The 72,089-nt window shown below is 43.0% G+C and overlaps 1 protein-coding gene and 1 long non-coding RNA gene across 3 annotated transcripts in view; one reads left to right on the top strand and one right to left on the bottom strand.

Annotated features, from left to right (window-relative positions):
* The window catches only part of LOC112119335 (ubiquitin-fold modifier 1), a 22,677-nt gene extending 10,153 nt beyond the window's left edge, over positions 1 to 12,524 (bottom strand). For both annotated transcript variants that reach the window (XR_003369882.2, XM_024217959.3), the window contains exons 1-5: positions 12,435 to 12,524; positions 12,291 to 12,347; positions 10,771 to 10,828; positions 854 to 893; positions 387 to 419 (exon numbers count right to left, since the gene is read on the bottom strand). Coding sequence is in view for 1 of the 2 variants with exons in the window: in XM_024217959.3 (XP_024073727.1) it covers positions 387 to 419; positions 854 to 893; positions 10,771 to 10,828; positions 12,291 to 12,347; positions 12,435 to 12,436 (190 nt within the window). In the remaining variant the exon portion in view is untranslated. The remainder of the gene's footprint in view (positions 1 to 386; positions 420 to 853; positions 894 to 10,770; positions 10,829 to 12,290; positions 12,348 to 12,434) is intronic.
* Positions 12,525 to 35,020: 22,496 nt separating this feature from the next.
* On the top strand, positions 35,021 to 68,544 carry LOC113406784. Its single transcript, XR_003369881.1, has 3 exons — positions 35,021 to 35,169; positions 35,621 to 35,732; positions 68,428 to 68,544. It is a non-coding gene; the product is annotated as an uncharacterized LOC113406784 (long non-coding RNA).
* Positions 68,545 to 72,089: the final 3,545 nt, after the last annotated feature.

Raw genomic sequence — 72,089 nt, 5'->3', positions numbered from 1 at the left:
ATGTACAGGGGAAGTTAAGGTTTTTTTTGTTTTTGTTTTTTCTCTGCATGGTTATTTAGTATTATATATTATGGGGTTGCTATTTCTTTTTCTTTATCATATTAAGTATTTATGAGAGGGCCCTGGAATATTAGCTAGGCGCTTACTGTTGTTTCACAGATCTAAATAAACAAAATATTGAGCAATAATTATATGATCTTAATGATGTTTGACATGAGGCTTTGGATGCAGTTTTCAGCCTTGTTTAGTACTTCTGGGTCCCTTGAAAAGCTGTTAAAACTTGGATAAACTAGATGAGAACATAAGTCATTCACTGTGGTGCATCGTAACTGAATAAAAAATAAATTCAGTTTTTTCTTAATTGGACTTTACAAATAAGTACTTACCCGCTGTCTGTGCAGGGTTTATTCCTATTCCATCTAAGTTAAAAAAAAAAGTTATTAATTTTGGGGGCTAAAACAAAAACAGATCCAAGTATTTAGTAGTGTAAACTTACAACATTAAAATGAATGCAAAATAGTCAAGGTTCTAAACAATATACTGTAATAATTATTAAACATCAATCTTTATTAATTTCCTATTGCCAAAAAGTATTGCTAGTCAGCTTTATTACTTATAGCTGATGATAAAAATTTCAGCATAGTAAACCACAAGATATGCTGTAGACTAAAACCTCTCAAATAGCAATAAAATATTCATGGCAAAACCCCATGCACCAGCATTATGTATAACAGTGAGGTATTACTTTTGATGCTCATCAATTTGTATGCTGGTTAGATTATAGAGAAAACCTGTTTATGCTTTTCTGGAATTCAGCTTAACTGAATCAACAATATAAAAACTATTTTCTTACCATTTGTTATAATAGCACTTGTTGCTGCAGGAACTTTGAACTAAATGAAACAAAAGTATGACAAATTAATTTTAAAGACAGACAACAAAGTGGAAAATACTACAGTGAACATTTAAACTCTGTTGTAATTTCAGCTGCTTAGGCCTGTATGAAGAATAATTATGGAAAAAAAAATCTCTTCAGATTTTATAGAACTATCAAAATAATTGTTTATAATCAAAGCTTATTATTCACTAAGAGGTTATATGGAACATAAAGTACACAGTGTTAAAACAGTTGATTAGATCTAATCATCTGGAAAAAAATATCTGGAAATAATGTCAAAATTATGCTAATTGAAGAGTTCAGAAAAAAATAATTCTGATAATACAGTAAGGAGCAGCACCAAAAATGTTGATGAAAATGAGTAACTACTCAATTGCATACATTTCTGGAATAAATATGCAATTTTGTTTTATAATTTGCTTTCATTTAAATTGATCAAATACAGATGCCAGAACCTTCTGGAATAAAAATGGCCAAATAAAGTCTTCAAACACTTATGTACATAAACAATCTCATGGAATTTACTCAAATATCATTCATGGGCACAAAGTTAAGCATGTGCATAAGCATTTGCAGGACTGGAGCCTTGGTCTTTGCGTAAGGGTGATTTTTTTTTTTTTTTTTTTTAAAGACATGGCTATAGCAAAAACGGCTGAAGTCTGAAATCTGACACATACACAGTCCTGATGTTGAGAGCTATGGTGTTTTTCAGTGCATGAGCAACTGTAAAATCACTTGTGTGCATATTTAGTAACATTTATTAAGATCACAATGAGCAGAATCACAATGCAGAGTTCCTGCTTGGCTTGACTTGGGGCTGGGCAGAGAGGGTCTGTTACTGGGACAATTTATGTGGGGGAATTTACAACCGTTTCATAAACTGCTAACTCCTTTAAAAAAAAAAAAAAAAAAAAAAGTCACAGCTGGCCAGATAGAAAATAGTCTCTACTCTGCACTTCTGACCATATTTTCAGTGAGTCTTTCAAAAGTCTCTTGGATTGAAACACTCACTTCAGGTTACTTGATTTTGCTATATTAAGGTAATACAGTGAAAATAGTTATGAATTTTGATGGACTACGATATTACTTTTATGTGACAGTCTGTCCATAGGTCCCAGCCAGAGTTGGACCTCATTGTGCTAGGTGCTGTACAAAGATATAGTAAAATATAGTTCTTGCCTCAAAGAGCTTCCAATCTAACATTCCGATCCTATAAACACACAGGTCCATAAAGTTACTCACAAGCTTAAATCTTTGAAAGATCTGACCCAGTATGCTCTGTTTCTGGACTCAAATGGTCTTCCGCATATCATGCTTAACATCAGGTACAGGAGAAAATAGTAGGTGTGGACAAAGGGTTACTGTTACCGGAGAAAGTCACATTGATTCAAGCCCCCTTTTCTTTTTTTAATCTGAGTCCTGGTCAACATTTAAAATTTAGGTAAACATAGACAATAATATTTGCAAATGCATCAATGACTGGAGAGGTCCCAGAAAACTGGAGAAGGGATAACGTAGTGCCCATCTTTAAAAAGGGGGGAAAAGGAGGAGCCAGGGATCTGTACAGTCAGCCTGACCTCGATACCTGGGAAGCTACTAGAGCAATGTATAAAACATTCAATTTGTGAATACCAGGAGGATGAAGGGGTAATCACTAGCAGCAAGCATGGATATATTAAGAACAAATCATGCCAAACCAGCTTGATTTCCTTCTTTTACAGGGTAACTGGTTTGGTGGACAGAGGGAAAGCGGTGGACATTAATATACCTGGACTTTAGCAAGACTTTTGACAGAGTCCCACATGACAGCCTAATAAGTAAGCTGGAGAAATGTGGGCTCAGAGGAACTGCCATTAAGTGGATATATAACTAGTTAAACAACCACAAACAAAGAGTAGCTATGAATGGAATGATGTCAGATTGGAAGGAGGTCTCAAGAGGGATTCCACAGGGATCTGTTCTGGGTCCAGAGTTATTTAATATCTTTATTAATGACCTAGATGTAGGAATAGAGAGCATCCTGTTCAAATTGGCAGATGACACAAAGCGGGGGGGGGGGGGGGAAGGGCTGCGAACACTTTGCAGGATACAGCTCAAATTCAAAGGGATTTTGATAAATGGGAGAACTGGGCTATAGACAACAAAATGAAATTCAACAAAGACAAATGTAAGGTGCCTCAATTAGAGAAGAAAAATCAAATGCACAAATACAGAATAGGGGATAACCGGTTTGGTAGCAGCACTGCTGTGAAGGATCTGTAAGTTGTGGTGGATCACAACCACAACATGAGCCAATAATGCAATGCTGTTACAGAGGCATTGCATGTAAGTCACGGGAAGTGACAGTACTGCTCTACTTGGCGCTGGTTAGGCCTCAGCTGGAGTACTGTGTCCAATTTTGGTCACCTATGTATAGAAAGGATATGGAGAAACTGGAAAGGATCCAGAGGCAAGCGATAAAGATGATCAAAAGGATGGAATGCAAGCCATATGAGCAAAGGCTGGAGGAACTGGGTATGTTTAGTTTGGAAAAGAGGAGATTAAGAGGGGGACATGACAGCGGTCTTGAAATAGTTGAAAGGCTGCCATAATAAAAGTTGTTCTCTCTTGCCACAGAAGGCAGGACAAGTGACAATGAGTTCAAGCTACAGCAGAGCAGATTTAGATTAAATCTCAGGAAAAACTTCCAAACTGTAAGAACAGCAGGACAATGGAACAGACTGTTTAGGAAGGTCATGGAAGCTCCTTCACTGGATGTTTTCAGAAGTAGGCTGGATAACCATCATTCTTGGATGGTTTAGACACAACAAATCTAACCAAGATGCAGAACTACATGACCCTTGCGGTCCCTTCTAACCCTATGATTCTATAGCTCTCCCATCAACATAATAAAACCACCTCAATGAGCAATGGTAGCTAGGTTGGCGGGAGAAGCTCTCCCACCAACATAGCACTGTGCACACTATCACTTATGCCACAAAACTTATGTCGCTCAGGGAGGTGTTTTCTTCACACCCCTGAGCGACATAAGTTTTGCCGACATAAGTGGTAGTGTAGACATGGCCTAAGTCTATGATGTATGGGATGAAAGGGGAAAGCAGCAGTAATCAGTGCTTATACGGCTCCCAATGTTACTCATTATTTGCTAATGTTCCAAGGAACCCCTGAATTCATGCACCAACTGTATGTAACGGAAAGGATACTGTTGGCTATCCCCAAAGAGCAACTGAGCATCCATCTTCTCACATCTCCTATATGACTGGTTGGTATATGCACCATCTCCAGTGAATGACTGAACATGCTTCCTTCCAGCCCAAGGCTACAGAGGAGAAGCCGGACTTTCCCTGTAACGGCTGCTAGAGGCTGCAGTGTGGCTTGGCACTGGAATTGAGAGCAAGAAGCCAGTCTGTCCTGTGCTCTCAGCGACACCTCTGTTGGAACTCAGCCAGTAAGAAGGTGGAAACTGCCAAATTCAAAAGCAGAGCAGACACAAGGCAGACTTGGGGAGAGAAAAGAGGAGATTCGGACAAGTAGTCTGGCAAGACTATGGCTGGAGGGGGCAGAGAAAACGAGAATTGTCTGAGCAAGGGAACAGGGTGGGCGGGAGGTGACTGGGAATGAAAGGGAGAGGAAGCTTGAACTGGAAGCGGTGGGGGGCAGGGAAAGGGAAGGCTTTAATTGGTTGGGTAGGAAGGAAGGGCAGTTTGGAACTGGTTGGACAAAGAGACTACGACTGGGAACTGGGGTGCGAAGACACTGAGATAACACGAGATGAGGAAGTGGGGGGAGGAGGGAAGCTGAACAAGGAGGCTGGATCTAGGAACCAGAGTGTGTGTGTTGGGGGAAGGGGAGACAGATCTGACAAGGAAATGGGTTATGAGGAAAGAACTTGGATTTTCTGGGCAAAGAGACTGGGATAAGACAGCAGGGGATACTGGGAAAGGAACTAGGGAGAAGGTGAGAGACTGGGATTGGATGAAGAATGCAGGGAGGGAGACTAGAACTGGGAGCCAGTGGAAGGAGAGAGGAGAGAGACAGATCGGATGGGAAGGTTGGGGCTGGACTGGGACTGACTTGGCAAGGAGAATGGGACTGGATGTTGGGAGGGGAAATTTGGAACTGGGATAGCAAGACCAGAGGGGTAGATTAGAACCAACTGGACAAGGAAGCTGGAACTTGAATGAAAAGCCTGAGGAGTAGAGACGGACTGGACAAGCAAGAGAAGAGGGACTGGGACAATGAGCCAGGGATGGGGAAAAGACAGGATAGGGACAGGTTGGAGGGGGAGGGGCAGGGGTATAAGGGATCACGTTGGGGAAACAAGAAGAGTCTGTTCCCACTAGAGCACACTCCCCTCCAGAGCTTGAAATGGAACCCAAGGTTCCTATCCCAACAGTCCTCTGCTGTCTGAAAGTATGTGTGAAACCTATTGGCAAAGTGTCTCATCCCCATTTACTGCTGGCCCACACAGAGGATGACAATTTACTACTACTATCGGTTACTTTGTTAGCTCCGGTGGCAGAGATTTGCATGGTGGATCTATAGGATTCAATCCGGTTGATGAATCATTGAGTGTCCATATGATGCCACATGATGGAATTTATGTTAGTTTAGTTTGCTTGTTTAAAAAGATAGGAAGTTACACACACCCACAAAAACTATACTAAAAAAACATTCAGATTGCAAAGTCACACACTTAACAGTTAGGAAATGCCTCAATTAAAGTTTCCAGTGTAACCTTAATTGAGCCCCTTTGTGCATATGCATTACTACACAGCCTTTAATTACATGATCACCTACTCTTTTTACCATCAGATCTCTGTCTCATTCAATGCACTGGATGAACAGCTATACAATACTTTGTATTAATCTTTTTTATGTAAGGTGTGGCCATAGACCTCATTAAACACACAATATTCAAACCCTGCTCTGAAGATATCTGCATGAATTTTTCTATGTTTCTCATCACTCTCATATATGAGTACTTCATAAAATTATTTTATCTTCACAAACACCCCTGTGAGGCGACAGAGTGGAATTATCTCCATTTTATAGATGGGGAGCTGAGGCACAGAGACAGTAAGGTAAAAAGTACCCCCCAATTTTGGGTGCCCAAGCTGAGATGCCTAGGACTTGATTTTTGAAAGTATTTAACTTTTTATATCACTTTATATGTTCAAGTACAGCTCTCCTGGACTTCCAACTGCAGTTGTGAGCGATCAGCATTTTTGTAAAACAGGCGCAAGATCTCAAGTTGGGCATGCAGAAAATAAGAAACACATAATTAGTGACCACCTCTGAAAGGTTTGGTCTCAGTGTCTTGCATGGTAGCATCACACAGGAACTCTGTCGCAGAAGCAGGGATAGAATCCAGCTGCCTTAACCATGAAACCATCCTTTCTCTTCATCCAGCTCCCTGTGTTATTCATTACTTTTCAACTTCTGCAACAAATGAGGCAGGGATCCTACAGACAGCAGCCTCCTTTACTACACTGCCCAGGTTCATCTCCAGAACAGGAGATGTGCATTGAATGAGGGAGGGGTCCTTTGGAAAAAATAGTATGTGATCATGTAATGAAAAACTGTATCATAATGCACAGGGGGGCTAAATTAAGGTTGCACAAGCAGTTTCTAACGTTTGAGTGCTTGACTATGTAACTTGTTTTTAACAGAGTTTTTATGTCCGTAATACAGATTTGGGGATTGATCCTACTCCGTGAAAAGAAGCGGGAGCCAGATCAAGACCTATTTGCGGGAATGCCTATATTTCAAACTGATGTGGGTAAATAATGTGAAGATCATATCTGATATTATAGAAAAAGCCATCCAATTTTGCTGGACTTATCCTTTTTGCAAGCAAATACCATGTCTATTGTAGAAATGTCCACATTTGTATTCTTTGCAATATTAGTGGCAAAATAATGCTTAGGTATAAAAAGAATGGTTAAATCATGGTTTAAATACTTGCTTCACAGAGTTATACCCAAAAAAAATCATATTGCTATGGGCTGAGTTAAACATTGTTGTTATGGGTCAGGCATAATCATCTGCTGTATATTCAGGATAAATACGAAGAAGATATTGTAATCAGGTGGCTGAAACAATGAAGCTGACTCCACCCTAAACACAGGCCCATGTCTCCAGCCAAAACAAAGGCACATCCAAGCTACTAAGGAACATGAACTATGTGGACCGGGGCTCAGCTGGGCATTGTTTAAGGGCGTGTGTGTGTGTATGTGCACATGCGAGAGTGAGAAGTAGGTCAGAGACCAAAGCAGCAAGAAAGCCAAAAGTAACAGAAGTGCTGGTAATGTGGCCCTGATAGAAAGCTAAGAAAGAAAACTATCTGGGCACAGAGTGCTGGTGGCAAGGCAGGTATGGAAGTGCAAGTAAAGAAACTGTCTCCTGCTGTTTGATTCCTATTGTATTCAGGAAAACAGGACTTTATGTATACTTTTTGTAAACAAACAAGCTTGCATCAAAGAAAATACCTGTCTCTGCCATCAATTTCTCCTCCTACCTGCAACACCCCAAATTCGGCTAACAGCTCAGTCAAAAGGGGTAATAATATTAAAAGGTATAGTATTAAAAACATTACTCATATGAAACCTATTCATACCATATTTAATAATTGATAACATCTTAATAAACTGAACAAAATATCTACATATTTCAGATGGCATGCCCAAGTAAAAACATAATTTAGAAATCATTTACTTCTCTACCTCTAGAAACACGTAAACAATGCTTTTTTTACATTCTAAAAGAGCACTAGCATGTTTATTCTGAGGGGCTACGAGATATTCTGTATGTTATCTTTAAAAATTCCCTCCACAGTAAATGAATGATTCATCTATTCAAATGACTGAATTAACATTAAACTAAGTGGTTCAAGGAGTATAGTCCATTTATAAAGCCAGAAACCAGGTCTTGTTCTTTTCAATGCCAAATACATGCAGTACCTGTGGTCTGAATTAAAAATTAAATTACACCTCTCCCCTTCCCCAAAGAATGTAGCTAATAAGCAAGGAAGCAAAGTCTTTTTATTCTATGTTTGTATAGCACTTAGCACACTGGGGTCTTGTGTTCATGACTAGAGCTCGTTGGCCCTACTGTAGTACAAATAAATATTATAAATAACAACAACCAAAGACAATGCAGTATTTTGAAAAGTGATCATTTCACTATTTCCTCCTCCCCATAATAGATCCTTGTACCAGCGTGTGAAAGAGCTAAATATTGTCATATTGTATTATAGGTGGCCTCCAAAAAAAACCTATAAAAATATCATAACCTATCTTTTAAAAATAAAATGTTTTTTTGTGTGCGCGCTAAGTGGATTTATATAACTGAACACTAATGATATGTGGGGTACAAGAGCCCACTACAACAATTGTTCTTCATTTTCCCACTAAGCCTCCTGAAAACAGCTATAATTATCCCTTTAGGTTGTAAACCTACACAAAGGGGATGATTCAAAGCCCACTGATGTCAACAGAAAGACTCCCATTGATTTCAAAAGGCATGATCCAAAGTACATAAATACACACTAGTTGAAACTGTATCTTGTTTAATGGGACCGTTTTAATAACTAATCCTTTCCTAACATGGCTGTTTTTAAAGCATGGGCTGCTAGGTACATGAAAGCCTTAGAAATGGAAAAGACCTATAAAAGTCTGGTCTACACTTTTTGGATGCAGTTATACCATCAAAAAAGTCGTTTTGCCAGTATAGCTTATTTTGTTTGGGGAATTGGTATAAGCTATACTGGCAAAAGCACTCTTTGCTGGTGCAAACTGCTTCTCCAGTAAGAGGATCTGCCTGAACAGCTATACTGGCAAACCCTTTCTAATATGGAACGTCCTATGTCATCAAGTCCATTCCCTCTGCCAATACACTATTATTTCTTCTAGTACATTTTCCAAGGAGTAAAGTGGGATTGTACTTGAGCAGCTAGCCTGAGCCACTGCAGCCATACTGTTATTTTTAGCCATTTAACAGAGAGAGAATAAGGGTTTGACTACACAGGAATGTTTTACCAGTTATACTAATATAATTATACCAGTATAGTTAAACTGATACAATTACACCGGTATAGCTTCTTGTGTGGACACTCTTATTCAGAAATAAGAGTGTCCACACAGGGAGTTATACTGGTACAACTATATTAGTCTGAGGCTAGGTCTACACTACAGCGGGGGTCCGACCTAAGATACGCAACTTCAGCTACGTGAATACCGTAGCTGAAGTTGCGTATTTTAGGTCGGCTTACCTGGCGGTGAGGACGGGGGAAAGTCGACCGCTGCCGCGCTGCCGCCGACTCTGCTGCCGCCTCTTGCCGCGGTGGATTTCCGGAGTCGACGGCAGAGCGATCAGGGATCGATTTTATCGCGTCTTCACTAGACGCGATAAGTCGATCCCAGAAAACCGATTGCCTGCCGCCGGACCCTCCGGTAAGTGTAGACAAGCCCTAAGGGTATATTAGGGTAGGTCCACACTACCCGCCCGATTCGGCGGGTAGAGATCGATCTTCTGGGATCGATTTATCGCGTCTCATCTGGACGCGATAAATCGATCCCAGAAGCGCTCCCCCGTCGACTGCGGAACTCCTGCTCGCTGAGAGGAGGAAGCGCTGTCGACGGGGGAGCTTGCCTGCGCCGCGTGGACCCGCAGTAAGTAAACTTAGTTCGATCTAGGAAACGTCAACTTCAGCTACGCTATTCTCGTAGCTGAAGTTGCGTTTCCTAGATCGATCCCCCGCCCCAGTGTGGACCAGCCCAAAGTCTAAGGGGGAGAGCTCTCCCAGAAATAAAAAATAACCACCCCGAATGAGGGGTGGTAGCTTTATTGCTGGGAGCGCAACTCCCGGCGATAAAGCGCTATCCATACTGGCGCTTTTCAGCCCTAAAACTTTTGTCGCTCAGGGGAGTGTTTTTTCAAGCCCCTGAATGACTAAAGTTTTAGCACTGAAAGTGGCAGTGTAGACACAGCCTAAATTCACATCTTACTTTATACTGGTATAAACTTTCCTACAATGGCAAGTCATCAGTAACTTGCTCGAAATCACACAGGAAGTCTCCCAAATCTCAACCTGACTCCCTAACCTCTGGACCATTCTTCTTCACTACTCCTTGTAATTTATACCCTTCAAATATTTATAAGCTATGCCTCCACCTTATTCATAGATTCATAGATTCTAGGACTGGAAGGGACCTCGAGAGGTCATCGAGTCCAGTCCCCTGCCCGCATGGGGCATTAGTCATCACTTAGCAATTTATACACATTTCTCTTGCTCTTTCTTTTATCCCTCCAGCTCCTTCGTCATTTTTACTTTCTCTGAAATCCCTCCAAAGTATCACTTTCCCTTGAACCAGAAAATGTTCAAAATATCATAATATTCCAGGTGTAGATTCACCAAAGCCAAGTAGAGATACACCATTTCCCCACTGAACTGTGATGCGGCACTTCCTCAGATGCAGCCCAAAACAAGTTAAATGTGTTATAGCAAAAAAGCCAACATTTTGTTGTCCACAATCACTACCAGAATTTCAGCATTACTGCTTTCCAGGTTTCTCTCTTTCATTAACTTAATGTTTACTTCCTATTTTCTATCTCTATATATTTTTAAATCATACACACACATATTTTACACCCATGCTATAAGTATGGATCAGATATTTTTTATTACTTTAAAAAAGAATAACTATGTAACTGCCTTGATGAAATTCCAATTAGCTTTTTCAATAAAAGCAAACTTCCAACATGACTCATTCTTGCCCCAGCCATCTATAATTTCACACAAAAATGTACATGAGTCTTGTAATTTAACTCTTTGGTTAATGATGTAAACATTGTCACAATTCAAAACTTACTTCTTCTGCAGCAAACTTCAAGACGGCTGTGAAAGGTGTATTTTCAGGCACACTTAACCTGAAACAAAGAAAAGTTAATAGAAAACATGATTTCTAGACCAAATTAGAGACCAATTCCAATGGTCCTAAAGTTATTGATTATAATTTCACTGAAATCAATGGGAGTGCTCCTGCAGTTTAAGTTAAGCATGTACTTATATGCTCTGCTAGATCAGGGCCTAAAACACTGAAAGAAGACTGGTACATTGCAAAAAAATAACTGAAGTTTTTATTTTTAAATACATTATTACAGGCATTCCAGAAGAAGTGATGTCAACATGTCTACCACATAAGAATTGTGGAAGACTTCCCAGTATCTAGTCTCCATACCTTTTTGAGTGTGAGAGATTACATATTCAACTTTCCCCTACCAACAGTCTGATCTTGCAAACGCTTACTATGGAGGATGGTGTTTAACACCATGAGTAGTACCACTGATTTAATGATAAGACCTCAAAAACCATATTGTGGTACCAACACAGATCAGTGAACCTAGGGAGTTTTCACATTCCTGTGCAGCATGGGGTACGGGTCACTTACCGAGATTACCTGGGTATATCTCAATCAATTTTCTGCCTTTGCAGGGCCCTTTGGCATCAGTGCAGTTCAGTCCCTCCTGTTCTCTGCCTGTGGCATATACCAGTCTAGTCTCCTGTGTGGGCTGCAATACTTTGATCTAATTTCAGTTGTTGGGTTTAGTGTGTGGTATTGGTGACCTATGAGGAGGAGATCAGACTACATGATCTGATTGTCTCTTCTATCCTTAAACTCTGTGACTATGGGCATGAGGCAGTCTCTGTATGGACAGAGAAGTCTGTGGGAGGGAGCAGCGCTCATGGGTTCAGGGGCAGTGTCTTTAGGCAAGACGGGTGGGTTTGGGGCACAGCTCAGGGAGGGTTACACACAGTATCAGTGGGCGGGTGCAGATCAGTGACTGTGGGCAGGGCGGTGAAAGGAGGCATAGCGCCCATGGGCAGGGCAGCAGGAGTTGGGGGGGTGAGGGGCAATACCCATGAGCGGGGAGGGTCAATGGCAAGGGGGCTCGTGTGAGGGAGCAGTGGCCTTTGGTGTGGGAGGAGCTGGTGTGGGCAGGCAGTACCTCGTCAGGGTAATTGCAGGACTGGTGTGGGGTGGTGCCCATGGACAAGGTATAGGGGTTGGTAGCAGGGAGGTCGGTGGCAGAGGGCTGGTGAGGGGGGGCAATGCCCATGGGCAGGGTAGGGGGGCTGGCATGCAGGAGTCAGTGCCTGGGGGTGGGGCAGCTGGGGGATTAATAGGGGGTTGGTAGCAGGAGGAGACTGGTGTAGAGGACAGTGCCCAGGGCGGGGCGGCTGGGGGCAGAGGGTGTGTGGCGTGGGGGGGGCAGTGCCCGTGCAGTCAGTGGTGCCCCTGGGAGGACGCGCAGTGGGTGCGGGAGAGGATGGATGTGGCAGCGCATGCGCACAAGGCATGAGGCGGCGGCGGAGGGAGGTGTCACTCACACTTTGTAGGGCAGCCGCGGGTCCGACGTCAGCGTGATTTTAAAGGTGACTTTCGACCTGGGGAGGCAGAGGACAGAGCGTTAGAGCCGGCAGGGCGGGGCCGCGGGCGGGTGGGGGAGGGGGGAGCGTGTCCGTGTCACTCACATGATCCGGTCCGGGCCCAGGAACCGCCGCCGCCGCCCCTAGGCACACGTCAGCCGCCGCTGCGCCGGCCGGCCGAGGGGCCCTTCGCCTCCGCTTCCGCCCCGCCCGAGCTGCCCGGCCGCCGCCTGAACAAAACCGCCACGGAGCAAGCGAGACCCTGCGCCGGCGGGGGCGGGGCGAGGGGGCGGGTCCTCGTCAGGCAGCGGCGGGGCAGCTACCCTGGGTCCTGCCGCTGGGAGGCGGGGCGGGGCCTGGCTCCTCCCCGGCTCCCGTGGTGGCCCAGGGGGCCTGTGCTGCTGGGCCCGCGCAAATACCGAGAGTGGGGACAAGGCCGGGCGGGGAACCGGCAGGAGCCGCCCGGAGGGGCCGGGAAGGACGTTCCCAGGCTGGCGGGGACCTTGGGGCGGGGTTTCGCCTCCCTGTGGGTGTGAGTCACTTGCCCGGGACAGCTGTGGGCGCGTCTCAGTGGCGGGACCCGGGGCGGCGGGGCCCCTCGGTGCCTGTTCTCGGCCTGTGGCGCACAAGGGTCTGTCTCCTGTGGGCGGTGACGCCTGGGTGTAATTGGCCGTGGGGTTGAGTGGGCAGGTGCAGGTGCGGGAGGTCGGTCTGGTTCTCCCAGGAACGGGGTGGCTGCCCCTGCCAGCGTGACCCCTTTGGGCACCATAGCTCATGCCGCTACCATGGGGTCTGTGAGGTGGGGGTGGGGCAGCGCGCCCCTCTTTATGGAGGGCCCCATCTGATACCAGACAAACCTACATCTGATTTTATCTCGGTACCGCATGGGGGACAAACCACCCCAAAAGGAGAACTGAAGTGTCTGGTTTATAACTGGACGAATGGCCTCTGTACTGGTGGTTCCTTATGGCCTTAAACTCTATGATTATGACTGTCTGTGAGGCCACAGGGAGGGGGAATGGTGGAGCAGAGAAGCAGGTGAGAGCTGGAGCCACCAATGGGCCAAGTAGTGTAGAGTCCGGAAGGCTAGATCAAAGGATGACAGAAGCCCAATAGTTCATCTAGCAGCCTGGCAAAGGAAGAGAGGAGTCTGGAAGGATCCAACCTAGAGAGAGGTGGGGCCCAGGCAGTGTTTGCCCACAATAGAGGCTAATTTCCAGAGAGAAGGGATAGCAGGAATATTGCAAGATTGGAGATAGCTTTTTGTGAGGTTTTTTTTTTAATTTAACAATGTTATAACTTGTTATCCTACTTGTTACTCTTCTCACTTCCACAGCATTAATAATTCATAAATTCCAAGGCCAGAAAGGACCATTATGCTTATCTAGTCTGACCTACTGTATAACATAGGCCACAGAACTTCCCCAAAATAATTCATAGAACATATCTTTTAGAAAAACATCCAAACTTGATTTTAAAATTGTACTGAGGGAGAATCCACGTGTTTTTATTATTCTTATCATTAAAAATTTGTGGCTTATTTCCAGTCTGAATTTGTCTAGCTTCAAGCTATTGGATCATGCTATATCTTCTTTTGCTAAGCTCATAATTAAATATTTGTTCCCTATGTAGGTAGTTTTAGACTGTAATCAAGTCACCCCTTAACCTTCTCTTTGTTAAGCTAAATAGACTCAAGAAGCTCAATCTATCACTCTGTGGCATGTTTTCTAATCCTTTAATCATTCTCATAGCTCTTCTCTGAACCCGTTGAAGTTTATCAACATCTTTCTTGAATTGTGGACTTCAGAACTGGACACAGTATTCCAGCAGCGGTCGCACCTGTACCAAATAGAGCTGCAAAATAACTTAGGGAGGGGGAGGGATAGCTCAGTGGTTTGAGCATTGGCCTGCTAAACCCAGGGTTGTGAGTTCAGTCCTTGAGGGGGCCATTTAGGGATCTAGGGAAAAAATCTGTCTGGGGATTGGTCCTGCTTTGAGCAGGGGGTTGGACTAGATGACCTCCTGAGGTCCCTTCCAACCGTGATATTCTATCTATTAGAATCATAGAACTGGAAGGGACCTTGAGAGGTCATCTAGTCTAGTCCCCTGCACTCAAGGCCAGACTAAGTATTATCTAGACCATCCCTGACAGGTGTTTGTCCAACCTGCTCTTAAAAATCCCAAGTGATGGAGATTCCCTACTTCTACTTGAGATTCCCTTGTTTCATCATCCCAGGATCACGTTAGCTCTTGGTCACAGTGTCATGCTGGGAACTGATGTTCAGCTTATTATCCACCATGACCCCCAAATCTTTTTCAGAGTCACTACACATGGAAGATTAGCCAGGATGGACAGGGATGGTGTCCCTAGCCTCTGTTTGAGAGAAGCTAGGAATGGGCGATAATGGATGGATCGCTTGATGATTCCTTATTCTGTTCACTCCCTCTGTGGCACCTGGCATTGGCCACTGTTGGAAAACAGGATACTGGGCTAGATGGACCTTTGGTCTGACCCAGTATGGCTGTTCTCTTGTTCTTATGCTTCCCAGCATAGAGTTCCCCATCCCGTAAGTATGACCTCCATTCTTTGTTCTCAAATGTATACGTTTACATTTAGCTGTATTAAAAGATGTATTGTTTGCTTGTGCCCAGTTTACCAAGCAATCTAGATTGCTCTGAATCAGTGACCTTTCCTCTTCATTATTTACTACTACTGTATGGGGAGATGTCAGCAAACCAATAAAGTGCCTGAACCCACTATTGCTTATGGCGAAAAGCAGCCAAGTCAGCAGGCTTAGCTTATCCAAGGAAGGAGAGGAGGGGGTTTTGGGTGCCACAGAAAGGGCAGCTTGACCCCACATCCTTCCTGATAAGAATTGTGTTGAAGTTCCTGATACATGCATTTTAGAAGAGCAGGATGTGCCCTCAGGAATGTGTCTAACAGGGTCTGAAGGCTACAAACTCTGGAAAAAACCACACCTAGTTAATCAATAATCAGAAGAAAACCTGGTTGACCATTGAAATGGCTTGCTTAACAAGTTTTCTTTAAGGGACATGGCATTCTATTACTAAATAAGGGGGAAAAGTTTGAAGTAGTGGGACTCTTCGGGACTGGACTCCCTCTGGATGCATCTTGTGTTCCCTACCAGCAGACAGGCTGCTGCTGTGCCACTCGAGAGCCACGCTCAGCTTCTGTAATTATCAAGGGTTGGGGGTGTGTTACTAACCTGTTGCGGACGTGTGTAAGTGCTTGAGACTAAGTAAAGTTTAGCTTTAAGTGAAACCACTCTTGTGTTGTCCTGTTTGTGCCAGCCATCTATCGGTTGGCCAGCCGTGTCTCCCCTGATTTATTTCCTGACACCACCTTGCACAGAGTAAAAGTTACCAAGAGCTTTGGGTTGAAAGAACCCCAGGTAACATTAAAATTTTTGTGCCATTTGCAAACTTTATCAGTAATTTGGGTTTGGTTGCTTTGGTCTTGGTTTTGATTGTTCACCAAACAAAAAATAAATTTTCAACATTCATTAAATGAACCCAAAAGAAGAGAAGAAAATAAACAGAACCTACTAAAAACATTTAAAATTCAAAATTAAGTCTTCATTTTAACAATTCCCATGTTCTCTCTATAGAATCTCTTAAAAGTAAACTCCTCGCCTGACATTCTTGGATGGTCTCAAATGCTCTTGCTTAGAAGAAGAGAATAAATTTTAGGTAGTAGCTCTCAGGTTTTTTTTGTTTGTAAAAATTCAATCCATTTTGTTCTTGGGACAAAACAGACTGACACAATAATTGTGAAAGAATAGGAAAACATAAGAAAATGCAGCTTTTTTGTCTCTGGTGTTTGTTGTTCAGTTGTTAGAAGATCATAGGCTACAGCTTGTGACCCAATTGGCCATTTCTGCATTTTGGCTTTTCTCCTGTGGCAAATTTTTGGCTAAATTGCTTTTATTTTCCTCACTGGTTTATGGGAGGTACATTTTTCATTGCAGATTAGGCTGCTTGTTATCGCTTATTGCTTTCCAAACTGGTCACAGCAAAAGTGTTACAAAATTAAATCTGTCATAGCTTGCTGAATTGTAATCTTATTAGATAGAAGGCAAAAAGAAAGAAGAGATGTAGCAGAAATAAGGTGAAAGAGGAAACTGACATGTTGAGGAGGTGGAAAAAAAGGACCCTAGCTTCACATCTCAGGAGTCGCTCAGGACACAGCCATGAAATGGCTTCTGATTCCTTCTTTGGATGGTAAGAAAAAAATCTTTCAGGATCAGAAATGTGATGATGGCTAATGCTCTCTGCCAGGTGTAAACAAGTTACTAGGTGCTCCCCAGAAAAGCCTGTCCAAAAACGTTGGCAACTTTATCCTGTCAAAATTAACCCATCCAAAGAATAGTTTGTGGTTCATATCTATATATACACTTCCTCTTGTCCTCAAAAAATTCTGTCTTTTAGTAAAACCATTTTGTAGCGCCACTAGAAGCCTAGAAAACCCGTAAACATCAGTTTTTAGTTGAAACAACTGTTTAGATATGTGGTGGCTACATCCCAGGGGGGTTTTTCAACAGTAATTTTACATGCCTGTTTATAGACGAAAATGATCTTTTTCTGCCACTTTTCATTCACTCTGGTCATTTCAAGTTTTCAGCCAAGGGTAGGGTTCAACAAGATAAGAGAGAGTTGAGAGACTGTGGATGGAGAATTAACTTCCAGAGGAGGAATTTAGATGATTCTAAAATCTGACCACCTTTAGGAAACACTGTGCAAGCTTTCTGGTTTATAAATCTTTTCTACCATAACCAGAACATTCATAGCATCAAGTGGTCCCTTTCTGTGCCCTCTACATCAACAAAACAAAACAAGAAAAACCCTATCTCAAGTAGAGTTTCTATAAACTGGAAATTTAAGAACCAGAGATTCCATGAACTTGCTATTGCTAATATATTTTGCTCAGAAGGCAACTGGGTACGGTCATAGGCAATAATACACAGTTTTAAGGTAGATGGCTTTCACAATGCATCCCACTAAAGAGAAAGGGTATTTCAGGAGCGTTGGCACAAAGTGGGATGAATTGTTTGAGAGGTGGTTAACCATGAGTGAGATGTATAAGGAAAGATTAAAAGAGTTAAATATGTACAAGTTGGCTAAGCAGTGACACAACAGAGGGACATGATAACAGATGACAAAGATGTAAACACCAAGGGGGTAATAATTTACTGTGGTACACAAAGGTATAAGAACCGGGGCTCATGGGGTGAAACTGAGAAAGGGAACATTGAGATAATGTCAAAAGAACTTCATAGTGAAATCTATTATATTGTGGCATAATCTTCTCATTTGTTGCAAGCCCCAGAGTTGGGATATTTAAAATTAGATTCAGGACCTAAAGTGTTCTCAGAGAAGTGCTTGCTCTGTCGTTGGCAGACACTGGAATTTTATTAGTCATTGCATTCTAGGTCTTGTACACTTGTTTAAATTCATTTATACTGCTATTGTTTACTTTGAGTGGCTCAGCGAGGGTTTTTTTAATATTAAATAGCAAGAGAGTGGATATGATCTGAATTTGCCAACCAGGGAGTATTGAGTTATTCCATATACAGATCCAGCAAGGGATGGACTAGAGCTGAATGCTACATGTCTAATTTAATTATACACAGCAAATTCCTTCTCGTTTCCAGAGATAACTTCCTAAAATCTACCCCTAACTAAGTCTCCTCTCTTTCTCCAAATGAGTGAGACTTGGGGCAGCAATTCTAGACTTGGGGGTTCATTATTGTATTTGTTTTGTGCATTTCTTATTTACACACCCTTGAGGTATTGACTGTGTTGTGTAATAGCTAATTATCTGCCTCATTTCTATCTTTTTTAGCAGTGTGTAATTATAACACAGAAACTGGAAGGCAATATTAGAGATTCAAACAAATAAATAGAAATAAACCAGCAGACTGGAAAGTGTTAGGCAGAAGAGTTTAAAAACCCCGCCACAAAACAACAGAAATACCCCTCTGAATGGCATGATGTGAATATATTTGAATTAAAGAAAAAAAAACCAATGCAGTACTTTAAAATAATAATTGGAGTTGTAATTAACGTGTGAAAAAATAAGCAGGAAGAGGGAGGCTACTCCTAAAGCTTGCAAAACAAAGGCGCTTTTCTTCTCATTTGTCTGTAATATAAAGATATCCACCCAAATAGGCCTGTTTTTGCTGTGTTGAAAAGGAAATTAAACAGGACAATAAGGAAGTAGAATAAAAATAGGATAGGTACAAAGTTTTTACATTATTGAAATCTACTTACTAATGTTAAACTTACACTGAGCTGTATTATTTTCATCCCCGCCCTCCCTTTCCTCAAAAAGAAACTCTTCTTCCTGAAATTTTACATGCTGCATCTTATCCCAGGGTGAAATTTTTTTCTGGAAAGTTTGGTTAAATAAATCAATAAATCAGACCCCAGGGACTTCTCCTACATTAAGGCAATTCCATGCTGGCCATTAAGGCCAGAAGCCAATCCCATAATTTATAACAATCCTTTGTTTGCAATCCTCCACTAATTATTTACCCATGTGCCAGGTGGGTGTAAGAGGTTACTATTCTGATTTGGTAGCATTTTAAACTTGCTGCCCAGAAATAAGTCTACACAAGGTAGAAAGCAGTGGAGAATTGCACCTAAAGGGTTTTTTTAATTATGGATCTAGATTTGAGCTGTAAGTGGCCAGCAGAGAATTTCCCTAGTGTAGAACTCCGTGCTCCCACAAAACTGACAGGCTATTCCTGCACCAGCTACACTATCTCCTTTCACAACCTGGGTGTATTAGTCATATCACACATGGAGTAGCAGAGTTTTGCAACACCTATCATCCATTGGTATGTTGTCCATTTAAAATGCTACACAAGTGGCATAAGTTAGAGAAGATCTAATTCAGGTCAGGACTGGTGCAGACCAGTCTTCGGAACCAGGAAGTCATAATCAGCTCCCTAATTCCTCCTCATTACTCTAGCACTAACCAGAGCTTGACCACAGGAAAGAATCTGGCCCATAGTGTGGAGTTTTGAAAATGCAGCTGTAGCTTTCTTTTTGAAAAGTTTTCCAACAGTTTTTTAGCTCATGATATGTCTAAAATGTATTGGCCTAGAAACTTCATATTTTGTTGCCGTTGCTGATGAGAAATGCCTTTTTTAAGAGTGTAATTTTAATTTTATTCATTGTTATACAGTAGACTCTCAGTTTTACAAACACTAATCTTATGAATGACCAGTTATATGAACTGTTTTTCCTGATGGAAAAATAAATAAATCACATAATGAAAGTGATGTTGGTTAAAGAACAACTCGACATCCCCTCATATTTCGATGCCTTAAATCACTTTGGAGTGGTTTGAAGGACGAGAAGAAAGTGATGCACCACATTTACTGTAATTCTGAGATGTTCAATTAACTGTTTGATTTTATTCCCCAGTTATTTTATAAAATTGGGCATTCTTCTGTACTAGAAGATGACGCAGTTGACAAAAAGTTACCCTCATCTTCCAGAGAAAGATCAAAGCAAATACAATATAACCGTGTGTATGTTTAAATATGCACATTAAACAAAAATTGCCGTGCACAAAGTGTTTGTGTCTCTTCAAAATAAGACATAATCAAAAGAAGATAAAACACAATGGTTTCATTTGTGTATTTTGGAAAATTATATGAATGAATACATCTCAGTAATCTTTATTTAGCAAAACATGATTAAAATTATCCTTACAGTTCTCTCATTTAGAAATAATGTACAAAAATAGTTTGTCAAATCAAACAAAATAGACAGTCATAATGATCATATCAGTCATAATTAGGGTTGGTAGAATTCAATTTTTTAAATTATTTTGATGAATAATAATTATTTTTGAACATTTATTTTAATTTTTATCAATGTAAATGTACAGAATTGTGCAAAATATGGGTTATAAGAATTTTTATTGTCATTGATTTACATTTTCATAGGTGTGGGAAATTATGGTAGGGGCAGATGGTAAGAGGGGCCAGACAATTATTTAATGAAAGTAGAGATTGAGATTCAAAAATTAAAGCTTTATAACCATTAAAACATAAAATGTCAACATCACATGTCAAAATATATAAAGTAAATATCCTTAAATCAAACTTTAACAAGCTATCAAGCAGCATTTTTCTTACTTTGCTTATCTGTAAATTTCAATTATTGATGAAAATGTTTTTTCATTGGTTTGTGCACGTACAGTGAAATCGAGGTTAACCGACATTTACCAATAAAAATCTAATCCTTCCAAGATCACATAATGGAGAATCTTAGGGTGTGTCTACACTGCAATTAGACACCTGTGGTGGCTCATGCCATCTGATTTAGACTCTCTGGATTCAGGCAAAGGGGCTGTTCAGTTGTGGTGTAGACATTTAGGCTCAGGATGCAGCCTGAGCTCTGGGACCCTTGCGGGCCCTAGAGCCCAGGCTGCAGCCCAAGGTGGAATGTCTACATTGCAGTTAAACAGCCCCCAAGTCAGTTGCCACAGGCCAGCTGTGCGTTAGACACACCCATAGACTAGGTCTCATACATTGCAAAATTTCTTTTCTATGTATTGATACAAGGGCGGTCCACATACATATATAGTTCTGATACTTGGCTGCCAAGCAAGCAGTTACATTCTTCCAAAGCAAGAATACTGAATGCATTCATCAGTTGTAGATGATGGTCCTCTTTTCCACATGTGGCCAGTAACATTTTTTAGCTAAGAGAAGTTGATTACTGAGATTTTAAAAAATGAATCAGAAGGATATTTAGCATCCTACAAGGAAAATGGCTGGACCAAATGGAACTTGTAGTCCTGTGATCTCATTTGTGATGTCTTTGACCTGGGACCAGAAATTTAACTCTAATGAAAGGACAAAGCCACCATAAGAGTATAAAGGGACCAGGGCATTTTTTCCTGCATTTTTATGAAGTGTCACTTATTTTGTGTAATTTTCCAGGTGTCCCAGATTGATTCATGTTTCTAATCTCATGTATGATGAGCACTATGACATTTTTGACAGTGATACTTAGTGTACATAATATTTTCTTTTGATATATATATGAATGCTTGTTTTTAAAACAGATGAACATATGAATGGTATACAAAACTCTTACCAAATGTGGTCGGCACCTAAAGTCACTTGGTGCCTGAGTTTCTGAGACAATTCTCGGGGTGCCCAGGACTGCCAGTGACCTTGTTACTCCCCGCTTCCAGAGAGAAGGAGCCTTTCTTGTCACATCTGTGTGTCGGCTCCCTGGCATTGCCAGCCCTTCAGCCGCTCAAGCACTCTCCTCTGGCAGGCATGTTAACAGTAGGTACACTCAAGTCCCTTTGAATCTTTCCCCTATGATATCAAGCTCCTGACACTGGCTACTCACAGAAATTCCAGATCCGTTGCACTCAGAGATGCAGTGTATACCTGCTTACTAGTTTATTATTAAACCATGGCTCCTGTAAACTAAACAGCACTTGTGAGTACTTATAATTAGGGCTCCATGTCATGGAGGTTGCGGAAGTCATGGATTCCATGGCTTTCCGCAAACTCCATGGCTTCTGCAGTGGCCAGCGTGGCTGATCCCAGGGCCACCCAAGCAGCAGGCCCCAGGGACAGCCACACCAGCCGCTCAGGCAGCCCCACAGCCAGCCACATTGGCTGCTGCTGGAGCTGCCCCAGGGCCAGATGGATCAGCCGCTGCTCAGGTGGCCCCAGGTAATTAGCCCTGGGGACCGCTTGAGCAACGGCCGGTGTGGCTGGCCCTGGGGACCTCGGGGGCAGCAGGAGCAGTCATAGCTTGACGGTCCCTGGCAGCAGTCCCGGGGCAGCCCCTCCCCCCCCCCCCCCCAGCAGTGGCTGCCGGGGACCGTCCAGAGCATCAGCTCCCGCCCCCCGAGCAGCGTCCCTCTGAGGCCCCGCAGAGCAGCCGCTCCCCCCAGGGGCCCCTCCCAGCAGCGCCTCCCCAGAACCTTCAGACAGTGGCCCCCCAGCTAAGATTTAGTCAGGCGTATTTATATTACAAGTCATGGACAGGTCATGGGCCGTGAATTTTTGTTTATTGCCCATGACTTTTATTAAAAATACCCATGACTAAATTGTAGCCTTACTTATAATAAAACAAGTGGCTTTTTTTTAAGAATAAAGATTTACCTAGAAGTGAGAGAAAGTGATGGGAACAACTGATGACAAAACAAAACAAAATCATAAAATGTAAATCTGGTTCTACACTTATCAATACCTACCTTTCCTATATAATAAAGTAGGCTTTTTTTCCCTCAAAATTCAGGCTATTGCAGATCTGGTTGGTTTCACAAAAAACAGGATCCAAACGTTCATGAAAGCACCCCCCTCCATGAGGGGTTTTCCTGAGTGAATGAATACAGAGTGCTTCTCCCTCCTCTATGTTATACTGAAAACAATCTTTTGTTTCTATTCACAGACAGGGCAAGCTTCTGTCTTGTTGTAATGTTCCTCTTTTACCTCCTAGAGGTTTCGATCATTTATAGTTGTTTCTGGTGGTTTTCAATTGATAATCTTGGGAGCAAGCAAGGCTAGACACTTCACTGGCTAACCCCAAGGTGCGGTGACAACTCTCCTTTGCTCAAATGGGCATCAGTGAAACACATTATCCCTGGTGAATATTTTTCACTCTAAGTCCGTAAAGCATACCTTCAATATAAATACACAATTCTTAAATATTGCCTGTACTTCCACCTCACAATGATTATGAATCTTGACAAGTTACAAGATTTCCTTAGATACCTTACATGATACTCTTTATGGATAAATATCCTGTAAGACATGTTTGATGTGGTGAGTTTGCCAGGTCTGAGCTGAGAGGAGTTTGCAAAGAACAGGAGACTCTTCGCCAAGGGGTTTCAGTGTCGCAGTTTCTGTCTCTGGGCATACTCATTGCTGCCTCACTCGGCATCTGGATGCCTGTCTCCCACCTAAGCCCCAGAGCAATTCATGAACTAGGGAAAGACAGGCATTTGGCCACCTAAGTCACATGCAGGGCCCGAACTGGTAGGTGACCTCTGGCATGCCAGCCAGATTGGGTGCCATTCAAAATCAGGCCAGAGGAGGAGGTGGTGCTGCTGCCCACTATACAACTTTTAGTCCCGTGGTTAGAGGACTCACCTGGGATGTGGGAGACACAGGTTCAATTTCTGCTTCTACCTAAGGTAGAGAAAGGGGGATCTCCCACCTCTCAGGAGAGTGCTCTAATCACTGAGCTATGGGATATGCTGATGTGAGGGCTCCCTCAATCCTATTGAAACTGTTCCACTGTGTATACATAATGAAAGAGCAATGGTATGCCATCCGTCTAAACAATGCATGCCTCGCATATCCCAGGGCTGGCTGTGCCCGTGGGGTGATTCTGTCCAGCTCCTGAATGTACATGAAGGATGCCACTTTGTATGCAAGTGTAGAATTGCATGCCTAATTAAAAATGTCACAGCACATTGAAAGAATGACTGGAGCAGGGGGACTGCATCCTAGATCTCCCACCTCTCAGTCATTTTCTCTCTGGCACCAGTGATTGTTTCATAATGGGTAAATACTTAAGTAGTCAAGAATGGGGGAAGGGAGAATATGAATGAATGATTCTGTAGTCAGGGTACCCACCTGACAGGTGGGAGACCCCTGTTCAAATCCTTTTTCCTCCTCTGACAGAGAGAGGGAAATTGAACCTAGGTCTCTCAAATTCTAGGGGAATGTGTTAACCACTGACTGCTAGCTCCTTACTTAGTCTCACAAGAAACCCCTTAGTGACCTAAACTGCCTGACTCCAGGTATCAGGTTCCTATTCCTGGATCGCTAAGCAGAGATAGGCATCTTCCTGCTGCCCAGACTTAGGTGCCTATCTCCAAGAGAGGGTCAGGGCTTAACACACCCACCTCTTGTCAGCATCCCCCATTGGCTGGCTTAGGTGGCTTCCTGCCTAGGATGCTGGGTTTTGTGGATCACATTTTTAGGCACCCATCTCACCTCATTCATTATATGAAGAGCCTAGTCGCCTAACTCGGCTTTGTGGATTGCAGTGCTGTTCTTGTAATTTTCTAGGTGCCATGACACTCAGCAATGCAACACCTTAGTCCTTTCATGAATCCTACCCTTTGTGCCATGCTTTGTTGAATTGTGATATGATTGTAGCTCTGTTGGTACAATTTAATCGCAGGGGTGCTTATTTCTTTACTGCAGGGGTCATTTAGTGTTACCAGCAAACGCAAAAGATCATCCTTATATGATCACACTCCATAGTTCAAGGAAGTAGTTTCATCCAGTTATACAGAATGCCTTACCCATTAAGCTTGCCTCTGGGTTGATTCCCCTACTTCCATAATCAGGCCATGTAATGCTATAATTGACTTTATTTATACACTGGTAATACTGTAGATTGGCTTGTTAATGGAGATGAAATGACCTTGTTTACAAGATGACTAAGAGAATCAGGCAATGTGCACAGACATTACAGGCTCATACAGTAAAGCAAAACAGGGTAGAAAGATTTAAATTCAGTCTGAGTACATTTTTATTGCAGTCTGAGTATCTTTCTGGTTTTGGAAAACATTAACATTATTCCAGACCAAGTTGCTTCCTGATTTCTAACACTAACTAATGGGACCCTCTCACAGTTTTTCTACTTCAGGTTCTTGGTAGAGCATTGCTGTATATTCAGGGTGAAATCCTGGCCCTACCACACAGTCCATGAGAATTTTGCCATTGACTTCAGTGGCACCAAGATTTCACTCTCAATCTAGGGCAATGATAGAGAAACTAGTACGGGCCCTATTTCTACTGTTGCTGTAATTCAGCTATTCATGAAGTGCTTCTGCTGTTAGGACTACATTTCTACTGCAGTTAATTTAGTTTATTGTAATGACTTCATAGTTAATATTGATTTAGTTTTATTTTCTTACTTCAAGAAGTAGCAGGAATTGGACTATATAATAAGAATTTAATGTCAGCTTCTGGAAGGTTGATTAGGACAGACTGAGTACAAGATGTCAGTTAAAATAACCATCACAGTACTCTAAAAAAGGTCAGTGGGCGTACATTTCCTTTATTCTGTCATTCATTACTCTCCTATTCCTCTTTTTATGTTCTTTGATGGCAAGCCCAGAAAAGGGTTTGTAAAGTCTGCAAGTGGTGCTGCAGGAGGACTGTTTTCACTGACAGGGAAGTGAAGTTACGCAGATCAGTAATCTAGTGTTTCTGAAGAGTGTAAAAGAGAGATTTACTGAGACAGCATAGGATAGAGCATCTGTCTGCAATTTACAGAGAAAACCTGCATTGTGTTTGTGAAATCTGAGGTTTTCAATTGCTGAAGCCCTTGTTTGGCAGCAAAATAAATATGACCTTTTATTTTCTTCATCCAAGACAGGTCTTTCTAACCTGTTGCAGCAGAAGACATCAGAAAAACTCTTAAGACTGTGTATTTATCAGACTTCAGCTTCTAATTTCTTTGAGTACAATGCCAAGACCCACTCCTCATATCTCTCTTTTCTGTGGATTAGGAGTTAGAAGCTTAGTGGAAAAGTTCTGAATTGGGAAACATGTCTGCAAATGAGTCACCTCCTCTAATGCAATGCTACAGTGCTAAAATGTTTTTGGTAAGTAGAAATTTAATACACTGGCACAGAGAATGTTTTTTAAGTTTTAAAGAGTAACAAACAATTTAAGGTAATAAATAATATCTAAAAAACAGTAGAAAGTGGCCTTTTAATGTCCGAGAAGAACCTGAGATATGCATTTTTATATTATATTTTAGTTTAAAACTCAGTCCACATGATTCCTTTGATTTTGTACTTGCTTTCAACTGAAATCTTTCTATAACACGTTTACAGGTTAAGACAACTTTCTGCCACTTTTTGCACACTTTGGTTTGGCAAGGCTTTAAAAATGTGTAGACTTCTAAATGTAGTATGTATTAATCTCAGGTGTACCACTATTAACATTAGGGTTCATGCTCTGGGTGTCCTGCTGTTGACACTACCGAAGTGAGCCCTGTGACCATCTCCAGAGCTCACTGAGCGAACACTGATATTTTGGGAGCTCAGCGATGGACCTGGAGACTCCTCTTCTTTGTGGATCAGGAAAAAAGTGATTGCTGGGAAGAAAGAGACCTTCTCTGCATGTGGTCAGACTAGATGGTCACATTGGTCACCTCTGGCTTTATAATCTATTAATCTAGTGCTCAGGGCTGGGGCATGGGCAGGCTGGCCTAGGGGTTAGTGTCAGGCATGGGCTCAGGGGCCAGAAGCCAATTACCAGGAATGAGACTAAGGGTACGTCTACACTACGAGATTAATTCGAATTTAGATAATTCGAATTTGGGAAACAGATTGTATAAATTCGATTGTGCGCGGCCACACTAAGCACATTAATTCGGTTTTTAACCACATTAATTCAGTGGTGTGCGGCCACACTACCCCATTAATTTTAACCACATTAATTCGGTGGTGTGCGGCCACACTACCCCTAATTCGAATTTACAAAATCGATTTTGGTGCTACTCCGCTCGTCGGGGTGGAGTACAGAAATCGATTTTAAGCACCCTTTAATTCGAAGTAACTGGCTCCGTTGTGTGGACGGGTTAAGGATTAATTCGGATTAACTCAGCTAAATCCGAATTAAAGTCGTAGTGTAGACCAGGCCTAAGTTGGAATGTCAGGAGATCAGAATCGACAGTCAGGATACCAGGAGGTCAGGATCAGAAGGCAGGAACAGGTAAACACCAGACTAGCAGTCCATGGCAGGATGAGACCCAGTTGTACAGAAAACTTCCTGTTTCTTCCTCTGGCTTAAATAGAGGCTGCAGCCCATTAAGGAGTTTTGGATCTCACCCAATCAGAGAGTAGGGGCAAGTCTTGTGGCCTAGTTGGGCTTCATGGACCCCAGTCCTAGGTGCTGTCTGTGAGCTGCTGGGTGGAGAATTGGAATGTGATGACTCCCAGGACACCTATGCACCCAGATTTGAGACCCGCAGGGCCTGATATCACCCCCTCCCTCCAAAGAGTGCCCTCTGGGTGTTGTGGGTCTGGGCTTCTCAGGGTGGTTCTTCTTGAAGGCTTATTGTATTAGAGCAGGTATATGAATGTATTTTTCTGGCTCCCACATATGCTCCTCAGGACCATAACCTTCCCAGTCAATAAGGTGTAAAAGTTTTCCCTGCTGGCATTTAGAATCCAAGATCTCATGTATTACATATTCTTTGTGGCCTTATACACACACTGTCAGGGGAGGTGGTTGAGTCCTGTGTGGAAATGAGTTCTTGATATAGGGTTTCAGGTGGGATATGTGGAATACCGGGTGAATATTGAGAGATTGGGGTAGGTGTAGTTCAGTGGTGACCTGATAAACTTGATGATGGATTTCCTAAGGGCCAAGGTACTGGAAGTCCAACTTGCGCGAGGGGGTCTGTTGATGCAGAGGTGTTCTTTTGAGAGCCACACTTTTTGTACCACTGAATAGGTGGGACCTGGTTGATGTTGTTGGTCTGCATGTCACTTGTAGTTAGCTTTCACTTTTTTTTCAAGGTGGCCCCTTACTTCCTGAATTTGATGAATCATCTGCACTAAATCTGAAGTGATGGAGTTAGGAGAGGTCGTAGGTAGTTGTGGGTAGAATCAGGGGTGGAACCCATCGTTGGCTGAGAAGGTTTTTTTTCCCCTGTGGATGCGTGATCTGCGTTATTGTACACACATTCCACGTAGGGTAGTAATGCGGAGCAATCCTCTTGATGGTGGTTAATATAACATTGTAGGTATTGCTCTAAAATCTGATTGACCCTTTCCATCTGGCCATTAGACTGAGGATGGTAGGTGGAGGAGTAGTGAGGCTGGACCCCCAGAAAATGTAGGGCCTCATGCCAAACTCAAGCTGTAAATTGTGACCTTGGGTGTCTCTTTGGTAGAAGGTAACCTGGTGCAGGGCACACAATAGACCATTGTGGTGAAGTGGTCTACCACTGTCAAGATCGTCATGAACCTGTTGGACTCAGGGAGCTCCACGATAAACTCCAATGCCATAGTGGCCCAGGGTCGGGATGGAGTGTCTAGAGGTCGAACTTATACTGCAGGGTTTGTGGCATGACATCTTGGCTCAAGCCACATCACAGGATGGTATGACGGCCCGTATTTTGGGGTTTATTCGAGGCCACCAGAAAAGACCAGGTATCAATTGCTGAGTTTCAAAGCGACCCACGTGTCCTGCCAGTTGGAGTCATGTCATAACTGTAAGGCTGCCACTCTAGCCTGACCTGGAGGAATGTAAATGCTGTTATTCACAGATGTGATCCCCTCCTGAGTGTCATGTCATTCCCTGTTGATGGCAGCTAGTTCGCTGGACAGAATTTCAGAGTCAGAGGCAGAACAAATCAGTGCAACTAGGTCCTAGCAAGGAGCAGCATTCAGGAAGTTGTGGGGCTCGAGGATGTGGGCCGGTTCCCAGCTAGGTCCATGTGGTTCAGTATCAAAGCTCTTGGACAAAGCGTCGGCTTTGCTGTTTCTAGTTCTGGGGCAACATATGATAGTGAAGCTGAACTATGAAAAGAATAGAGCCCACCAGAGCTGCCGTTGATGTAATGTCTTTGCCTTTAGCACATATTCCAGGTTTCTGTGGTCAGCGAACAGTTGGACTGGATGGTGAGCCCCTTCCTAATAATGTCACCCCTCCTCAAAGGATGTCTTAATGGCTAGGAACTCCTTACCCAGGATCTCATAGTTCTATTTGGTGTGGGTAAGCTTCCGCAAATAATAGGCACATGGGTGTAGTATTTGTTCGGGTCAGTGTTGCTGAGAGTATGGCCCCCGTTTGCCACACTAGAGGCAACGGCTTTTATTAGAAAGGCTCATGTGGCAGCAGTCAGAAAACAATAATTAGGCTAATCAATTTCCAAAAAGCTAGAAAAGAAGTTTGGGGGCTAGGCCCTGGACTGGGATTCAGGAGTTCTGGATTAAATTCCTGCCTCTGCCACAGACTTTCCATATGATCCTGGGCAAATCATTTAATCTCACCGGGCCTCTGTTCTCCATCAGCATAGTGGGAATGACACTTCCTTTCTCCCACTCTTGTCTAGGTAGGCTGGTAAGTTCTTTGGACCTTGTATTAGTGCAGGGCCTAGTACAATGAGGCCCTGGTCTTGGTTGTGACCTCTGGGCATCAACTTAAAAATTTAAAGCTTCTTGACATGAGAATGTATAAAATTTTCTCTGTTGGGCAATGTATCTTCATTTTTACAGGATCACCTCTCCTTTGTTGTCTGTGTCCCCACTGTCTCTTAATTTGAATATGATCCAAGGCATGAGAGCTATAGATTGGCAGACTACCACCACTGTGTAATTTGCAGGGACACTGTTAAGTAGTTACAGTCCAAAACTTGTTTTGTTAAATTTTATAGACAAAACCTTAAGTGTCAATGAAAATTCTTGATTTCATAGTAAATTAACTTAACCATTTTAGCCATGAACTAGAATGTTGAATTATACTCATGCATTTAAGGAACATTCTCATCCTGAGTAAATTGGGGAATATAATAGTCATGTAATTTACAGTCAAAATGATGTGCTGTGTATTGTAGTAGATATAATGTTTACTCCTGGGGGAATTCTGCGCCACTGCGTGTGCCCAGAATTCACTTTCCCCACAGACTTCTTTGCTTCCCCACAGAAAAATGGGGAAGCAAAGAAATCAGCGGAGGACATGCGCCCCTTCCCCAGCAGCCCAGGCGTGTCTGTTCGAGTGCTCGCAGTAGCTGGTGGAGATGTGCGTGGGGAGATGTCAATTACCATCAGGGGGTGGAGCTGCATGTGTAAGCGAGAGAGACTGTCCCTCTTGCTCGCTATTGTGGCGCACCCAACGTGGAGCAGTAGGGCTTCAGTGTTTGGAGGTAAGCACGAGGCAGGCTCTGTCCCCGCAAGCAAAGCAGAAAATGTAGCAGCCTGCCTGCATAATTGTTCCTATTGTTGTTAGTTGATTGTTCCCATTCTTAGTGAATTCCCCCAGGAGCATAAAACAGGTCTAAAAGTTTTAGGGTTCCTTTACATTGCCAGAGTGGTGTAAAGGAGCCTTACTGTAAATGACAGTAAGGGAATCCTCAGCTAGGATGATCTATGTGCTTTCTTGCATTTTTCCTGTGCCAGAGAGGCACAATGGGGTTAGATTATAGCTCAGGATCTATTTTACTTACCCATTAGAAAAAAGACTTTGAGGGCAAATAAAATGTTTATCAATCAATCGATAAAATGTCAGGACAGTCAGAACCAAGCACTTCCAAAAGTAGCCAGCCAGGATTATAACTGGAATGCAGGGTATTGGTTAGCAAGTATCTGTAACTTAACTTCCATGTGTTTAGGAAATGCTGAATAGTTATTGTGCCATTTTTTCCTGTATTAAATTTTTTTCCTGTATTTAAATAAATTACCAAAATAATTGAAACTGGCGTGATTATATTGCTTTATTTGACAACATATGCAGATGTGACATTCCCCTCTGGTGTTATCTGGATCGGTGATCTGTTAGGTCACTCCAATCCTTGATTCTGGGAGCCAGCCTTACCCTGCTCTGCTGTGAGAACCCTCACTCCTGGGCCTCTGGCATGTAAGCTGCTCCCAGCTACGTGAGTGAGCACTTTTGGCCAGCTGCTGCTTGGATTGTGCAACCGAATGACACTAGCCAATATCTCCAGTTCCAGGCATAACCCTAGGAACCTCCATCTTGCAGTGTCCAGTTATGCCCGCTGGATGCTGCAAGCTTATATGAGTTCGTCAATTTAACAAAGAAATTGATATGTACCAGGCTTGTTATCCCAAGAGAAGTCTCTGACACGCTTCAAACCAAATGCACTGCTTCAGGTAGAATAAACAAACAAATTTATTAACGCATTCTAAGCTGATCCTAACACTTTCAGTGCCCTTACAAACTTAGATGCTTCTCACCACAGGCTGGCTGGTTGCCCTTCAGCCAGGCTCTCCCCTTTGATCAGCACTTCAGTCGCTTGGTGGTGGTGTCTGTAGATATACGTAGAAGAGAGAGGAAGAGCATGGCAAAGGTCTCTCCCTTTTATCATGTTCTTTCTTCCCCCTTGGTTTTACTCCCCCCCCCTTAAGGGTCAGGTGAGCATTACCTCATCGTAGTCCTAAACTAACCAAAGGAAGGGTGGGTGACTCACTCGAGAGTCCAACAGATCCTTTGTTACTGCCTAGGCCAATGTCCTTTGTTCTTGTGAGGCTGGGCTGGGTTTGTCCCATACATGTCCTGATGAGGTGTGAACTGCCCCTCTGTTCCTGGTGAGTTTTGCCTGGGCTTGTTTTAAGCTATGAGGAGACATTTTCAGCCTCATAACTATATACACGAAATTACAACCTATAACATAACATTACTATAACAACAATGCTCAGTGCATCATGAGCCTTCCAAAGACTTCCAACATGACAAACTTTGCATTGGATACCACACAATTGTATTATAAGGATGAACATGGGGGTGCAGGGTATTCCCCGAGATACAGAGTGACACAGCAGAATTTTGCAATATTTTTAATTTTTTGGCACAGTTTTTTTTTGGGGTGCAGAATTCCCCGAGGAGTAAATGTTATATTGATCTTACTTGTGCACTATTCATTTTTCTTTATAGATTTATAGAATTAATTGCTGCTGTTCTTTATGCTCTGAGTTATTGTGATACAAAGGAACAACACTGAATATGTGCAACACTTCTATTCATATCCATAAATCATGTCATTTGTAGGAGAAGGAGTAATAAGACATATCTTTGAATTTTACACACTAATGTATACTATAGCTCATTTGAAGCATTTATAAAACAAAAATTATGACCTAGAGGATATATTTTTAGCTGAGTGAAGAGATTTCTTAAATTTTCTTAATCATACAGGTAGTTTATGTACACTCCAATATGCGCATATATGTTGTTAAAATATCTGCTTGTCTCAATAGAATGTTTGCTGTAACTAAGGAAAGCAAAAAGATTCACAGAAGATTCTTGAACTCATTAATAAAATTGGGATGGTTAACCAGAGGGCAGTAGGAAGGTGAAGAGAAGATGCAAACTGAAGAGCTAGATAGAAATTGTGTATGGTAGGGCAGTTTTCTACTTTTGTTAAATGGTTCTCTAATCTATCAGGGCTTAGACACTCATGATTTTTATAACAGAATAGATATTGCCCAGAGGTTACTTAGGAAAATTCTTCTTAATCTCATAAATCATATGCTAGCATTACATATATAAACAGAATCTTCAAGACAGTGCTACTGCATGAGACTAGAGGAAGGAATCCTGGCCCCAATGAAGTCAATGGAAGTTTTGCCATTGACCTCAGTAGAGCCAGGATTTCACCCTTGATATTTAGGAGGCTGTAAAAATGGTTAAAAAGCCAGAATTGTCTAACCAAAGAGATATCGTTCATCCTCAATTTTCGCATTGAACTGTAGATCTGATTAAAAAATGGGATGTAATTTTCATTTTTTCACAAAGAGGGCAAAGAATAAGTCCTGAAAAAGCAAGGTATCAGATAATTGAGAGAATTTGCGACCTTGGGCTACGTTAGCTTGTTTTGGATAACTACAATAATTCAGGTGAAACTGCAAGTCTGATTCAACAAAGTCTGTGTACAAACTTTGCCATACACACTTTAAAATTTAGATTAGAAATTCTAGCGGGCTTCTTGGAGTAACACCCACCTGAAGCATAAACATAGTTCTGAGTCCCAGGATACAGGCAGCTGCCTTTCTTGTTCACCATGCCTATTTTTTTCAAGCTACATCACATTTTCTCCTTTATCTGTGTCTACTCTTTCAGGGGTTCTCATAACAAATATTTTGGTGGCCTCAGACAATTTTTCCAGCACGTTCATGTCTTTTTTCTTATTGTTTCTTTTGCTTTTTTGGTTGCTTTTTTTAAAGACTTGCTAGCTACTAAGTTTGTTGTGAAAAGTGATATTTGTGTGTTTGTTAATATCACTTTTCACAGCAGACTAAGGCCTGGTCTACACTACGACTTTAATTCGGATTTAGCTGCGTTAATCCGAATTAATCCTTAACCCGTCCACACAACGGAGCCAGTTACTTCGAATTAAAGGGCGCTTAAAATCGATTTCTGTACTCCACCCCGACGAGCGGAGTAGCACCAAAATCGATTTTGTTAATTCGAATTAGGGGTAGTGTGGCCGCACACCACCGAATTAATGTGGTTAAAATTAATGGGGTAGTGTGGCCGCACACCACCGAATTAATGTGGTTAAAAACCGAATTAATGTGCTTAGTGTGGCCGCGCACAATCGAATTTATACAATCTGTTTCCCAAATTCGAATTATCTAAATTCGAATTAATCTCGTAGTGTAGACGTACCCTAACTCAGCCCTGGCAACCCCAGTAGGGTGACCAGACAGCAAGTGTGAAAAGTTGGGATGGGGATGGGGTGTAATAGGAGCCTATATAAGAAAGAGACCCAAAAATCGGGACTGTCCCTATAAAAATCGGGACATCTGGTCACCCTAAACCCCGGGGACAAATTGAGCTGTGAATGGGGAGGTGGGTATGGAGGCAGCAGGAGCCAGGGGCAATGGGGCACTAGGGAAGACAGCGGGGGCCAGAAGTGATGGGAGGGATGGTGAGCTTAGGGAACGGAGGCCAAAGCCCTGGGGCTGAAGCCTGCCACTTGCCACTCCAGGGCTGAAGCCTGACCACATTGCCTCTGGGAAGGTGCAGAACTCACTGGCTGCCTGCTCCTCCAGCTTTTGCGTCCCCAGAGAGGGGCCACTGCTTTGCCACACCCCCACCAATAACCACCCAAAAGGCTGTGGCTGCAAGAAAAGCCCCTGGTGGCCGCATGTGGCCACCGTGGCTGTATTTAAGGAACTCTGCTCTAGATGCCCCAATTTGTGGATTTACAATACAGTTTTCCTTTTTTTTCTGTCACCTGTTCCATAATCAATCCATGGAAACAAAAACTGTCTACATGAGGGAAAGAGTGAAACTGCTATACACAATATTGCCAGATGCACAAAGTAAACAAAATGGTGAAAAATAGAGACTTTCTCTTCTGTGATTATGTTCATTTTATGGTAATCTTTGGTGTTGCTTGTAAAAATAACAGGTAAAAAGAATCAGACAGAGATGTGATCTTTAAGTTAATGTTGTTCCTATCAATGCATTCTCACTGTAGCTACGTTGCTAACAGCTACTGCACCCCTAACAAGACTAGAGATGGTGAGGCTCAAGCAAGAGAAGCTGCATTCACAGTTACTGAAATGCATACATGTGTTCTTCAGGGCAACACATTCACCTGTACTTTGCCACAGCCTTAATCTCATTGAAATGACTGCAAAGCAGTTGCGGCAGTGGGGGAGCAGAGTGAGGGCAGTTGGCTTCAGGGCCGGCTCCAGACACCAGCAAAGGAAGCAGGTGCTTGGGGCGGCCAATGGAAAGGGGCGGCACGTCCGGGTCTTCGGCGGCAATTCGATGGCGGGTCCCTCATTCCCTCTCGGAGCAAAGGACCCGCCGCTGAATTGCCGCCGAAGAATGAAGCAACGCGGCTGAGGTGCCGCCGAAGTGCCGCCGATCGCGGCTTTATCTTTTTTTTTTTTTTTTCCCCACTTCGCTGCTTGGGGTGGCAAAAAAGCTGGAGCCGGCCCTGGCTGGCTTCAATGGTGTTACTGAGCATGGGCAGTACAAGCCAAGCAGAAAATCTGTGGAGGCACGTGATCCCGCATGTCTGTCCCATTCATCTCCTCTGCGTTGGGGGATGGAGGAAGGAGGAGAAGAAGCATAAGGAGCTGAAGCATTTCTACCACTGGGTATAGTAGTTTTCCTCAGCATGTTTGCACAGATTTTTTAGGCAGATGTCACTTGAATCACTCCCATCCTACCAGGATAATGAATAGGTGAACTGACTAAGGGTTTATGCGATTGGGCCCTTTTATTTTATCTCCAATTAAGAGTATTTCTAATCTGATTTAGTTGTAAATAAAGGAAAAAGAGGGAGCACAATCTCTCCTGAAGCTGCTTAGTATTGGGGAGCGGGGGTGGGATTTGTACACTTTGCAGATTAATCCTCATGGTGTGTTGTCCCCATTCTATGGACCAGACCAGAAGCTCAAAATAAGTTTGCATTTGAAGAGCCCTTATGCAATCAGAAGTGTATGAATGGAACTTTTAGAGGATTAAACAGTATGTGTTAATGTAATGAGAACAGCATTAAGCAGATTTAAAAAAAGATAATAGGCATCTATGTCACCTCTCAAACAGATTACTTCATCATACTCCAGTAGAGACACTGACAGTGAGATCACACACAACACTCCTATACTATGCAGCAGGTGCAGTGAAATCACTCCTAATCTTCAGCACTTCAGTACAGGTGAGAAGTGATGTCTCTACTGCCTCAGTATAATAAAGAGCCTCAAGCCAGACAGTAATACCAGAAGACAAATGTAAGAAAATTGATGGTAACCTAATGAAGAGTATGAGAGAGTTATAATTACTTCTCACTATTGCCTATTATGAGGGTTGATAGAAAGGAGTGAGACAGAGGTGCAGTAGGGGTGAATTAATTTAGTTAATTTTCAAGCTAGCAAACATTTGCTAGAAGGAGGGAAAGATAGGCTAAATATAGACTTCACTAAGCTGGGAGAGATGCTTCCCTAGATAGTTTTTAGTTTTGAGTCACATATAGTAGTAAATTCAGTTTAAAAGAAATTCAAATTACTGTACTTCATAAGCTGTGCTGTTCAACCAGCCTGTTTTAGTAGAAACTGAAAATACACTGATCCTGTACTCCTCACATTTGCAAATTGGTTTTTTTTTGGGGGGGGGACTATTTTTTGTAGCCTGCTTTTGGCAACAGCTCAGTTTTGCAATGCATATTCAATATCCCTATCCATAACGATTCCTATGCTTGTTCAAACAATGTTCCCCCCCCCCCGCACCTTTTAATGCTTGGCTGATCAAAGCAGGAAATAAATGATAAACCTGGTTCCCCGGTGAGATCAAAGCATACAGTAATGGTATAGCTTTGTCCTGTCTTCTTTTGGAACTAATAGGCCTGGGTTCATTGTCTAACAGGGAGGGTGAGATACCTCTATTGGAGTACAGCTTGAAAAGTCAGATTTCTTTTTTTGTATGGTATACCCAATTAAAATGGTTGTGAACACATTTGCAAGAACTCCAAGAATTCCTCTAAGTTACGATATAGGCAACCACATATACACACTTCTCAACTAGAGAGAGAGTAAGGAATACATCAAACAAAGGCCCCATGACTTTGTTGCGATGTCTTCATGATAAGAATTACATTCATCCAGTCAGGAAACAGAAAGGGCATCATGTGTCTTATGTGGCCAATTGCAACTAACGCAACTTGAATTTACAGTATAAAATATTAAATACTGGCAACACCCTGTACGCACCTGATCCATAAGATTAAATAAGTTTTCAAAATAAATCTGAGTTAATTCAAATAATGAACAAATGAGAGGACATCACAATCTGCATGTAGACATTCTGTGAACTGAAAACAGTCTAAAATTGTTGAGTAAATTATTTGTTCTCTATTATCTACCATTACATGTACGTTTTCAAGTTGATTCCAAGTATCTCCATCCAGTAATACATTGTTTTGTACTATTTTCTTCAAGAATATTAGCATTGTATTGTACAGTAGTGTAGAACTTGCATATTTCAATAAAAGAACCTTTCACTATAACAGAAAAGTACTGAAATACAATAGACTGAGAAGGGCTGAAATGTAAGATCTCTAATGTACTTCGCTAAATGTAAGAATCAGATTCTCCACTCCGGTAGAACACTTATGTCAATGTGCAGCAGTGGAGCAGAGAATCAGACCCTAAGGCTTTGTCTACACTAGCACTTTTGTCAGTAAAACTTTTGTCAGTCGGGTGTGAAAAAATACACCCCCTGACCCAAGTGCTGCTGTGGATATTGGTGTGTCAGCGGGAGACGCTTTCCCACCAACATAGCTATTGCCGCTCATTGGGGTGCTTTAATTATGTTGGTGGGAGAATTCTCTCCTGCCAGCATAGAGTGTATGCATAAATATCGTAATGCCTCTGTATAAATCCATGATAGATGCCCAAATCTTGAATATTGCTTGCAGAGCTGGTTGTCCTACTTCAAAAAAGATATATTGGAATTGAAAAGGTACAGAGAAGGGCACAAAAATGATTAGGGGGATGGAACAACTTCCATATGAGGAGAGATTAAAAAGACTAGGACTTTTCAGCTTGGAAAAGAGACGACTAATGGGAGATATGATAGAGGCTTATACAATCATGACTGGTGTGGTGGAAGTGAATAAGGAAGTGTTATTTACTCCTTCATATAACACAAGAACCAGGGATTACCTAATGAAATTAATAGGCAGCAGGTTTAAAACAAACAAAAGGAAGTATTTCTTCACACAATGCACAGTCAACTTGTGGAACTCATTGCCAGGGGATGTTGCGAAGGCCAAAACTATAACAGGGTTCAAAAAAGAACTAGATAAGTTCATGGAGGCTAGGTCCATCAATGGCTATTAGACAGGATGGGTAGGGATGCAACCCCATGCTCTGAGTGTCCCTAGCCTCTGTTTGCCAGAAGCTGGGACTGGACAACAGGGGATGGATCACTTGATGATTGCATGTTTGTTCATTCCCTCTGAAGCACCTGGAACTGGCCATTGTCAGAAGACAGGTACATTGCTCTGACCCAGTATAGGCATTCTTATGTTCTTAATTATTTAATAATTTAGTACATTATCTTGCCATTCAGAAGTCCCAATAAGGATCAGGGCCTCATTCTGCTAGACACTGTATAAAAACACACAAAGACCTGGGGCCAAGTTTGTAAATATATTTGGGCACCTGAGATGGTGTTTCCTCTCCATTCATAGCACCTCCTGCTGGTCACTTTGGGGATTAGCTCAGTCTCTCAACCCATCTTTTCTATGTATGTGGCCTCTCCTGCTCTTGCCACTTCTGGTCCATGGCTTGGCTCTCCAGTCAGGTCACTAAGTCCCTCACCTTCTGGGGAAATCAGTCTTTTCATACCAGCTGTCACCTCCAGCATCCTGACCTACTGACCGGTAAGGGAACCCAGGCCCACTCTCTACACTAGATTCCAGCCCAGGGACCCTATAACACACAGCCAAGGCCTCTACTGCCTTTGACCTTGCTGCTGTTTCCCTGGGCTTTTTTCCTTACCTATCCGACTCCCCCTGTCTCTGGGTTCACCAGCTTCTCCTCTCAGGGAGTCTGTGCAACCTGCCTTCCTGCAGCCTCAAACACTCCTCTTACTTTCCAGGAATTGCCTGTTCTTCCCTAGCATCCACCCCTTACCCTGTAGCCAAATATCTGGCTTTCTACAGACCACACCTGTTCTGGCCCAGGTGAGCCCATTCCTCTAGCTTCCTGGCTTGCAGCCTAATTAGTAGCTTGGGCCCATCTGGCCCCACCCAGCTCTTGCTGGGCCAGTATGGGGTGCACACCCCATCACAGTCCCTAAGGATGTGAATGGGTGCCTAGGCACTTTTAAAAAACCCAGTAGGCACCTATCTTCATCTTTTAGGCACCTAAATACCTTTTAAAATCTGGTCCTTCATCCCTGCTTCAAAACATTTGTTATTTAATTTTGAGTACCGGTATATATTTTAAAGGGAAGGGTAGGGACTGTGCTTATTTTGGAAAATGTGCAACATTTTAGAAGGGAGATTGAACATCCTGTGCAGCAATTTACTATGTTCCTGTGTTTATGGACTATGTTCATTTGTTTTGATCTCACCACATGCCTCTGCTTACCAATATAACAGCTTGCTCATGAAACGCATTACTGTGTAAATGCTAATGTTCTGAAGGAGAAATGATTTAGATGGAAAACTTCACACTATTGTATGTTACTCTAAATTATTTCATTTCCTCTACAGAGGGGCCAAATTCTGTTTCTAATTTGAATTTACCCTTTCATGTTTGTGTCCAATTAGGTGAATGATCAGAAAAAAATATTTTTTTCCTTCCATTCTCATTCTGTTTTCTGTACAGTTGAAATATCATTAAGCAGCTAGAGAGATTTGGTAACTGCACTCATAATCGTGACCTGAAGTAAATCTAGAGCCAAACATGGCATAGCTAATTTCCTGTTCACTGAGGAGTAGATTGTGTATCCCTTACTTAAGATGGCAGTGGGGTTTCCAATGTGAGTAAGTGCTCACTGAGGAGAGTAAAGGCTGTACAATCTAGCCCCAAACTAAGTGGCAGTTTATAGTATTGTTACTCAAAAAGTTCCTTGGCTGTTGACATTGGAAAGGAGTATATAAAGTGGTTATAGCCTAGTTAAACATTTGTAAGTGTTATGTATTCTTAGGCATTTAAATTACTCCCTCTTGTGCTTGTGCCTAATCTTATTCCATTCATTGTGACTTTCCCCTTAAGACAACACCCTGGCGTATAATTAATGGACACTAAATCCTTGGGCCAGTTTTCACATCTCATTCAGAGTAATTCAATTCATAACCTACCTGCCAACTTTCTTTTCCTTCCATATTATGGGCCAAGATTAAATGTCCAGAGAGAATGAAATTCCCCAGTTCTACTTGGGATTCCCAAACATGCCTACATATAAGTGGACAGTAGTGTGTGTTTAACTACTATAAAATTTATCCAATGATACTACTCCAACTACTGGGCAAAAACATGTCTTTCTTCTTGTAAGCAAGGACCTTTAGCTGGGAATTTTGGGAAAGGGATTAATTTTATGTAGACACGATTTTAATTCTAACCTTTTTGGATTAAACCAAAACATATTAATCACCCTGAGGATATTTTTAGCACATGGAAAGGTAATCAAACATAGTATGTGCCTTTTGATATGAATTTTAATGAAACATGTTGTATTATGGATTCTTCACATTACTACAAACTGTGTTTTCTGCATGGTAACGTCTCTGATAGCCGGAAGAGCTGACCATCTATATAAACCATACCACTAGGAAAGGAAAACATTGGGTCAGGGGATATAACAAAAAAATATTTACCTACTAGATTAAGTGTAGACGACACATAACAAAGGGGGTGGGGGAGGGAAGCAGATTTGTTCTAATTGGACCTAATTCCTTCTGACCACTCATTTCCCAAAGCAAGCCTCATCTACAATGCAGTGCCACCGTCCATTGTAGTGAATATTCATTTAAATATACTGACTAGTTAAATCAACTATCTGCATAACAATTTTGTGGCTTTATTCTGACTGAATTTTATGTTCTGTTTACAGATAGTTAAATTGGAAAAGCAGTAGATTACATGCATCTTGTCTGATAAAATGAGACTATGGCAACCTGAACTTTGGGTCTTGCATAGCTGTGTGTATATATATATATATATATATATATATATATCTGTTATGAACAGACACAATGAAAACAAAGTGCAGGGCAATGGATCAAGGGTGGGGGAAAGGATATAGCACAATTATGCAAAATTTTAAAAAGTTGAATGCCTTGAGAGTGCAATTTTGCTTTTTTTTTTTTTTTTAATTGGGCTTGAGTAAAAGATTTTTTACAAGAGGAACTGGATTTCCATTCTGTCATCTCAGACATCCAGTTGTATCCTCCCCCTCATCTACAGGCCAGCTTCACTGGCAGATATTTTAAGGACTCACTGACCTTGGCAGGATTGTGAAGCAATTTTTGAACTGTTAGAGAACAATACCATCAATGGGTTAGGCACACATATGGTTTACTTCAACATCATGCATTTCTCACAGATAGAAGATTGGTGTCTAAAAGTACCCAGGACTCACACTGTAAAGGGATTTATAGACTGAAACTAACATCTTAATTTACAAATAGAAATTGGAAGTCAGTGCAGACTATGGAGCACAAATGTTATATGCTCCCAGTTTGAAAATGGGGAGCCATGTCCTGTGCTGCCTAAAACTTCAAAATGGTCTTTGGATGTAGCCTAAAGTAGAACCCATCATGGTAAGCCAAGCTGGAGGTGAGAAAGGCATAGCTGAGGTGACCATGTATCCCAAAGGAAAAATGGGACACCGCGTGGGGCTGGCCCGAGCATTTGCCCGAGCCCCTCACCCTCCCACCCCCCGCACAGTACTAGCGTTGCTGCTCGCCTGAGCCCTGCCTGCCCCCCACTCAAGCCGTCCTCCCCATGCGGGGCTGGCATTGCTGCTCGCCCCCACACACACTTAGACAAAAGTGGGCATATGTCTCATTTGTTCTTGCCAACTGATCATGCCTGTATTATACATTACACAGCAATGAGATAAGAGGACATTTTGGCTATCCAAAAGAGACCCCACAGGGCAGACATGCACTTTCCGAACACTACCCTCTGGGTCCTTAGACATACACAAATGTGTTGTTGGAATACGTGATCAGCCAAACCGGAGCCAGTGCCAATTTGCAGTTATATATATTTTTATGTCCCTTCTGTTGGAAAGCACTGTTGAGGTGCCAGGGGAAAAAAAAAGAAGACAAATGTGTACTCCACTGCCCAACAAATTCCTAGTAAAAGTTTGATGCACCCAGCCTTAAGCTTATTAGATCCACCTTCTCACCAAGACTATTCACAATTCTGACATATTTCCTTTTTGTCCCACTGCTCGGCTTCTGAGACAGCCTGTCATTTTAGAGTCCTCCTTAATGCACCTGAAATAAACATGAAGATAGTAATTTCTTTTGGTGATGTCATTGTATTGCTCAATAAAATGTCAAAATAAAGAGCAAGTGACGTCATTTCAATGTAAAGAGGAACAAGTAATCCTTTTTGTGATTATTTTACTGAGCTGCAGGATGGGGGACATCAAATAATGTTGGAAGGGGCATTCTAAAATTTGAGAAGTTGAAGGGGGTATAACAAGACTGAGGGGAAGCTGTTCGCCTCGCTGAGATTTATTTATTATTGTGATGGTTCTAAGCTACTTACTGAACTTTGGCGGGGATAGCATATCACTGGCTAAAACTGCACACAGCATTCTCCATCTGTCTTCACATCACATCACACCAAAAGGGCTTTATAGCACTGCTTCGTATTTGGCTATGTTATGAGATGATGCGTTTTCATACTAAACTGTGTCAAAATGCTCAGATACAATATCAGCAGTTTTTCAAACTAATATATCAGGTGCCTGAAATGTAAAATAATTGAGGCCAAACAACCCTTTTCTCTCAACATAGCCAATTCCAGTCTCCCATCCTAGTCTCTGGCACTTGAATCTGGTTGCAGTGATCTTCTGAATCATAATCAGCGGCTGTGGCTTTTACTGTCACTTTAGTTTTTTTAAAATGTCACTCTGTAGTCTCAAGGTACAAGTTTACTGACTATACAGATTACTTTCATATAGTTAATTATGTCCCTAGTTGAGCTTTTTAAACTTGGGAGTTGTCCAGTTTATTAATTCTTATGTAAAGTGGTAGGGGAAATAGCTTTAAAATTATTTGCTTTATTTTAGTGTTTTATTGTTTTAATTTAGTTTGTATAGGCCAGTGTTGCCAGCCTTTACCGCCTGTTGACTCATTTCTCTTATACACATCTCTGCGCTTTCTCCCATGCTGCCCCTTATGTGAGGCACAGCCTCCCCCATAAAGCCATGCCCTTATCTTCCATCAGATCCCTCCTTTAGACTCATGTCTGCTTTGATACCTATAGAACACTGCCAGTTGATAATTAGATAGGTGGTAGACTATTGTGTGTGCACAGCTAGTCTACCTAAAAATGTGGTCATATGATTGTTACTTTGTCATACTTATCCCCACCCCTACCTCTTGGTTTCATCAATAACCTAGACTGTAAGCTCTAGGGTAGGCACTGTTATTTCACTACCTGTTTCTAGACACCTAGAATGAGGACGATCTAGACCCTGCATGTAGTCTCTAAGCCTTACTGTAATATATTAAAAAATAAGGTAGGAATTGCAGGTTTTTTCCCTCCATTGCTTTATTTTAAACTAAAGACTATAAAAAGTTAGTTCGCTCTAAGACTCCAAGATGAGTAGTGAATCAGTCTCCCCTAAGCTCGTAACAAAATCTTTATATTTGGAAATTTCCCCTTTCCCACTTGATGATATTGAATATGTGGGATATTACTGAGACGACTATTTTGGATGAGGGATTAAGGTTATGTTTTTTCCAAGTTATTTTGCAGTCCTGTGAGAGGATTAAAAGAGTTCTGTCAAACCTACAGCAAAATATTTATTTGTGCAAATATGTAGGTGTGACAGAGTATAAATGGATATTAACTTACGTCACTGAGCATGAGATTTGCATTCCGATTGTTACAATAGCTGGTAAAATAAAAGAAGAAAATTCAAAAGTAACTGAAAGTAGAAATGGCATGTATTGATTCTCATGACACAAATGCCACGGGTCAGCTCATCAGTTGCATCAGAGTCACAATCAGCAGAACTGGTAGGTTGGGGCAAAGGTGTCTTTTTGGCCCATTACAACTTAGAGCAGCATTAAGTTGTGCTTGCTTTTAATGGCTCTTTAAGGGCCATGACACGAGGGACAATTGCTGAAGTGAAGTGTACTCCACCCATAGCCCCTATGCCAGTGCCATAGGGTGTCACAGAGCCAGCTATGCTGTCCTTATCCCATTTGGGGGATTTCCCCGTTCCAGGGTCTCCGCAGCTGCCCATTTAGAGTAGCTTGAAGTCTCCCTTGCACTGCTGGAGTGGTGCAAAGAGGAATTAGAGGGGCTGAGAATCTGGCCTCAGACACCTAATTGCCTCTTTTATGAATTTGGTTCAATGTATCAGAAACTCAATACAGTAGAACCTCAGAGTTAAACACCAGAGTTACAAACTGACCAGTCATCCACACACCTCATTTGGAACCAGAAGTATGCAATCAGGCAGCAGCAGAGACAAAAAAAGAAAAAGTGAATACAGTACAGTACTGTATTAAATGTAAACTACTAAAATATAAAGGGAAAGCCACATTTTTCTTCTACATAGTAAAGTTTCAAAGCTGTATTAAGTCAATGTTTAGTTATAAACTTTTGAAAGAACAACCATAACGTTTTGTTCAGAGTTATGAACATTTCTGAGTGATGGACAACCTCTATTCCTGAGGTGTTCAGAACTCTGAGGTTCTACTGTATAGAATGATAAAATAAAATAATAATTATTAGTAGGCTATTTAGTCTACTCCAGGCTGACACTTTGATAAACATCTGCTTGAAAGAAAGCATCTAAATCTTCAAGAAACTTAGTATTCTATTTGTGAGAAAAGTTGGGTGAGGTAATATCTTTTACTAGACAAACTTCTGTTTGGCAAAAGAGACATGCTTTTGGGCTTACTCTGAAGAAGAAGAGCTCTCTATAAGCTCAAAACCTTGTCTCTTTCACCGACAGAAGTTGGTCCGATAAAAGATATTCCCTCACCCACCTTGTTTCTCTAATATTCTGGGACTAACATGGCTGCAGCTACACTGCAAATAACAATTAGTATTCTGTGAGAGTCAGACTAAGTCCCACAAGAATCAGTTATTAAATTATAGTCCAACATATTTTGAGAAAATCCATGAATGGCATCCAATTAAATATCCATCAGGGGATTAGACCTTTTGGGAAATTCTGTCATTAAAAACAATAGGACTCAAACATTAGCAAATGTATTAGTTACCCAGGAGGCTTATTACATGTAATACTCTATTTTTTTTAATCTACTTGTACTAGACTGCATATATTCAATCATGCTGGACACTTATGAATACAGAGGGGCAGATCTGTTACTGCTAGGCATTGTACTGACTAATGACTTACTAATTTATGATAACTTTATTTCACTGAACTCACCAACATTAGTGAATCAAACTCAGTTTAAGGGTAGTGTGCCATCAGTGTACAACTGTAACACAAATTAGAGTCTGGCTCTCAAAAATGTGTATAAAACTGGTATTGTGATAGTCTATGTTTGTTGTGTCTCAATGATTTTCATAGCAAATTTTCTCAATTTACAATATAATTTTAAATGCCAGCCTTGCAAACTAGTCTTGGGCTCTGCAAGTCAAAACTTTTATGACTATCATTTTAATTCCTGCATATCATCAGGAATAAAGCTGCTGCAGACCATGTTATGCTCCCAGTTAAACCTATGCAACCAAAATAAGGCTAACCAAAGGGTTGAACATTTTTTTAAATATCTCTTTACTTGTCAGCTGAGAAATTTCAATATGGAAGTCACTGAGGATAACAGATATGGAACACCACATTTTTAGGGGTACTTGTGAGACTAGGTCTGTATTTTAAGTTGGGGCAATCCTTGTCATTTCACCCCCATTCCTCTGGTGATCTCACCCACTCCTATGCTCTCAGCCCCTCTACCACTACAACAGCCTGCTGCCAATTTAAGGATCTAGTGCTCTCCCTAGGATTGTTCTGCATCTGACTATTATCACAGCAATGCCCACCTCTCAGGTATCTCAGCCTTGATAACCCAGTGCTATTTCAGATTAAATAAAACAAATCTGGGCTTCCTTATCTCCTACGCCTTCTCAGTCACCATTAAATATTGAACTCTCTTATCCCTCATGAAGATTCACATCTTTGGTCATCTCTGACTGTTCTCTGTCATTCACTGCTCCTCCCTGGTAGTCCTAGCTCTCACCAAATCCTGCACTTTTACATTATAAAAATCTACCCCATTCCTCTTTGTTTTATCAGTTACAATCCTGGTCCATGCCATGGTGATTTCTCAGGCCTGGTCTACACTAGGCTTTTATGTCGAATTTAGCGCCGTTATATCGAATTAACCCTGCACCTGTCCACACCAGGAAGCCATTTAGTTCGACATAGAGCTCTCTTTAAATCGATTTCTGTAATCCTCCCCAACGAGAGGAGTAGCGCTAAATTCGAAATGGCCATATCGAATTAGGCTAGGTGTGGATGGAAATCGACGCTAATAGCTCCGGGAGCTATCCCACAGTGCACCACTCTGTTGACGCTCTGGACAGCAGTCCGAGCTCGGATGCTCTGACCAGCCACACCCCCGGGAAAATTTGAATTCATTTTCATTTTCCTGTCTGGGCAGTTTGAATCTCAGTTCCTCTTTGGACATCGAGGTGAGCTCAGCAGCAATGGCAACGATGCAGAGCTCTCCAGCAGAGATGGCCGTGCAATCTAATAGAAAGAGGGCCCCAGCATGGACTGATCGGGAAGTCTTGGATCTCATCGCAGTGTGGGGCGATGAGTCCGTGCTTGCCGAGCTGCGCTCCAAAAGAAGGAATGCTAAGATCTACGAGAAGATCTCCAAAGCCATGGCAGAGAGAGGCTACAGCCGGGATGCAACGCAGTGCCGCGTGAAAATCAAGGAGCTGAGACAAGGCTACCAAAAAACCAAAGAGGCTAACGGACGATCCGGATCCCAGCCCCACACATCCCGTTTCTACGAGGCACTGCATTCCATCCTAGGTGCGGCCGCCACCACTACCCCACCCCTGACCGTGGACTCTGAGGATGGGATATTGTCCGCGGCCGGTTCCTCAGCGGACGGGGAAGAGGAGGAAGGAGATGAGGAGGACGAGGCAGTCGACAGCGCTGGCACCGCTGATTTCCCCGACAGCCAGGAGCTCTTCATCACCCTGACCGAGATCCCCTACCAACCGTCCCCCGCCGTTACCCCAGACACAGATTCAGGGGAAGGATCAATCAGTAAGTGTTTTAAATATCTAAACATTTATTTACAACATAACTGGCATATTTAAAATATTAACAGTAGCTAAAGTGCTTTAAAACATGTAAACATTTATTTGCAACAAAACAGGAAGATTGAAAATATTAACAGTGGGTAAAGTGCTTCAAAACATGTAAACAGGAAAGTCAAACAAAAGGGGAATCAGTGCAAAGTGTGTCATGATTAGTCTGTCTTTGGGCGCCTCAATATATAGTCCGAACCATTTCCAAAAAATTGCACAATGTCCGCTTCATGATTATAGTGCCCAAAACCCTGCAGTCATTTGTCCCTCCAAGGGCACCTAAGCCAAGAACTGGTCAATGTAACCGGGGATAGAGGCGACATCCTCCGGGGAGAACTCCTCATACACCTCCTGCAGGTGTTTTTCCAGCCTCATCAGCAGGTTCCTGGGCAGGGAGAGCTTATTAGGCCCCCCGTGGTAGGACACGTTTCCCTGCCACAACGCCAGCAGGTACTCTGGGATCATGGCCTTGCAGAGCAGCGCAGCAAATGGCCCCGGTTTCTGCAGGCTGTCACGAAGCATGCGCTCCTTCTGGCTCGCAGAGACCTTCAGGAGGGTGATGTCTGGCATGACTCCCTGCTGTGAATTAGGTAGGGGAAAGTTAGTATTGGGACTGCTTGCCCGTCCCTTTACAGAACTGCAACCGCCGGTTTACAGCCACGCGGTTTACAGCCGCGAGGGGGTGGGACAGGGCCAGAGTTCATGCTTGCAGGATTGCTGCCAGCAGAGACTTGCATTGTGAAAGGAGGCCAGTGCCACTCTTAAAGTTTTAAGCGGCCACAAGTCTACGGCTTACCATGTTTGCCAGCTAGACAAAGTCCGGTGTCCAGCCCTGCTCCTCAGCTCGCCACAGCAAGACCGCAGGCACGGTAGGCGAGGGCCGAAAATTCGACCTTGTCCTCAGTGCGCGTGTGATAGGTGCTCTGCATGGTCTTGTTCACAGAGAAAGACTATGTTCTCTGTTCACAGATACATTGCTCTGTCTCAGGAATTCGCTCCCTTTTTCCAATTCCCACAGCCACATCTGCCCAGAGGCTAGCGCACATTAGGAGGAGGAAGAAGAGGACACGGGAAGACATGTTTGCTGAACTAATGGCATGCTCCCGAGCACAGGCAGCCCAGCAGACACAGTGGAGGGAGAACTTGTCCCAAATGCACCGGGCAAACATTGAACGGGAGGAGAGGTGGCGACAGGAGGACAGGCAGGCTACTCAAACGCTGCTTGGACTAATGAGGGAGCAAACGGACACGCTCCGCCGCCTTGTGGATGTTCTGCAGGACTGGAGGCAGGAGGAGAGAGCCCCGCTGCAGTCTCTCTGTAACTGCTCTGCCCCGCCACCAAGTCCCATACCCCCCTCACCCAAAGTCCAAACACGGAGGGGTGGAAGGGGCCGTGAAAAATTTCACTCCACCCCTAAGGACTGCTCTACCACTAGAAGGCTCTCATTCCCCAAAATTTGAAAAGTCCTTTCCTACCCGCCTCACACAAGACCCCGTCCAAGTTTCACCCCCCCGTTCCATGTGCGGTTGTTAATAAAGAATACGTTTCTGTTCATTTCTGTTTCCATCCTCTTCTTTTGGAGGGGAGTCTGTCTGAAGGGGGGGAAGGGGCTTGGTCATTGGACAGGACAGTCACCTTTAGCAGGGGGCAGGTGCAGCAGCAGGGCACATATACAGTGCATTGACTAGTTATCCTGGTCAGTCTGGGAGGTGGTTTTCATGTTCTGTGTGGTGGGGGGGGTGGTGTTGCTCTGTGACTTGGTGGCGGGGGAGGGCAGTTACAGATCTTATGCAGCGGTCCTTACCCTGGATCACAGAGCCGCGCAGCAGGGGATCTGTAACCCTCCTCCCCCTGCAAGACAGTCACATAGCCGACACATACACGCAGTCCCGGCCAGGAGGGCTGGCAGGCTCCGTTGAAACAACCAGTCCACCACCGCGGAGCCTGTCATTCCTGGAGTTTAGAAGCATCATTTGCATCACAACACTAAACCCGCCCCCCGCCACAGTCTGCGTCCCAGGTTTAAAGCATTCCCGCGAAAACAGTAATAAAGACAATGGTGTCCATTAACAAAACAGAACAGATTTTATTTTTTGGGAAGTGGGTGAAGGGGGTATGTAATTGGAGAGGATAGTCGACGGCAACTGGGTAAAGAAACGGGGGCAAGTTCTGCTTCTGTGTCCACAAACTTAAAAGTCACTGGGTACCCTGCTCAGCCTTGAAACTGGCTTTCAAAGCCTCCCGTATGCACAGCGCGTCCCGCTGGGCTCTTCTAATCGCCCGGCTGTCTGGCTGGGCGTAATCAGCAGCCAGGCTATTTGCCTCAACCTCCCACCCCGCCATAAAGGTCTCCCCCTTGCTCTCACACAGATTGTGGAGCACACAGCAAGCTGCAATAACGATGGGGATATTGGTTTCGCTGAGATCACAGCGAGTCAGTAAGCTTCTCCATCTCCCCTTGAGACGGCCAAAAGCACACTCCACCACCATTCTGCACTTGCTCAGCCGGTAGTTGAAGAGTTCTTTTTCTGTGTCCAGGGCGCCAGTATAGGGCTTCATGAGCCAGGGCATTAGCGGGTAGGCTGGGTCCCCGAGGATGACTGTAGGCATCTCCACATCCCCAAGAGTTATTTTGTGGTCTGGGAAGTAAATACCTTCCTGCAGCCGTCTAAACAGACCAGAGTTCCTGAACACGCGAGCGTCATGAACCTTGCCCGGCCATCCGACGTTGATGTTTGTAAACCGTCCCCGATGGTCCACCAGTGCTTGCAGCACCATTGAAAAGTAGCCCTTTCTATTGATGTACTGGCTGGCCTGGTGGTCCGGTCCCAGGATAGGGATGTGAGTCCCATCGATAGCCCCACCGCAGTTTGGGAATCCCATCGCGGCAAAGCCATCTATGATGACCTGCGCGTTTCCCAGGGTCACTACCTTTGGGAGCAGTACCTTCACGATTGCCTTGGCTACTTGCATGACAACAACCCCCACGGTAGATTTGCCCACACCAAAGTGGTTCGCAACCGACCGGTAGCTGTCCGGCGTTGCAAGCTTCCAGAGGGCTATGGCCACTCGCTTCTCAACTGTGAGGGCTGCTCTCATCCTGGTATTCTGGCGCTTCAGGGCAGGGGACAGCAACTCACAAAGTTCAAGGAAAGTCCCCTTCCGCATGCGAAAGTTTCGCAGCCACTGGGATTCATCCCAGACATGAAGCACTATACGGTCCCACCAGTCCGTGCTTGTTTCCCGGGCCCAGAATCGCCGTTCCACGATATCCACATGACCCATTGCCACCGTGATGTCCTGGGCGCTGGGGCTCGTGGTTTCTGACAGCTCTGTGCTACTCTCCGACTTCAGGCCATCACGGCGGTGTCGTAGCCTCCTCGCCTGATTACTCTGCATCTGCCTCAGGGAAAGGTGTATGATAAGCTGCGAGGTGTTGAGAACGGCCACAACTGCAGCGATGGTCGCAGCGTGATCCATGATCGCAGTGCTGTGGCGTCCGCGCTGTCACTGATCAAAAAAGTGCGCGAACTGATTTCCCGCCGGCGCTTTCATGGAGGGAGGGAGGGAGGGAGGGCGTTAGTGACGGACGGATGACGACAAATTTTTTTTACCCAGAAGGCATTGGCGGCTCGACCCAGAATTCCGATGGGCAGCGGGGACTGCGGGAACTGTGGGATAGCTGCCCACAGTGCACCGCTTCCAATATCGACGCTCGCCCCGTTAGTGTGGACTCACAAAGTCGAATTACTGTCCTTAGTGTGTCCTTAGTGTGGACACACACGTTCGACTTTGCAATATCGATTCCACATATTCGATTTAAGTAAAATCGAATTACCCTCGTAGTGTAGACATACCCTCAGTTTTACAGTCTATTTAAAATACTGCATCCAAAATATTCTTCCTCTCTGACACTGTCTCATACATAACTTCACTGGCATCCTTCCAACCTCAAATTCAACATTACAGGATTTACCTTTAAGACTTTGAAAAGTATGACCCCTAGGTTCTTAGACCTGGTTTCTTCCTACACAAGGATTAATGTGTCCCACATCAAGTTAGATTTATCCAAAACAGATTGGCAAGTGACAATATTAAATGCATCTGTTCAAAACAGACAAAAGCAGGTGGAAGTTGTACTCTTAATGTGGCAAAAGCCAGTGAATTGAGCTGTTTGTACCTTTAAAAAAGTTTGATTATGGCAAAACTTCTGAACATGGGTAAAATAGTTGTGAACAAATCAGTAAAAATGATGCTGCTGAGAGGCTTGCTGAATATATAACCACAAAGCAACATGGGTGTGTCCTTACCAGTGACAATATTTAATTTGACTAGAGAATAAATGTTAATAATATTAGGAAGGATTATTAGTTTGGATCAAGTTAATATTGATTTTGGATATTTCAGAGACTTGTTTAGGTTAAGAGATTTTAAAAAGTTATCTCAAATAACTAAAGCACGAGGGACGATTTTGTTGAGGCCTAATCTAAAAGGTGCACATTACTAAAATGGAAATGCAGTAACTCCTCGCTTAACGCTGTAGTTATGTTCCTGAAAAATGCGACTTTAAGCGAAATGATGTTAAGCGAATCCAATTTCCCCATAAGGATTAATGTAAATGGGGGAGGTTAGGTTCTAGGGAAATTTTTTTCACCAGACAAAAAACTGTATATTATATAGATATACATACAGTATACGTTTTAAACAAATAATTTAATACTGTTCACAGCTATGATGATTGTGAAGCTTGGTTGAGGTGGTGAAGTTAGAGGGTGGAAGAGGGAGGGATATTTCCCAGGGAATGCCTTGCTGCTAAATGATGATCTAGCACTCGGCTGAGCCCTCAAGGGTTAACACGTTGTTAATGTAGCCTCTCATCAAGGCAGCACGAATACGAGGGAGGGGAGACAGCATAGGAGACAGAGACAGACACACACCTTGTGTGTGGGAGAGAGAGAGAGAGATGCACACTGCCCCTTTAAGTAAACTGACCCACTCTTAAGTGCATTGTCTTTTTAAGTGGATCAGGAAGTTGAGACAGCAGCTGCTGCCCCAAGCTCTCTGTCTCTCTCCGTCCGTGTCCCCTCCCTGCTCTATATGGAGAAGGGGTAAACGGGGTGCAGGAGCGGGGGGAGGGGGACACCCTGACATAACCCCCCCCCTCCTCCCCTGCACAGCAAGCAGGAGTCTCTGGGAGCAGCTCCAAGGGAGAGGGCAGGAGCAGCACATGGCAGTGTTGGGAGGGACAGCTGAACTGCTCGGCAATTGCTAGCCTGCAGCGCGGCTGCAGCACAGGGAACTTAGAGGAGCGGGGAGCTGATAGGGGGAGCTGATGCGGGGCTGCCAGTCCACCCTGGTTCCAAGCCCCCACCAGCTAGCTGCCATGGGCTGCTCTTCCTACAAGCAGTGGACAAAGCAGGCGGCTGCCAAACGACGTTAGAAGGGAGCATTTCACAACTTTAAACAAGCATGTTCCCTAATTGATCAGCAACGTAACAACGAAGCAACATTAACCGGGATGACTTTAAGTGAGGAGTTACTGTAGGAGTTTGGCTTTTCTCCAGTCCACATTTATAATACAGCAGCATGTAATGACTCCAAATGATGAATGTTTAGATATGGGATGGTTTGTGAAGACACTGAATTCCCTATGGGCACTGAATATCTAAGTCACAACTACTATATTAATGTTTAAATGATTGAAAGATCAGATCCCCAAACATGCAATTAAATGAAAGATAGTAAAAGTTTTTATGCTGCAAGTCTTTTTGCTCTACCATTTTTTATAATGTGTATTACTGTCATTCCTGTCTAATAATAAGTCTCTTTTTTCTAGAATTCATCATACAGTTTCATATGCCTTTTAGGCAAATTTTAAATAAGACCTAGATAACAAAGTTAACAGCCATATCTATATTAAAATACCACCCATTTTTTTGCATTAAGTGCACAAAAGTAAGGCAATTAAGAGTCCCAATGTCACTCTGCCCTCCTGTGTGTATGTATCACAAGAGGTTTGGTTCATTCAAGCACATAGAGACCTGCATGCGTCTATAAACATTTTGGGTATGCAAAACTGAAATGAAAATCTCATGAAGTCTGGCTATATCATTAGATTTCCTGCTTCCAGTCATTAGATTTCCTGCTATACCTCCAGAACAGATTTATTTGTTGGAATTTTGGCACTTTCATTTCCATCTGAAGCCAGGAAATCAATTTAAAACAAGTTCATTACTGACCTCTTTGAACTTCAAAAAATCTGTTCTGGTCAGTTCTTATTTTATCCGAACTGGTTCTCCCATCCCCACTCACCTTATTTTCAGTTTCAGCAATTCTGCTGGCTGTTGGAAAAGCTCTCTCTCCCTCCCTCTCCTCCAGTCAGCCTTATCTGCAGAATTATTACTCTTTTTGTCATGCTTATTTTATATTTGCTCTTTAATGAATGTTTTGAGATGTGCAGTGAGGAACTAACCTAAGGGGCAACTGTAGTAAGGGTTCTCGTGAACCCTTATGGGATTTAATCACAAGAGTTCAAGAAACTGTGGCTCACAGTTTTGTGACGCACTACTCTCAGGGGCATTGCTTACATCTTCTGCAAACTCAAGGACCATATATTTAAGCCTAGATTCATACTGTTACGTATGTGTCAATTGCATGAGTATGGTAGGTGCACCATAATTTAGGAGAAAGCTAAACAATGCTTCCACAACCCAGACCTAAGACTTATTACATTAACTTCCTTATCTAGCTGAATGAGAATTAGATTTTATGCACTAGTTAGTTTTGGGGGTAAGAAATATGAAGGACAATTAAAGCATCAGTTACATCAGTCATAACATTGCTATTCATAGTGCAACAAAATTTTCTTTAAAATGTAACTCTATGTAAGAGGCTGCAAATTTTCTTAATTATTGGTACATTTTACCATTTCAAAGTTACTCACTTCAGGTGTGTTTCTATTGGGGTCCTGCAGAGAACAGTTCTTGGCCCTACCCTATTTGCCTTTTTTATCAATGACCTGGAAGAAAACATAAAATCATCCCCAATAAATTTTGCAGATGACACAAAACTTGGGAGAGTGGCAATTAATGAGGGCTGGTCACTGATACAGAGCGATCTGGATCACTTGGTAAACTGGGTGCAAGCAAACAATGTTTTAATATGGCTAAAGTAAATGTATACATCTAGGAACAAAGAATGTATGCCATACTTACAGGATGGAGAACTCTATCCTGTGAAGCAGTGACTGAAAGAGATTTGGGAATCATGGTTGATAAGTAACTGAACATGAGCTCCCAATGCAACATTGTGGCGAAAAAGGCTAATGTGATCTTTGGATGCATGAACAGGGAAATCTCGAGTAGGAGTAGAGAGGTTATTTAACTTCTGTATTTGGCACTGGTGTGACTACTACTGGAATACTGTGTCCGGTTCTGGTGTCCACAATTCAAGAAGGATGTTGATAGATTGGAGAGGGTTCAAAAAAGAGCCACAAGAATGATTAAAGGATTAGAAAAACCTCCATTATTGTGATAGATTGAGCACCTTGAATTTATTTAGTTTAACAAAGAAAAGATTAAGATCACAATCTATAAGTACCTACATGGGGAACAGAAAATTGATAATGGACTCTTCAGTGTAGCAGACAAATGTATAACATTTCAGGAAGGATGTGGACAAATTGGAAAAAGTCCAGAGAAGAGCAACAAAAATGATTAAAGGTCTAGAAAACATGACTTATGAGGGAAGATTGAAAAAGTTGGGTTTGTTTAGTCTGGAAAAGAGAAGACTGAGGGGGGACATGATAACAGTTTTCAAGTACGTAAAAGGTTGTTACAAAGAGGAGGGAGAAAAATAGTTTTTCTTAACCTCTGAGGATAGAACAAGAAGCAATGGGCTTAAATTGCAGCAAGGGAGGTTTAGGTTGGACATTAGGAAAAACTTCCTAACTGTCAGGGTGGTTAAGCACTGGAATAAATTTCCCAGGGAGGTTGTGGAATCTCCATCATTGGAGATTTTTAAGAGCAGGTTAGACAAACACCTGTCAGGAATGGTCTAGATAATACTTAGTTCTGCCATGAGGCAGGGCCTGGACTGTATGACCTCTCAAGGTCCCTTCCAGTCCTATGATTCTATGAACATGATCCAATGGCTGGAAGTTGAAACTAGACAAATTCAGACTAGAAATAAAGTGCAATTTTTTAACAGTGAGGATAATTAACCATTGGAACAATTGGCCAAGGGTCATGGTTGATTCTCCAACAGACATTTTTAAAATCAAGATTAGATGTTTTGCTAAAAGATAGTAGTTCAAAAGGAATTATTTTGGGGGAAATACTCTAGCCTGTGTAATACTTAGGTCAGACTAGAGATGATCAAAGTGGTCCCTTCTAGCCTTGGACTCTGTGAAGCCCTGCCAGTGGTGGACTCTCAGACTCCATCCTCTCTGATTGTCTTGTATAGCAATCAACAATAATGGAATGGTTTCAAAGAGCAGGATCCTCCCTGGCTGACTGAAGGAGAGTGGCCCATTGGATTGAACATCTCATTACCCCCAATCTCAGTTTGGGGGTGGAATTTCAGAGAACCTCACCTCAACAATTCTTGGTGATAAGAGACACCCCCTGATGGCCTTTGGCATCATGGATTCCATAAAAGGTTTGTTTATAATGCATATGGAGGCACCACAACTGGCTGGACCAAATTGTTGGACCTCACAGACTATCCAGTATAACATCTCTCATTCCACTACAAGAGCATGTCACGGGGTTCATATTTCTCATCTGTTTCCGGACTTCAAGAATAACAAGATTACTGAAAATTAAGATGTATTTGTCCTTCCTTTGGAATTGGCTTCACTCAGTAGGTGGAGTCTCAGGTAAACTAAAGAGGATACCTGGCTATTCTCTGGAGATTAGTATTCTTCTAGCATAGTATTTCCTTCAGGAAAATTCTTCTAACCCTGATCCTAGGTTGTCACTCTCAAAACTTTGTCCCGTACCACACTTAAATCTATGAGAACCACAAAAGGTGATGTGATTATAGTCTTATAGTTCTCCTGCTGTCGTCAAGCTATGGAGATCATCCTTCATAGCCTCTCTTTCACTTTTCTTGAGTCATAGTCATCTTCATATATCCCCTGTGGGATCTTTGACAAACTCTCTGAATCACCATTCTGGATCCCAACCTTTCATTGGATGTCAAAACAAAACTGTGAGAATGCTGCTAGTGATTAATGGCTCACTGCATCTGACTCAACTATCGTGAGAACATATAATAGTGAACTGTTGTCAGTGGTTACTTCAAATCCTACACCATATAAGATAGGTAAGACATGAAATTTCTCTCCCCATTTCTGTGCAAGAAATTAAACTTTTGGACAGTATAATTTCTCACTTCAGATCAGCCCACATCTTACACTTGCAAACTTGCTTTCTTGGATCTGACAGAAATGCTGCTTCCAATCTTGGCAAACTTCCCTCAGTATGCAGGATCAGGCAACTTCCAAATGCCTGTGCTAGTGTAGAGTGCGGGAAGCGGCGCGGGCCGGGGATGTGCTGACCGCTGCTTCCCGCCGGCCCCATTGGCCTGGAGCGGTGAATTGTGGCCAGTGGGAGCTGCGATCTGCCGAACCTGCGGACACGGCAGGTAAACAAACCGGCCTGGCCTGCCAGGGTGCTTACCCTGGCGGGCCACGTGCCAAAGGTTGCCGATCCCTGGTGTACAGCAACCCCTCTACCACACCCACCCTTTGCCAGGCAAACCAGCCCCCGACCTCCAGGGGCACCTGGGCCACAGGGTAGGGCCTCCAATTCCTGTGGATGCACTTGAGCATCATTCTCGCCCCGGGGACAAACCACTGGGGCATCACCAGCCCTCTCTGAATGAGGGAGCGAGCCGAGGCAGTATCCACTAAGCCCCTCTGGGGCTTCCTCTCCGCCCGCATGGGGATGGTGGCCAGTCGTCGCCCCTGCTTCCTCCCTCCACCATTCATCCAACCTCAGAACTTGGCTAGCCCACACTCCATTTCTGGGCAATCTCTGCATTTGTGTCCCGGCCGCTGATATCGCCAGCAGACCAACTGGCCCGGGTGACTAGGGGCTCCCTTAGCTTCCTCCTTCTTTTTCTCTGCGTTCCTCCCAAAGGGGGGGGGAGGCGGTTCTTGGAATGTCTTCCCCGAGTCCAGGTCCTGGCCTGTCCGCCCGTCCCTTCGAGGAAAGTCCATCTTGGCGTATTCCTCGGTCAGTTTAACCGCGGCCTCCACCGTACTTGGCTCGTGCCACTGGACCCAGACTTGCAGGTTTTCCAGAAGGCCCTGCACAAATTTCTCCAGAATCACCCAGTCCATTATCTCTCCCACTGTCTGGGTATCTGGCCTTAACCACCACGTGGCCCAGTCAGTAAGTTTTTGGGCAAATGCTCAGAGCCACAAACCCCCTGTCCACCGGGCCGCCTGAAACTTTTGCCTGTACTACTTCACAGACAGTCCCATCTGGTCCAGGACTGCCACCTTCACCGCCTCATAATCTTTGGCCTGTTCATTACTTAGGGCTATGTAGGCTGCCTGCACCTCTCCGGCCAGATAGGGGGCCAGTCTTAGGGCCCAAGTCGCTTTATCCCATCTGGCACCCATAGCTACCCGTTCAAAAGCACATAGGAAGGCATCAGGTCATCAGTGGGGCCCATTTTACAGAGTACCAGCCCTGGTGCATGGTTTCCATCACCTTCTGGGGGACTCACCAACCGGTGCAGGAGCTGCTGCTGTACACTGGCCTGCTCCCAGATGAATTCCTGGAGGGTCTTTTGTAGCTCGGCCTGCCAGGCAAGTAAGGCCTGTCTCTCGGCTTGGTGGGACTGCTGAAAAGCTTGCAGGGTTTTCTACAGCTCCTCTGGCTGCTTTGCGAGCCACTGCACGGTTCCCTCCATGCTCAGGTTGCTACTCCCTGGTGGTGGCTTCAAATCCCAGACAAGCCCCCACATGTAACAGGGTGTCCATTATGCCCCTGCATATCCAGCCCCTTGGTCCCGCTCCTCACAGACTCAGGGACACTCCAAGCTGGTACAACTCCCGTGCTCTTTATTTGTGTCCATTTCCCACCACTAGTTTCCTACTATATACAGGCTATTTACAATGGCTTGGCCTAACAGAGGCCTGGTCAGCAACAGAATAGCAGGCTCCTACCTCTCCCTGAACCTCCTGGTCCCCCCTTCCCCTTCCTCCCAGCCTTTTAGCTCCTGCTAATGAGGCTGGCAGGTGCGGGCAGTTCCCAGGCAAGAACTGGCTATTTACCCAGCCCCAAACCATTCCCCCTGATTGGGGCTGGGGTGGCAGGAGCTAATTAAGGGCTTTCCTAGCAGTGCCCTGCCACATCTTCCTTTCCTCAGTTTCCTCACATCTTCAGATTTGGCATAAAGTTTGGCCCTTTGATGGTTCTGCATTATAGGACAGATTTACAGAAATGAAGAACCTGCTTCTCCAGGTATTCCTTTGTCTGAACACTAATCTGTCTTGCTACGTAGTAGGGCCAAGAAAGGGCCCAGAGCTCTTACTCCTATGACTGCTGGACGTGCTCAGCAAAATGATATAGATTCACTGGAAAGAAAAGAGTATTGCATTGTGTGAGAGGTGGGAGCAGGACAACCTCCCTACTGAATGGGTTGGCTTGTTTCACAGCTAGAGCCACAGATATTTTCAACAGGATAGAAATGCATTATGCATTTAAGTGCATTAGTAAGCCATTTGATTCTGAGAGAATAAAAGATACAAAGAAATTGTAAGAAAATCACACCCCCTCCTATCAGATTTGAACACACTGGATTTGCAATATAAACCATTAGGCTGCACACAATCTTTCATTAGAATCCACGGGAGAGGAGATTATTTTTTGTAGTAGGAACATACTTTAGTGAAAATTACAAGTAAAAATTAATAAAACAACTGAGGGATAAAGTGTGCAAGCCAAATCTCTTTCCTTGATTGTACCAAGAACTGAACGTATGAAATTTCATGTAGACCAGATTTAAATTCATGTATGTTTACTTTTCTGCAGTAAAAATATAACACCAAGAATTTTCCTTTAATGTAACTACCTATTTCTCTGTGAATATGGCACATACAAGAATCTTTTATAATGTGATGTTAGAATGCTTATTATGACTGTACAAAGGGACAAAGAATACAGTTCCAATGCCTGGTGTTGCCCAGGCTTCTCCACCATATTTGATCCTTTATAGATAATGCTCATGATTCACCACTGTGCTACTCCATTGATTTCACTGGTGTAAAACAAGAAGAACATAGTGGTGAATCAGGCCCCATAACACCTGTGCATTATTTCTAACATGGTTTGAGTCACTACCCTGATGCTCAGTATCATTTGCCTTGGCATTTGTTAAAGAAAATTAAATACTGTCATTTCATTTCACAATCTCTAGTCTAGAGTTTAACTGGTGGCATGGATTGCATTGAGCTTGCTTCAGTATCTCAATGAACCGGCTCTTTCCTGTGATGCCTGAATCTTGCACTCCAGAATCCAAGTTTTCATTTATAGAAAAATAAGTCTTTTGATTATGATAACTACAGCTGATTGGAAAGTGGGGATTGTTTAATGAAGAGTTGATAAAATTTTGTTTCCATTCTTTTGTTGAGATTTAAAAAAATCTGAATGCCACTTCCTAATATTCTTGCAAGTTAAGAAATTGCATTAAAAAAAATCTATTCCTGGGGCAAATTCCTGTTTTTCATAGAGACACCTATGGGAGGGGAAGAGGAAGGCAGGAAAACTCTTAGGGAGGAACACTTCCTGAGTTTCTTGTAGAATATCCCCTTTAAGAGAAGGTGTTTAGAAAGCCATAGAGTTCTCTTGGAGAGAGGTCTCCCAAATATGTGGAGTGAGAAATAGGGCAAATTTTCAACTTTATTGAAATCCTGCCCACATTGATGTCATTGGCAAAATATCCACTGATGTCAGTGGGGGCAGGATTTGCGAATACTGTTTGATATATTCAATAAGGTATGTTTTCGGACAAGGCTGCCATTCTTCTAATTGTAGGAGATAAGCAATTCAAATACTTATGAATTTAAAGCATTGTTTCAAATCTTTAATCCCTTCTAGGCTTTCCAATGAAAACAAGTAAATTAGTAAAAAGCAACAGAGGGTCCTGTGGCACCTTTAAGACTAACAGAAGTATTGGAGCAAGTCTTGCGTCTGATGAAGTGGGCATTCACCCACGAAAGCTTATGCTCCAATACTTCTGTTAGTCTTAAAGGTGCCACAGGACCCTCTGTTGCTTTTTACAGATTCAGACTAACACGGCTACCCCTCTGATAAGTAAATTAGTGTATTTTTAATGCATTTATTGCTCAAGACAATGCACTGTAAATGTTTCAGCTCTTGAATGCATTTTGGTTATAATTAGAGAAATGCAAAGTGAAAACATGCTGGGGAAAGAAACACTCACTGAGAAATACTGCATCCCCTCAAAACTTGTTTTTGTTTTGTCTTTGTGGCAAAAATAATCTCTCTCTCTGATAAGTATTCCTGGTATGTATAATAGGTATGTTAACTTCCAACTAACCTTTGTCTACGTATCTCATAGCCAAGTCAGTCACAGGGATGTCATTTTTCATAATGTTTCAATGGGTGTTTTTTTTTTACCCTGGAGGTGCCCATCTCTTCCCTGCAACCCGTTACAGATGGGGAACTGAGGTACAGGGGAGCTAAGTGATTTGCCCAAGGTCATCCAAGACATTTGTAGCCAAGCAGGGAATTGAACCTAGGTCTCCTCTGTCCCAGGCCAGTGCCCCCAACTGCTGGGTCATCCTTCCTCCCCTTAAACTGTACATATAGAGCTAGTTTTAGCATTTATAACATTCAGCAGTAATGCAAGGAACCTACAGACTGGTATCCTGTAAGACACTGGCTTCAGCAGTTAGCATAAGGCTTGAGGCCTATGAACTTTGACTACAACCAGGCACAGATTAATGGCCCAACGGTCACCCCTAAATTTTGGAGACCTGGGAATAGAGTGATTAAGGGGGAAGTTTATCCATAATGACACCAGCCAACCACAGGAACATGAGCTAACACCAGCTTTTGCATATTTTAGGATAGGAACATCTGCAAATGTCTGACCACACGAGTGCTATGGCAATGAACTGACGTATCTGATAATAAATTGAGATAATTAATATCCTAATCTATAGAAGAAGGGCACCCCAACATTAGTAGGGTGAGGAAATACAAATAAGGAACAGTGGCGACACCCCTACTAAATATGCATTAGGCATAGTGATGCCAGTGTAACTTATTATAAAAATTGTAGCCCAGCCTGTGTGCAGGGGGGAGAGAGAGAGAGAGAGAGATATGTAGCACTTGAGAGGTGCCAGGATGATGGCCATTGATGATGATGAGGAAGGTGATGGTGGTGAGGAAGATAACGGCTAACATGTCAGGTTGTTCTCAAGGGATGGTGTGAGTATATAGATGTTCAGATGTACATTCTGTATTATCTCCATCTACCTTGCTGGGTTAGAGTGTTTGTGACTTTGCTAAATGCATTAATAAACTATTACAAATACATAAGAATGGCTATATTGGGTCAGACCAAAGGTCCATCTAGCCCAGTATCCTGTCTTCTGAGGGTATGTCTACACTACAGGATTAATCCGAATTTAGATAATTCGAATTTGGGAAACAGGTTGTATAAATTCGATTGTGCGCGGCCACACTAAGCACCTTAATTCGGTTTTAAACCACATTAATTCGGTGGTGTGCGGCCACACTACCCCATTAACTTAAACACAGTAATTCGGTGGTGTGCGTCCACACTAACCCTAATTCGAATTAACAAAATCGATTTAGGCTCTACTCCGTTCGTCGAGGTGGAGTACAGAAATCGATTTAAAGGGCCCTTTAATTCGAATTAACTGGCTCTGTAGTGTGGACGGGTGAAGGGTTAATTCGGATTAAGGCAGCTAAATCCGAATTAAAGTCCTAGTGTAGACCAGGCCTGACAGTGGCCAATGCCAAGTGCTTCAGACGGAATGAAGAGAACAGGCAATTATCAAGTGATCCATCCCGTCACCCATTCCCAGCTTCTGGCAAACAGAGGTTAGGGACACCATCCTACCCATCCTAACTAATAGCCATTGATGGATCTATCCTCCATGAACTTATCTAGTTCTTTTTTGTGCCTGGTTGTAGTCTTGCTATACAGTATTCCTAAAGTGTGAGTGTCGCAACTGTGCACATCAAGGTTCCCACTGAACACTGATTTTAATAATATTGGCCTGATCTTGGGACAAGAACCGTCAAACCTCCGAGTGATAACTGAGAATTCTTCTGTAATCAATATAGTTAATATACGATCCATAGATCAGGGTACAAAACTATCACTCTCAAACTAATAATTTCAGTGTCAGTTCCCTGAGATTAAAATTGCATTGATTTTCCACAAGATGGCAATGTAAGAATCACAGTATGGGCATTTTAATTAATAGAATCCATTTAATATATAGTTTATATATGTCAACTGTGTATGCATATTCATAGAAATGATACCTTCTAGGTTGGAGTGTGCTATTGATGTTCTGTTTAAATAACGATAATTACAAAGTGATATGCTGGCAGCAAATAAATGATTCTGTTGACCAGCATATCACTTATATAATTAATCAAAACTAAATTCTAACAAACACCTTGCACCCTAAAAGTTAGACTAAGTTACCTTTGTGGAACATAAGAACGTCCATACTGGGTCAGACCAAAGGTCCATCCAGCCCAGTATCCTGTCTACCGAGATTGGCCAATGCCAGGTGCCCCAGAGGGAGTGAACCTAACAGGTAATGATCAAGTGATCTCTCTCCTGCCATCCATCTCCACCCTCTGACAAACAGAGGCTAGGGACACCATTCCTTACCGATCCTGGCTAATAGCCATTAATGGACTTAACCTCCATGAATTTATCTAGTTCTCTTTTAAACCCTGTTATAGTCCTAGCCTTCACAACCTCCCCAGGCAAGGAGTTCCACAGGTTGACTGTGCACTGTGTGAAGAAGAACTTCCTTTTATTTGTTTTAAACCTGCTGCCCATTAATTTCATTTGGTGGCCCCTAGTTCTTATATTATGGGAACAAGTAAATAACTTTTCCTTATTCACTTTCTCCACACCGCTCATGATTTTATATACCTCTATCATATCCCCCCTTAGTCTCCTCTTTTCCAAACTGAAAAGTCCTAGCCTCTTTAATCTCTCCTCATATGGGACCAGTTCCAAACCCCTAATCATTTTAGTTGCCCTTTTCTGAACTTTTTCTAATGCCAGTATATCTTTTTTGAGATGAGGAGACCACATCTGTACGCAGTATTCAAGATGAGGGCATACCATGGATTTATGTAAAGGCAATAAGATATTCTCCGTCTTATTCTCCATCCCTTTTTTAATGATTCCTAACATCCTGTTTGCTTTTTTGACTGCCGCTGCACACTGCGTGGACGTCTTCAGAGAACTATCCACGATGACTCCAAGATCTCTTTCCTGATTAGTTGTAGCTAAATTAGCCCCCATCATATTGTATGTATAGTTGGGGTTATTTTTTCCCATGTGCATTACTTTACATTTATCCACATTAAATTTTTGAATCTTCAGATTCATTTAGAAATATAGACTAATCAAACATTTGAATTTTATAAACAGAGAAATAAAGATCATAAATAATGTTACCTTAAGTTAGGCAAAGCATTATTTTGCAGTAGGCATCGAGCCCAGTATTTAAAAAACTATATGATCTTTCAGTTTGTAAGTTACAAGGTCTTTATTTATCTCACTATATTACATACCAACAGCTATGACTGTTTTTATTCATAAACATGTCCTGTACAAAATCAGAAATCAAGAACTGACCCAAATCTCAGTCCCAAACTCAAACCACTCCTCATTTGTGCAGGTCTAAGAATCAGGGCCATCCCTACCCATAGGCAAACTATGCAGCTGTGTAGGGCACCAGGAAATTTGGGGCACCAAATTGCCCCAAATTTCCTGGTGCCCTACGCAGCTGCGTGCTGCATCCAGCTCCAGCGGCCAGCCCGATCCCCAGACGGCTGAGTCGGCCCCTCGGGGGCTGCGCACAGCAGGGCCCAGGAAAGCTGCCTCTGCCCCACCCGGCCCCTGCTCCACCTCTTCCCACCCCTGCTCCGCCCCAGCTTCACCCCTTCCCCCCCAAACCCCATCCCTTGAGCTATGCGTCCTGGGGGACAGCAGCAGGGGTTGGAGTCGGGCCCACGCTGCACTCACCAGGCGGTGGTAAGTGGAGCGACCCGGCCCCAGCCCGCTCCGCTACGTCGGCTCCCAGCTGCGCCGCTGGTGAATGCTGGAGGGCGGTTGCCCCTCTTCCCCCAAGCCTGGGAGCCGGGGGAGCAGAGTGGAGCAGGCTGGGTCTGGGTCACTCCACTTCCCGCCGCCCCGTGAGTGCCGGGGCGGGCCTGACCCCTGCTGCCTTCCTGCATTGGCTGCCCCTGCCTCCCAAAGTCCCTGGGATGCCCCCCCCTTGGAGGCCCGGGGCCGCGCCCTCCCCCCGACCCCCCGCAGGGGGCTACGTAGGGCACCACAATCCTAGGGATAGCCCTGTTAAGAATGTACTACTATTTTTTTCTTCAGTGTTGTATACTTCAGCATCCTCTTCATTTTCTAGTTCTGCAGCAAGTAACAGTAAGAAAAGCAACTAAACTAACACGAACAAGGCTGTTCTTACAATATTTAAGCTTGAAGTGCCAGAAATCAACTGTACTCACACTTTTAGCACAATTTTGCAGTCCAGAGAGATTTGGATAAGCAGCATATAAACTTTTGAGTGTTCAGCTGGACTGAGCAATGCCCCTTCTCCTCCGCAACTTTAATAGAATTCTGCATGGGCTCAGGGGTCTGCCCTTGCCCTAAAGTGCCCTGAAAGAGGATTGGAACCTAAGTACCACACTCTCAGCCCTGGTAAGGCTGCATTGCACATCTAGGAACACAAAAGCAGTCTTAAAGCCAGTTTAGTTGACCAGCAGAGAATGCCTCATGCATAGTGGATTTTTTTTCCAGTGGTGAAAATTGCAGTAGCCACCTCTCCTCCAGTCCCTACAGAAGGGAATGCAGCTCGGCCCAGAAAAAGGGATTGTCTCTATGTGCTGAGAACAATCTCCAGTGGTCAGAATAGCCCCTTGGGGCCACAGACTGCTAGGTATAAAGTGTATTTGCCTTGAGGCTGCTCTGCTTAATGCCAGAGACTTCCCTACTGGCCAGGAAACCTCAGGATCTGGTGCACCACCATTCTCCTGAGCTTTATGGGTCCTAGCTGCAGCCCTTGGGCCTGCCTGTATCAATAACACACACAAAGAAGGAGCCCTGCCTGAGAGATATGCAGAATGGGCAATAATTTCAGTAGGGGTCCCAATATGTTCATAACTGGCAGTTTGTTTTTGAAAATTCAAAGCTTTAGACAGAGTTCAGTTCTTTACAGATTTACAGCTCAAATCAGTTTGGGGGAAAAATCAATTTGGAGGTTTTACTATCTCAAATGAACAATTCATACAACAATGCACATTGGTGAACCTCTTTCAGTTGTTTTACTGCTGTCTGTTGCTTGCTGAAAATGCCATTATTCTAGTCTTCACAGATGAAAACACTACGTCTGAGAATACAGAACACAGGGCTATAAATACTGAAGGCAGAAAGACCTCATTGATCTGTGTTATAACCCACGACAACCAAATACACAACAATCTGACCTCTACTTCAAAGGACATTCAGTCAATTTAGATTAAATAGATTCATTGGCAAATAATAAACTACCATAATCTCTTAATTACAATGGAGAACAAGCTTTTCAGTTTTGTTCTTTTCACACACTCTGAATGCTTCCCCTTCCAAGAAGAATCCTAGAAGGAAAACAAAATCTTATATGGAGCGATTAAATGGATAATTTAGCTAGAAATGTTCTATTATAGATTTTTTCGGTTAAATAATATAGGCCCAATGCTGCTCCCTATTGAAGTCTCCAATCTCTTAAACACATACATATTAGCTATTGAATATATATAGATATGAAGGCTGTTTTATGAAACACTACCTTTGTTTTGTGCAATTATGTTTTTTTTAGGTAATGATTTAACTTTTTTATTATATACAATGTCACAGATACTAATTTTTAGGTGGGACTTTCTGATAAAGTCTATCATTTTAGATTACTGAAATTTGGTATGATGTCATTCTGAATGTTCTTAGTGTCACACTAAAGTAGCATGAGAGAAGCATATTACACATGCTATGATCATGTGAGGCCAAGAGGGCAACTGTCATCCCAACACATCCTTCTCATGGCATGGGGGGAGCCCCTACTGACACCCTACCTCAGCTTCCCCCTTAGTTCTTGGTAATAAATTAATCCCAGGCTGGAGTATTTAAACAAGTGTAGCCCCCCTTCTGTTCACTGGCCCAGTATGAGTTTGTTCAAGATAGGGGAAGTCTGCCTTGTGACTTTTTACACAACTACGGGAAACTGGACCTGAGGCTCCTCTGTGTGCTCTCCGTTGTGTGTCAGTGTGTGTTCACCTCAGAGCAGACCCACTCAGACAAACCACCAGGAACAAGGCTTTATTCTGTAAAGAAAGATAGAATGGGATTACAGTCCAGCAGACTCCTCCCTTCTTGCCTGCCTCATGCTCCCAGCTTCAGTCAATGCTGGGACTTCCTGCTGGGAGGGGCCAAGGGTACCTCCTGATAGGAACCAGGAAGTTCTCCCAACATGCCACACTTTGTAGCCCACAATTTGTAGTTCCCATGGCTGCTGCTGATGAAGGACACTGGACTTTGGGCTACACAAGCATCCCCGTTTGTGGGGAATTATTTATTTAGTCTTTACCACAAACAAAGACTTTTTAGCCCTAACCCTTCTCCTTCATTCAGGAGTCCTGCAGCCCTCTTTCTTGGAGTCCACATTGGTTCAGTCAGACGTCTCCTCCTAGGAGCCACAGTCCCACAACTCTCCTTCTTGGGGGTCTGTATCAATTCAGGCGAGCTGCAACCTAAGAACCAGATTCTCCCCAGCTGGCCTTCCCTTTGTTGCTTAGACCTTTTCCTCCGTGGGCTGGGAGAGGGCAGCAAACCACTGGGCGATGGGATATTCTGATATGGGTCTCCCTCAACTTCACCTATTGAAGTTGTTCCACTTTAACTGAATAATTAAATATGAATTGGGGTAGAGAGTGAGATTCCCTGTGTGGCCTGGTGGTTAGCACACTTAGCTGAGAGGTGGCAGATCGCTGTTCAAATTCCTCCTCTTCAGCAGGCAACAGGGAGACTTCAATTGGGGGGTCTCCCACATGCCAGGTGAATACCCTAACCACTGGGCTAAAAGTTATAAGGGAGGGCCTTCTCTTTCCTATCCTCTCACAGCTATTTTGTGTGGAGTTAGGCAGTCCCACGTGCAAGTTAGGCCCGTGAATACCTATCTTCCCCTGGTTCATGGATGGCTCTGAGGCTTAAGTAGAAGACAGGCACCTAGAGGGAAGCAGCTGTGCACATGCTCAGAGGCAGGATCATAGGCTACAAGGAATTTTGGCATTGAGTGAATTTAAGAATCTACAATGTTAGGCAGCTGCCAAGTGACAGTTTTCTAGATCACAGTGGTGCCTAAAAATGGGTCTTAGGCACCTAAGTCTGGGAGTCAGGTACCAAGAACCACTATGGATCTGAGGCTTTGCCACTTGAGATATTGGCTGTGGTAAACGTAGGCACAGTATGAGGGACTGCAATTCTTTGTGGATAAAGGGCCTGATCCATAGCCCACTGGAGTCAATGGAAAGACTCCCATTGACTTCTTTGGAGTTTGGATAAGGGCCAGAGTTACGGAGCCCCGTATTCAAGGGCATGCCAAATCCAGGCCAGTACTATCAGTAAACAAAAGCAAACCTGAGAGCTGTAAAGTAAACAATGTCTTGCCACATCTAAAACTGAGATGTGTGAATGGTATAGCGACTGAGGGGTAGGGCACACAAACAAGTCACTTTATGTCAGATCTGAGTAGCAGCTGTGCTAGCTGCATAATACAGCAAAATCTAGTAAAAACTCCCCTCTGGGCTTAAGAAACTCTGGATAATAAATCACGTTGTATTGATATGTCATTTTCATTAATATTGCAATAGTCACAACATCCTTGTGCCCTGTATATGTAAGGATGGTTTAAATATTCTTTGGGCTCTTTCCATCACCTCGTCTATTCATAGTTTTATGTGAAACCAATCATTCAGATCAGAAACAAATGGAGACTTCTGAGAGTCTGAGATCAAGTATCCCTTTTTCCTTCATAGGGTCAAAAACTGGTGAAGTTTGAATACTTTATATTGGAGAGATATAGAACAACTGAAGAGTGGAAGGAGTAGTTAGGGAACCTCAGTGTTCTGAGTTTCTGAAAACTGAAGCATTTTGGCAGGTATTAGGATATGCCTGGTAAGATATTTTCCCCCTGCAACCACCCCAGATGCTTCAGGGAAAAGTCAAGAAGTTGCTTAGCTCAGGCAACAAATAACTCACTTCACTTTATAACAGACCTGTGGCACCTCCACCACAACAGTCAGACTCCTGTGTGATTTTCTTCACCACATCCTTGGTCAGTCTGACAGTGATTTTTCCATTTATTCTTTTCTTCATAAGAAAAACAATGTCATACGCCAACTCTGTTAGGCACTAGGATAGAACAGTTCCCTGAGAACGTGCTTGGGGTATAGATTTCCCCGTCCCATGGAAAACCAATAAGATGCATGGGGGACAATCCCTTCACTTAGGTTTCTCTAGATCATTATATTGGGGGACAGGGTTTGTCCCTTGTAGAATGAGCAGGGTGCTCAGCTTCCATGAACAGTGGATTTCAGGGGACCCACCCTAGACCAGAGTCATTTGTGAGACATTCCTGTGTCTTCATAATGGCTCCACGGCCCTCTGCTCCACACTTCCATCCCTCTGGCAGCATTGCTTTGTTAGGGACTCTCTATCTACTGCTGCCACTGGAACCTCCCCTCTCTGACCCAGCCCCATAAAAATGGGTTCTACACATGGTCAGGGTCATGGATAAGGGAATGCATGTGTCAGGTTTTAACTTTTCAGCAGATCCACCTCTGTCTGCATATGATGTGCGGGGGGAACGAAGTGTATAGAGCACCAGTCTTTGCTACCTGCCCTTTACAGAGGGCTCTCTGCAGGTCCAGGGGTGTGGTAGGGGCCCCCTTCCCTTCCATGGAAGGAGGGGAAGGTCTATGTGTAACTCTTGTGGGATGATTTCTTCCCCTCTCCCCTCAAAAAAAAAATACAGATGGTGTTTTGGGATCAGTAAGTCTAGATAGAGATATTCAGTTTTTATATGTAGCACTTTTGCAGAGTTTTTTATTGATATTTCTCTCTCTCATTTGAGGAACAAGACAATCAGAACATCAATACTGTGAAAACAGAGATCGTAGGGCCAGATCAACCACACTCCAAAGGAAATGGTATCTTAACCAAACTACAATGCAGCACAAAATATTGTCTAGACATCTAATTAAGCGTTCTCTTTGGACTGGAACTCCAGCTTTCTGTATGAGTGTAAAGACAGCAGTGGATGATTAGTATACTAGAGTCCATATCAAAACAGACAGAAAAGAATGGCTTACTGTCTACTAGAAAATGCTTGCTGTTAAAGGTCTTATTAGCCATTCCTACACTATTCTGAGATTGCCAGGCTGCTATCATAAAGGTAATGGAAGAGCAATGAGTGCAATTATTTTAAATGAGCATGAGGACAACAGTAATGACAAAGGTGACAGTCATCTCTGTCCGTCTTATGTCAAACCTGGGTCTGCACCATCTGTGAATTAAACGGCAAGAAATATGATCTACAGCATGCCCTTTACTATCAAATTCTAAATTCAGAGCCAGTGAGATGAGCAACAGAGACATACAAAACCATTTTTAGTCAGGATCACTTGGAAGATATTATTGACCTAAGAGAACTCTAACATTTGCATTTACTGTTTTTAATCAATTTAAAAGTTACTATAAAACAGGCACATTTTGGAGAGGTCACTCTGGATTCAAATTCCAAAAGGAAAATCTTTCAACTCTGCTGCTAGTACTTTTCCATCTCAACAAAGCATACTATAACCCCTGAAAATGCCCACATGCTGGCGTCTTTTGGAAACAAAGCTTTCAGCAAATGTAGAAAAGGAGAAAGAATATGATTAGGTGAATGCGCAATCAAGACATGTAATGAAATCAGGCTACAGCAACAGGGCCTCATGTGCTCCTGCAGTCACAATTAAGAACATCTTTAATGTCATAGTTAGTGATCTATAGCAGACATCGACTCCTTAGCCAAGCTAGTGGCATTCACAGCTGCAGTATACATAGCTGGTTTAGTTAGCAAGACTAAAAACTTTTGGCCTGAGATGGCTGCATCCCCTCCTAAGAGGTTGCTCCATTGACCCATGATGTGAAATTCAAGTTGGGATCCACCTTTCCTCACATACAAGCACTGCTTCATTAGCCCAAGATGTCAGCTTCACCATGAAAAGTTCAACAGCTGGTCCAAAACAACAATCTTGCTTAACTTTGGAGTTCAAACTGAAAATACTTCGAACCTAAACCTTCTAAGCCAAGGCAAGCCAATTTCTACCTTATAGCTTTTAACAAACTAAGGGCCAGATTGTGTCTAGCCTCTCCCTACATATGTAAGGAGGTAAATGGCCAGAAGGAGCCTTCCCCCTGAGCCTGCACACCTATGAACAGGGGAAGCTATAGTCCAGATCTTTGTGATCTCTGAGTTCAAGAACCTGGTAGTGACAGCACCACTAATCGTGCAAAGTATTCCAAAAGAGATGACAGAGGTAGAACCAGGTCTTACCTCCTTCACTTACGCCCTTCTGCATGGGGGAGGGGTAGCTCAGTGGTTTGAGCATTGGCCTGCTAAACCCAGGGTTGTGAGCTCAATCCTTGAGAGGGCCATTTAGGGATCTGGGGCAAAAATCTGTCTGGGGATTGGTCCTGCTTTGAGCAGGGGGTTGTACAAGATGACCTCGTGAGGTCCCTTCCAACCCTGATATTCTATGGCTGACAGGCTGAAGCTGGTGCAATGATGCTACAGTATAAAAAATAAGCCACTACTAATCACATTCTCTTCAGTATCCCAGAGGCATTCTGCCTGCCTGCCTCTGCCCTGCAAAAATAGAATATCTTCAGAAGATGGTCTCAGTGCAGCAGTTGTGCTCCCTCACCACAGCTGTATCAAGCTAGGTAAAGCTCTAGCAGAATCTTCATCTGTATTTTAAATACTCCCTCATTATCATACCTAATACTATTGTAAACAGCTGGCTAATACACAAGGCAACTCATTCTCTTACCGTGAAGCTTTAATTATCAACTTGTTTCAGTAATTAAATCATTCATCTGAAATTCCAAGTCCACACAATTTATTGTTAATTGTATCCCTTATAATTTTAACAAGATGATTCTTAAATCTTATTTTAAGTAGTAGCACTCATTTGGTGACTATACTAAATCTATTCCAGCAATAATTGTGCTGCTAAATATGAAAATTATAGTAGCTTAGTTTTTAGTTAGCATAATTCCTTCAAAATGCTCTGAGCAATATTTGTATTGTCCCATGGAAGTGCTTCAAATAATAACATATGGATGTTAATGAAAATAGAATTCAATATTACAGTTTTAATTAGTCCTCTATAATTAATTGGACACATTATGTGCTGAGTAAAAAAAAATTGGGGGGAAAAAAAGAATATTAAAATGAAATAAAATTCAGTATTACAGTTTTAATTAGCCCTCTATAATTAATTGTACACATTATGTGCTAAGTACAATTTTGAGGGAAAGAAAATATTAAAATGAAATAAAGAAAAGTTTTACTTATTTGCTGTCTCCATGAAAAAAGCAAAGTTAAAACCTTTATTCTTAATAACAATCGGGTGAAAGTCAGTAGATTTAC

This window comes from Terrapene carolina, unplaced genomic scaffold (genome assembly GCF_002925995.2).
Source record: "Terrapene carolina triunguis isolate 2854851 unplaced genomic scaffold, T_m_triunguis-2.0 Scaffold139, whole genome shotgun sequence".
Classification (NCBI taxonomy): domain Eukaryota; kingdom Metazoa; phylum Chordata; order Testudines; family Emydidae; genus Terrapene; species Terrapene triunguis.
The sequence above is the reverse complement of the archived record's forward strand: the minus strand, read 5'-3'. Positions and strand labels throughout refer to the sequence as shown.